Genomic DNA, 72,089 nt, shown 5'->3' on the forward strand with positions numbered 1-72,089 from the left:
CTCAAAGACTTTAGTTGTCAGTTCAGAACAATTTTTTTCTTTTATTTCTTTGCTTATTCTTTCATTTTGCTACTGTGCATTTTATATGTAGATTTTTTTTCTACATTTTCATTTACGTGTGCATTTTTTTTCTAAACTTACATTTAATCTTTACTTTTTTTGTCTCTCAAGAATTCCAATTTTTTAATTCCCTTGGTTCTTGGAGAAATGTTTAGTTTCAAACATCTGAAACAGTTTTCAGAGTATTCAATCAACTTTTCACTGCCTCCTTTTTAGTATTCATTTTTTAAAATTCTTACAACATCTTTCTTGATTTCAGAATATTCATTTTTCACAACTGATGCTCAATATTTATACCTGTGACAACTTACTGAATCATGTCAATAATAGGAATGAGAATACTTCTAACTTTTTTTCTTCCACTCAAGAAAAGATAGCACCACCCTTTTGAATTACAGCATTATTTTTTATGTGTGTGGTCTTATGTCCTTATTTATATGTCCTCATAGCTGAAGTAAGAAAGTCAATCATACCTGACCTCTGCTAGAACAGTAGAAGCCAAAGGAGATAGCACTTCCTCCATATCCCTAAGATAAAAACTTTTGATCTTCTGATTATTTTCCCTTCTTATAACTTCTCACCTAAATTGGCCCTTCCTCTAAATTGAGTCCCATCAGTATGTTCTGCCAAGTTCTCCTTTAATCTCTACCTCTCCAAGGACAGAGTACCTATTCTTCACAGGAAGTGAAATTTTAGGTTATTCTTCTATGCTTTATTTCATCTGTCCTTCTTTGAACTTTAGCTGAAATTTCTTGATGTTTTTAGAAGGTAGATCTCATAATTTCTAGTTTTACCATATTTTTGCATGACCTTAACCTATTGGAATCTGGTGATGGGGAAGTTGTATACCTCTGTGAATGCCATCATCCTTTTAAAACCTTGCTTTCCAATCTTTTATCTCTTCCATAATTTTCCATCAATATCTTCACTATATGTCCTGTGCTTTCTGGGAAATACCCATTTCTCAAGCTGTGCTTTGCTCCAGGAAAATCATTCCTAACATTTCTTCTCAACCTGCCTCTTCCTATGAAAATAACCAAAACACAAGCAATTTTCAACTAGGGCATTAACAAAAGTGTTCATGAATGAGGTAATATAAAACTCTCTCCATGTGTGCTCTCACACTGTTTGTTCATGTACATTAAAATCTACCATGACTGACAGCCATATATGGTTATATTTTATTTCCTCAATTACAAAGTTCAGTCCTTGAGAACAGGAATAATGCTTTGTTCATGTTTATTTCATCTACAAGGCACAAACAGAAACTTTTACATAGCAAGGGCTCCAAAAAGAAGTGTAAGTTTAGGGTAAGTTTGGCTGTCATCTATTATATACTCCATTTCAGTATATATGGTATTTCTAGTCCATTCAAAAAATCTCAGAGTTAAGTATTATTTCTTTTTGTAAAAGTGGTATCTGAGGCACAGACAAGATTAATAACCTTAAAGTCATCCAGTTAGTGACTGAAATGGGACTCACACCCAACTCTGATTCCAAGGTCCATGTGATTTTCTGCCACACCATTCTGATTCAATTAAATGTTAATTAAGTTGGGATGACCTCACCAGGCAGAAAACTTGTAGAAGGAATGTAATTGGGTTAGATATGAAACATTCCTCCCTCACTGAGTCCACTTTATAGGCTCTCTCAATGATTAAAAATGGGGACTAGACCCCAAGATTTCTACTGAATTGCTTGGTATACTACTTCTGACACCCTTCCTAAATATCTCTTTTCTTCTCCTAAATAATTTGACAATTATCTGATTATAAACTATATAAAATAACTTACCCATATTATACCTTGAAAATCTGAAGTCAAATACACTCAAGAATATTGTTTTCTTCATGTCACAACTACAATGTCATCCTAGAACACTACACATTGCACCCAGCTCTATTAGGCTTGATCTATCTTTTATAAAGTCAGAAGAAAACTATTGTACCGCAACTGTTATTCACTGACCAGAAAAGGAGGAATTGAGGATGATAAGGGCATAAAAATTCCTTTAAAGCATAAACTGACAGCCCATGGGCCAAGTCCAACTTGCTGTTATGTTTTGTTTGGAGTGAACAGTATTTTAAAGCTTTTTGACTTTATAGCCAATATTTAAAAGTTTAAAATTCACAGAAAAATCAGTTTTCTGGCTTATTTTTTAAAAAATATGAAGATGTGATCTCACTGAAGTTGCACTCCTGCATGAAAACTATCTACTGGTTATATTTTATTTCCCCAATTTAAGTTGAGTAGCAGAAGGGATGGTTAGTCCCTCCAACTATGGGCCAGTGAGTTTGGAGCAAACAGCATATGTGAAGCAAATAGCAAATATAGAGAATTAAGGGTGGAGGAGATCTTAGCAAAATTAACTCACCCTTTTTATTATAAATAAGGAAATTGGGTCAGAAAGGTGATATGATATAACCCAGGGTCACATAAGGTGGTGAACAGCAGAGCTACAACAAAGAGCTAAACCACTCAGGTCATCATTCTGTTTATCAACAAACTTTTTAAAGAAACAAGGATCTCTCATGAAATTACATTATTTAGTAATTTTAAAATGAAGTGTATGATAAAACATCTGCCTGCTATTCTCATGTTTCTTTGGCCTCTCATATTTCTCTATTTGCGTTAGTGCATTACCTTATTGAACAACAAATAAACCCTTTGCAATAACAATGCCAATTTACTTGTGTGACCATATATCAATAGCATTCTGAAATGATGATGATATATGTACATACACAAGTAAATATATTGTACAAGATATATTGTACAAGATCCGGATTGTATAAACATAAGTGTTGCTCCTTAATATAAGTATACATTAATTGTTCACTTATTCAACAAATACTTACTGAGCACCTATCATGTTCAGGGAACTATACTGGAAACTCACTTAAGATAAAAAGAATGAACAAGACAAATAAGATCTCTGCCTCCATAGTCATAGATTAGCAGCAGCATAGTCACAGAATCACCAACAGTGAGTAAACTAAACATGTGCTTCTCCAGATCTAAAGCAGAATTTCTTTATAGTTCATAGAGGACAGCAAATATAACACACATGATTTTTAAAAAACTCAATATTACCAGTGGCAAATTAGAATCAGAGACTCAAAGTCTGTAAATTAATGAATCCAGTGATAAAACAAATTCTCTGGAACTGAGTTAAAACGCTAACTTTTAATCATCCACATTTCTAGCCAATAATTAGTTTCTCTGTTTAAAGGTTAATTTTAAAGCATACCTCTGATGCAAGAATATTAATATTTGAAAAAAAAATTCTTGGCCACCTATAAATTCTTGGATAAACTGTCTTCTAAATATGCTTGATGAATCAGAATTCACTGCAGTTGGTGGTAGCTGTAGGAAAGATGAAGTATTTTTTGGTTTTGTTTCCCAGGAAACAGTCCTCTCTCCACAAAATTTACTCTAATAAACACGTATTAAGCACTAATTATTAATCAGGCACTGTGTTTATCATTGGAAGAATACAAAGATGACTACAAGATTTTTACTTTCCTATATTAAATGTTCATCAAAGACAGGAATTAAGACAGATAGAAAATAGTTAATGCTTAGCTACGTGTTGTATTTATGTTCTAAAAAGAACAGAAAATAAATGTAATATATACCTTAAAACAGGAGAAAACAGTGGTAAAAGTCAAGGTGGGCTTCAAGGGCTCAATGAGCATTGAGGAACCAGCAGTAACTGCAGAGGAAGGAGTGAACATCTCAGAGCACTGCAAGATTGAAACCTCACCAGACACAGAGAACTAAGATTTTTTAAATTATAGAGATTAAACCCCACTATACCTCCAAAAGGGAAAGAAAGATGGCTAGGATAAAATAACCAATTTGTTCTAAAAATATAAAAAATGAAGTTAACCAAAAGAAACTAAAGAAAAATAAAGAAAAAAAGGGGAATTTAGTGGCTTGGTTAGCTAGACTGTATTCAAGTATGGCCCGATTTAGGTACTGAGATAATGTCATCAGAAAACCCTCTCTCTCAGCTCTCAGCTCTGCTTTTTTGTGTGTTGTCTTTCATTTTATTCCCTAAATTCAGCCAACAATGAAATCTCTCCTTTCTTTTCCTCATCCATACATTTGTTACCTGACTCATATATTTAGGCAATTGATTATATTTAGTGAATACCTACTTAAATATAATAATAGTAATAATAGATAGATTTAGTAGATATCTTTTTTTTATTTTTTGAGATGGAGTCTTGCTCTGTTGCCCAGGCTGGAGTGCAATGGCACTATCTTGGCTCACTGCAACCTCTGCCTCTCAGGTTCAAGCAATTCTCCTGCCTCAGTCTCCCAGGTAGCTGGGGTTATAGGTGCCCACTAGGCACAGGACACCTGCCAGGACAATTTTTGTATTTTTAGCAGAGATGGAGTTTCACTATGTTGGCCATGCTGGTCTCAACTCCTGACCTCAAGTGATCCACCTGCCTCAGCCTCCCAAAGTGCCGAGATTACAGGTGTGAGCCACTGCGTCCAGTAATACCATCTTTTTGTTAGTCCTGTGAAACTAAGAACATTATGGAAAGGACCAAATAGTGTATGTCTTTTGTATAATCTGTAGCAGCTTGCATATTCCCTTTCACAAAGCAGATGATCAATACATACCAGTTGCATTGAAATTATATGGAATTAATCTTAATTGAGATAGTTAGGACCTTGTATTCTGGGTGGGAATTAGAAATGATCATTTATAATATAGGCACTGGGACAAAGAAAAGTCAGTGACAGATTGCACAAAATATATTAAAGTTCAGTAATCATTTATAGTATTTTCAAGGTTTACATTTGAAAAAACTAGGAATAATGTTGACATGTTATAATAACAAAAAAGCAATGTTTGATGGGAGAATCAATTTGTGGAAGAAGATAAATTTTATTTTGGATACCTTGAGAGTTTTAACACCTAATAAAATATTCAAGTTGCTAGGTCATATTTCCAAATGCTTTGGGAAGTAGAAAGCAGATGAGAGTTTAAGTCTGACGGCATAGAGTAGGATTCACTGTCATGAGCATGAAATGATGAAGCTCATCATTAGAATGAATACCATTCTAAATGAATGAAAGCCAGTTTTCGTCAATATGATTGGCTACATATTCAAAAACCTACCATAAACCCTAAGAAATTCTGGATACAATAAAATAAATAGACTTTAAAATGCATTAATGAGCAACAAAGAAAGTGAAAGAAATTCGCATGTTCAAAAAGGCTAAAAAGAGGCTGAAACTTAATGTGAGCAAATGCTAAAGTCACAAACTGACCAAGGGCATCTCCTGAGAGCAGGAATCTAGATGCTTAGGCTTTTTAATGTTTACAACCACGGAAAGTGAGAAAGCCTTCAATCTGGTAAAAGGTAATAAGTCAAATCTGAGACCTCTGTAGAAAGCCGGGTTACTTGAAGCAATATTCCCTCAATAAAAAATGAAAGCCAGAAAAGACATCAACCACTGGGAAAGAGAGCAACAGAGGAATCAATGTGCCTTAGGTCTTGGTAGAAATAAAAATTAGTTTCCCTTAAAAATTCATAATGAGGCCAGGCATGGCGGCACACACCTGTAATCCCAGCTATTCAGGAGGCTGAGGCAGGAAAATAACTTGAATCTGAGAGGCAAAGGTTGCAGTGAGCCAAGATTGTGCCATGGAACTCCAGCATGGGCAAAAAGAGCAAAACTCGATGTCAAAAAAAAAAAAAATTCATAATGATAAAACTGCCTTCACATGGGTTGGAAATTTGAACATTTGTTATCTTTGCATTTTAGTAGACCACAAGCAAAATTAATGTTTAAGGATTTCCAGGCTGTTAGCATGCCAGGACACCTGGAAGAAGGAAACACAGATCCTGTGTAGAGATACATTTTCTTAACCTAGGTGCCTCAGGATCTCCATAAATTAATATCAGCCAAGCATATAATAGAAAATTACCAACATACCATATAATAAGAAGCATATAATAGAAAATTACCAAAAACTCAATTAAATAATATACTAAAAATATGAGTCAGTAGAAAAATAACCTATGGTCTTCAGATATTGAAGAATCAGATACTAATTATTTTAAAGTATGCTTTTAATGTTTTTGGGAAAAAAGATAATTAAAAATAAGAACAAGAGAACAAGGTGCTTTCAAGAATTAACCAGGCACATTTGAAAAAGAAGTCAAAATAACTTGTATAAATTAACAATGTAAATTTACATCTTCAAAATTCAGCAGATTGGTTAAACAATGGATTCAACACAGCTGAAGAGAGAATTGAAGAACTGGTAAGAAAGAGCTGAAGAAGCTACAAAGAATGCAACAGTTTTGAAATTTAAAAAAGCATAAGAGACTCTGAGAACAGAATGATCAGGACACACATACAGCTATTTGGAGTTTACAAAAAAAAAAAAAAAACCACTCAGAGAAATGGAGAAGAGTTGACATTCAAACAAATATTAGCTTTGAAGCTGGGTATGGTGGCTGATGCCTCTAATCCCAGCACTTTGTTAAACTGAGGCATGCAGATCACTTGAGCCCAGGCATTTGAGACTAGTCTAGACAATAAAGTGAGACCCTGTCTGTACAAAAAAGCAAAACAAAAAAATTAGCCAGACACGATAGCACATGCCTGTAGTCCCAGCTACTTGGTAGGCTGAGGCAGGAGGTTACTTGAGCCCAGGAGGAGGAGGTTCCAGTGAGCTGAGATGGCACCCTTGCACTCCAACCTGAGCGAAAGAGTGATGGCCGGGCACGGTGGCTCACGCTTAGGAAGCCGAGGTGGGTGGATCACCTGAAGTCAGGAGTTCAAGACCAGCCTGATCAACATGGTGAAACCCCGTCTCTACTGAAAATACAAAATTACCTGGGCATGGTGGCATATGCCTGTAGTCTCAGCTACCCAGGAGGCTGAGGCAAGAGAATCGCTGGAACCCAGGAGGCAGAGGTTGCAGTGAGCTGAGATAGCATCACTGCACTCACGTGTGGGTGATGGAGAGAGACTCCATCTCAAAAAAGAAAGAAAAGGAAAAGAAAGAGCAACATCCTATCAGAAAGAGAGAGAGAGAGAAAGAAAGAAAAGAAAGAAGAAAAAGAAAGAAAGAATGAAAGAAAAAGAAAGAAAGAAGAAAAGAAGGAAAGAAAGAAAGGCTTTGAATTTTTTGGTCTCCATGACATGTATCTTCAATTCAGAAAGTACAACAAACACCAATAAGAGTAAATAAAAGAAAATCTAACCTTTGTTCATTGTTTTGGATTTTTTAATTTTTTTGAGACAGACTCTTATCCTGTCACCCAGGCTGGAGTACAATGGGGCCATCTCAACTCACTGCAACCTCCGCCTCCCAGGCTTAAGTGATTCTCCTGCCTCAGCCTCCCGAGTAGCTGGGATTTACAGGCATGTGCCACCATACTCAACTAATTTTTGTATTTTTAGTAGAGATGGGGTTTCATCATGTTGACCAGTATGGTCTGGAACTCCTGACCTCAGGTGATCTACCCACTTCAGCCTCCCAAGGACCTCCTTAAAAGACACTTTGTACTTGCACACTTTGCCCTTTTTTTCCTGTTCCTTTGTCTACCCTTATACATAAGATGCAATAAGGCATCATAAGATTAGAGCAGAGAGCTTAAGAAAGCCTAGATCTCCAGGACTGTATGGAGAAGAACTCCTATACCACTCTAGATTGCCTGCTTTGAGACTTTCACATGAGAGAAAAAATAAGCTTTTGTCTTGTTTAAGTCACTATTATTTTAAGTCTCTGTTCCTCACAGTGAAACTGAATGCTAACTAATGCGATCTGCAATGACATTTCTTCTCTTCTTATTTTATTTTCTTTTTTTAAAGCCTGGAGTTCTGATTTCCAATCTCCTTATTTCAAAATAACTGCAAGAGAGAAAAGTAGAATACATAAAAATAATTTTATAGAAGCATTCGCTTTTAATATACTAGATGAGAAGAAAGAACAATAAAAGAGAGAAAATAAGCTGCAAGAGTTAGAAACGCCAAATGCGATTGAAATGGGAAGAGTGAAGACTAAAAAAAATAAATAAATAACTCCTGCATTTGTCTGTATTACAAAGACGTCACTGGTGACTTCAGAGAGCTGTTTCCAAATACTGACCAAAAAGCCAATGAAGCAACACAGCACTCATGGGATTATCGCCATGTACACATTATTTGGAGGCCTTCCAGCTCTACACAAAACCAGGATACAGACACATTTAGTGTTTCTGAGCTACAGGTGTAACTAAGTATACCGGAATCATCAATACGCAGAAATACCCCTTACCCTCGATAAATTTTTGATGTCTTTTTCATAATCATGGCACACACCTAGTAGGAGCATGCCTGGTCTACTCTATCTGGTCATTAGAATGGCAACTGCCAGTTCAATTGGAGTTTCATCTATCTTATCTCTCTCCTTAACTATATGAAGGAATCCTCTTTTTTTCTCTAGGCTTTAGAAGGTAACCATGCAATGATTAAAGTTCGTGGAATGAACTATAAATATAAAGACTATTATTGGCAATATATTTGTGTATGTGTCTGTAAGTGTTTAGATGTAATGGAAAGTGGCAAAACTTCCAAAGGTATAACAAGCATATGAGCCATATATCATTCACTAATTTCTGTACAGAGGCCCTGAGCACCAGAACAAGGGAAACAGAAGTGAATGCAGGCCAGAGAGTGGAACTTTGCAAATTATGAGTAGACATTCTTTGACGTACTCAAGGGAGTTGCTTTTGAAAATGTGTGCATGAACTAAGAACACACATACTAGAAGAAAACTTTCCTTAAGAAGTATTGATAAGAGCCCGCATAGCCAAGTCAATTCTAAGCAAAAAGAACAAAGCGGGAGGCATCACACTACCCGACATCAAACTATACTACAAGGCTACAGTAATCAAAACAGCATGGTACTGGTACCAAAACAGAGATATAGATCAATGGAACAGAACAGAGGCGTCGGAGGTGACACAACATATCTACAACCACCCGATCTTTGACAAAACTGACAAAAACAAGCAATGGGGAAAGGAATCCCTGTTCAATAAGTGGTGTTGGGAAAACTGGCTAGCCATATACAGAAAGCAGAAACTTGACCCCTTCCTGACACCTTACACTAAAATTGACTCCAGATGGATTAAAGACTTAAACATAAGACCTAACACCATAAAAACCCTAGAAGAAAACCTAGGCAAAACCATTCAGGACATAGGCGTAGGCAAGGACTTTATGACCAAAACACCAAAAGCATTGGCAACAAAAGCCAAAATAGACAAATGGGACCTGATCAAACTCCACAGCTTCTGCACGGCTAAAGAAACAGTCAATAGAGTGAATCGGCAACCAACAGAATGGGAAAAAATTTTTGCAGCCTACCCGTCAGACAAAGGGCTGATATCCAGAATTTACAACGAGCTAAAAAAGATTTACAAGAAAAAAACAAACAAGTCCATTCAAAAATGGGCAAAGGATATGAACAGGTACTTTACAAAAGAAGACATACATGAGGCCAACAAACATATGAAAAAATGCTCATCATCACTGGTCATTAGGGAAATGCAAATCAAAACTACGTTGAGATACCATCTCACGCCAGTTAGAATGGCGATCATTAAAAAATCTGGAGACAACAGATGCTGGAGAGGATGTGGAGAAATAGGAACAGTTTTACACTGTTGGTGGGAGTGTAAATTAGTTCAACCATTGTGGAAAACAGTGTGGCGATTCCTCAAGGACCTAGAAATAGAAATTCCATTTGACCCAGCAATCCCATTACTGGGTATATATCCAAAGGATTATAAATCATTCTACTATAAGGACACATGCACACGAATGTTCATTGCAGCACAGTTTACAATAGCAAAGACCTGGAACCAACCCAAATGCCCATCGATGATAGACTGGACAGGAAAAATGTGGCACATATACACCATGGAATATTATGCAGCCATCAAAAACGATGAGTTCGCGTCCTTTGTAGGGACATGGATGAACCTGGAAACCATCATTCTCAGCAAACTGACACAAGAACAGAAAATCAAACACCACATGTTCTCACTCATAGGTGGGTGTTGAACAATGAGAACACATGGACACAGGGAGGGGAGCACTATACACTGGGGTCTGTTGGGGGGGTGAGGGGGGGATAGAGGGGGGGTGGGGAGTTGGGGAGGGATAGCATGGGGAGAAATGCCAGATATAGGTGAAGGGGAGGAAGGCAGCAAATCACACTGCCACATATGTACCTATGCAACAACCTTGCATGTTTTTCACATGTACCCCAAAACCTAAAATGCAATAAAAAAATAAAAAAAATAAAAATAAATAAAAAAAAATTTAAAAAAAAAAAAAAAAAAGAAGTATTGATAAACAATGAATTTAGGGGATTTCAGTCATTGCAACATATAACAGCCTATATTCATATATCCTTAAAGTATAATTAGAAGCATACTTAGATAAAAAGAATAATTAATTAAAAATAAATTTTAAAAAGAAGCAATTCGGGCATGGTGGCTCACACCTGTAATCCCAGCACTTTGGGAGGCCAAGGTAGGAGGATCACAAGGTCAGGAGATCAAGACCATCCTGGTTAACATAGTGAAACCCCGACTCTACTAAAAATACAAAAAGTTAGCCAGGCACGGTGGCACATGCCTTTAGTCCCAGCTACCTGGGAGGCCGAGGCAGGAGAATAGCTTGAACCCGGGAGGCAGAGGTTGCAGTGAGCTGAGATCGCACCACTGTACTCCAGCCTGGGTGACAGAGTGAGACTGTCTAAAAAAATAAAAATTAAAAAAATTAAAAATTTAAAAAGAAGCATACTTAATTTGGTAGATTCAGTAGTAGAGCCGCCCAAAAAAAAAAAAAAAAAAAAATTAGTGTTGGTTTGATGAAGAAGAATGTAGCTATTTCAAAAGCAGGGGAGGTTTGTCTCCATAAGATGATCTTATTGGAAATAGGGGACTAGGTTCCCCTATTGCCATCAGAGGATAGGAATTTCTAAAATTCCCCTTAGAATTTACTTCACTTTACAGGAACTTTACTATGTCAAATGTTTACAATGCATCCCTTCTTCCCTTAGAATTAGTAGAGCACTTAAACCTCAAACAGTGAAGGTAACAAAAATGTGTGCATAAACTAAGAACACATATACTAGAAGAAAGCTTTCCTTAAGAAGTATTGATAAAGAATGAATTTAGGGGATTTCTGTCATTGCAACATATAACAGCCTATATTCATATATCCTTAAAGTATAATTAGAAGCATACTTAGAAAAAAAGAATAATTAAAAATAAATTTTATTTTTAATTAATTATTAAGCTATAAAACAGAAACACAAACACAAAATGCAGTAACACCTGCCTGGTGGCTGAAGCAGAAATGCCTAATGAGTAACTTTCCTGCCATATTAGGTGAGGATGCTGTCTTCTATGGCAGTGGACACCTATGAAGTGGACACCTACGAGGACATGTAGACATAGGGTCTGCACACATGTTAATAAATCCTCTAAATAGTCTCACACATTTCTAAAGTGGATAAATCAAGATTTTTGCCAGATTACATAAATTATGTTGACTATACAGTGCACTCCATGCCATTCCATCATTATGCTCCCTGAAAAAAAAGTCACTTTTTTTGAAGGAACAGGAAAAATATGTAGTGGGGCGAGGGTCAAAGCCAGGAGAGAAAACAGAAGTCAAATATCCTTTTCTGAAGCAGGAATGAAAGGGGATGGGATCATGGTGTCATAGAATTCTCTCAGCCAAATCTCCCTGGTTTGGACCAGTTAATGTAACCCCAATTTATGGTACCTGGAATCTCTGCCACTACTCCAGAAGACCTAGGCAGCTTCACGACCCAGAATTGTTCCCCCTGAATATTTGAACCACAAAATGCAAATATCAGCATGTGCTCCAAGTGGAGCCCTGCAGCAGGGATCTGATTTGTCTCCTACAGGTAGACCCCTTGACCCGATGTCTAGATGTGCAGGCTCACCCAGGACATCTCATTAACCTCACAATGATCACCTGCACTTTCCCAATGGAATGTTTTCAGCTTTTTGGACTAGTCTATGGTGAGGATTTATTCTGTGCCTCTGACTCTAGCTTATTTTCCTTTTGGCTCTTGCACAAATCAAGGCCATTACAGTTGACTAAGAGGATTAAGCCACAGTGAATCCTCACCCATGTGAATCCAGAAAAGAACTGTGAATACCTTTACAGAAAGTCACAATAGAATGCATTACTCTAGGCAATTTTATTATATAACTTCCTGAAGTTTATTAAGGGCTGAATGCTAGCTAGAAGACTCCCTTTTTTTATAAATGCCTTTTTTTCTGTTTCTCCTCCAATTTTTTTCTCAAGGTTCTTGTAGATCGAGTTAAAGAGCAAACCTTCAAGATTTTAAGGCTCAGTACATTTAAAAAAATCAGAAACATTTGATATCTTTATGTTTGGATTTCTTATTTATCAACTATACTGAACTATCAGGAATATTAGATATCTTCATGTTTGGATTTCTTATCAACTACACTAAACTCTTACATTGTGAGAAACCATATTTTATATTATTTGTGTATACACATTATAATTATAGTAGTGCCTTACAATGACTAGTGGCTTATTTGTGAACTAACAGGTACTCAAAATATTCATCATTGGTTTTATTTTAGTTATTAAAACGTTTGTTTACTCAAGAGGGAGAAATACAAAAAAAAAAATTGAAACAGAGCTCATATCCTCAGTTTAACTTTTACTGAATTGAACTGAATTCCCCCTTGTAAGGATGACTGACATAGTTTGATGTCTTTGTATTTTGACTGATTTGTCCTCTTTAGTCACAACAATAGACACTTAGTAAATAATTGACTTTCTAAATGAAAAACTGCCCATTTTCTCTATCTAAAGCTTGCTCATCCTTCTAGGTCAATCCAAGTCACTTTAAACTCCACAAGTCCCTTTAAACACTCACCTTTGAGAGCTCTATCCATAGGGCCCTTCCTTCCTCTGAACATGTCCTTATTTGTATATACTTAATACTAATCAAGGTATTCTTGTATTCTTATTTAACGTTTCTTATTAGGAAAGTTAAAAATAATGGCTACTAAGACTTCTAGATTCCAGTAACTCCTCTTAGGTTAATAAGAAAGGTTAAGACAGGACAAAACACTGTTTTTAAGATTGAAGAGATAGGCAAATACAGGGAGCCAAGCTTACCAGAAAAGAAACTCACAAGTGGAAACCACTGCAGGAACGAACCATTGCCTGAGTCGAAAAATATCCGAACTGTAATTAACAAATTGCTAGAGGCTCTGTGTGAGCAAGTCTGAGAGTTAAACATTCCAGAAGGACCCAGTCGTGGGAGACTCTCGTATTTTTTTGAGTTTTGCCTCCAGGAGCTTGACCAGATTCTTTTCAGGGTAAGTGCTGGAGAAAAATTCCATCCAGCTTCCTGCAGGGAGAGTGGAAAAGAAAACCTTTTGAAATATACTAGAGCACTCTAACCTTTTAACAAGGCCTGTCCTCAGGAGAAACTAGTTAACCAGAAAGTAACCTGCTGGGATATAATCAAAGCCTAAATGACCTGAGAGAAGAGAAATACCCAACTCCAGCCAGCTGTAGCCTTCCACGTGAGAGAAGGGAAATATTCAGCTCTATCCAATTGTAGCCATCCTGTCCTACCTGAGAAAGAAGAAAAATATTGAAAACCACTGTGAAAATCACAATCCAGGAGCCTGGGCTCAGTAAAGACCTAATCTTAAGACTACAGGACACTTTTCCTCCCCCAACACCTTATCATCACATTACTAAAGGTCTAGTTACAACAATTCTATTTATCTAGTACTTTATGTCTAGCTATCAAAAAAAAATTACTAAGCATACTAAAAGGCAAAAAACACAACTTGAAAAGACAGAACAAGCATCAGAAGCAAATATGCCAGGGATCTTGGAATTATCAGGATTTAAAACAAGTATGGTTAATAGTTTAAAGGTCTAAATGGATACAGTAGACAGGATGCAAGGACACATGGACAATGTAACACACAGACAGAAATCCTAAGAGAGAACTAAAAAGAAATTCTAGAGATCAAAAACACTATAACAAAAATAAAGAATGTTCTTAATAGGCTTATTAGTAGACTGAATACAGCTGAGAAAAGAATTGCTGAGCTTGAGGATATACCAACAGAAACCTTCAAAACAGAAAAGCAAAGAAAATAAATACTGAAAAAAAAAAAAACCAAAACCGAATATCCAATGACTGGGACAACTACAAAGAATCTAATGTATGTGTGATAGAGACACCAAAAGGAAAAACAAAAGATAAAGGAAAGAAAAAGCATTTTAGGCTAATAACTGAGAATTTCTCCAAACTAATGTCAGACACCAAACCAAAAATTCAGGAAGCTCAGAGAACACCAAGCAGGATAAATGCCAAAATAAAAAAGGAAAGAAAGAAAAAGAAAAAGAAAGAAACCCAAACAAACAAAAACAACTACACCTAGACATATTATTTTCAAATTATAAAAAATCAAAAATAAAAAGTCCTGAAAGAAATCAGAGGGAGGGAAAAAAAAAAAAAAAAAACCCTTACATACAGAATAACATCCTTCTTTTCAGAAACCTTGAAAGCAAGAAGTAAAGTGAAATACTTAACAGTGTTGAAAGAAAGGAGCCAGTAATCTGAAATCTGTAGCCTGTGAAATTATCCTTCAAAAGTGAAGAAGAAATACTTTGTCAGAAACACAAAATTTGAGGAAATTTGTTGTCAGTAAACCTGCCTTGCAAGAAACGTTAAAAGAAACTAGAAAGAAGAAGGAACATAATATAAGTCAGAAACTGAGATCTGAAAAAAACAAAGAACACTGAAGAAAGAATAAGTGGATGTAAAGTAAAAACTTTCATTTTTCCTATACTTAACTGATCTAACTGAATAATAGCAACAATGTATTTAACTATGTATGCTTATGTATACCTCTTATGTATATAAGGTTTATGTACACGTGTAAGTAAAATGAATGACGGCAACAATAGAAGGGATAGGAGGGAGAAATAAGAATTATTTTGTTATTGTCAGGTACTCACACTACCTATGAAGTAGTATAGTGTTGACAGTAAACGTAGATTCGTTGTGATTATATATTGCAAACTTTACAGCAACCACTGGAAAATCCCAAAATATGTGAAGATTAAACTCACTTCTAAACAACATGAGTCAAATAAAAAAAATCTCAATAGAAATTTTAAAATATTTTGAACTAAATGAAAGTGAAAACACATGAAAATGTGTGGGATGTGAAAGTACTGCTTAGAGAGAGATTTATAGCATTGAACACATATATTAGAAAAGAACAAAGTTTTTTTTGTTATTATACTTTAAGTTCTGAGATACATGTGCAGAATGTGCAGGTTTGTTAAATAGGCATATACCTGCCATGGTGGTTTGCTTAAATCAATAAACTTTTATCTCACAAAACTAGAAAAAGAAGAGTAAATTCAATCCAGAGTAAGCAGAGGAAAAGAAGCAAGAAGAAATCAATAAAATTGAAAACAGGAAATCAAGAGAAAATCAATAAAATGAAAAGCTGGTTTTTTAAAAAACCGATAAGCCTCTAGCCAGGCTAACCAAGAAAAGAAAGATAGAGGACACAAATTACAAATATCAGAAATGAGATAGGGGCATCACTATAGATCCCATGAACATTGACAGGATAATAAAGGAATAGTATAAATAACTGCATGTCCACAAATTTGATAACCTAGGTGTCATGGGCCAATTTCCTGAAAGACACCATCTCCCAAAATTCAAACAAGGAATAAAAGACAGTGTGAATGGTTCTGCATCTATCAAAGAAATTGAATCAACAATTAAATGACCTTCCAAAACAGAGAGGACCAGGTTCAGATGAGTTTGCTGCTGAATTCTACCAAATATTTAGAGAAGAAATCATACCAATTATCTATAATCTCTTGACAAAGATAGAAGTACAGGAAATACTTTGTGACTCATTTTATGAGGCCAACATTACCCTACCAAACTAAAGGAGTTAGAAGAAAAAGACCCATATCTCTCATAAACACAGATGCAAATATCCTCAACAAAATATTAGCAAATTGAATTCAATGTGTATAAGCAGAATTATACACCATTCTGAGTGAAGTTTATCCCATGTATACAATGCTAAAATCTGATCCAAAATTCAAAAATTGATTCATCACATCAACAAACTAAAAAAAAAAAAAACAAACACATGATTAAATCAATAAATACAGAAAAGGCATTTGACAAGATCCAACACCAAGGCATGATAAAAATACTCAGTACACTAGGAATGAAGGTAACTTTGTCAATCATCTGTTAAAGAGCATCTACAAAAATCCTACAGTTAATGTCACGCTTGATGAGAAACTCAAAGGTTTCCTACTATGATCAGAAACATGGCAAAAATGTCCCCTCTCACCACTTCTTTTTAACATTGTACTAGAAGTCCTGGCTAATACAATAAGACAAAAAAAGAAAGAAAGAAAAGGTATACAGACTTAGAAGGAAATAATAAAGCTGTCTTTGGATGCCAATTACATGATTGTGTTTGTAGAAAACACAAAATAATACTGTTTTTGAAAAAAACCTTCTGGGACTAATAAGCAATTATATTAATAGAATGGTTGCATGAAAGAAGGTTAATATACAAAAGTCAACCATTTCCCTATATACTAGAAATAAACAAGAGGAATTAGAAATTGAAAATAAAATGTATCAAATTAGGTCCCCAGAAATGAATACTTACATTTAAATCTAACCATATATATAAGTTATATGTGGAGAAAATGATAAAACTTTGACAAAATATATCAAAGAATAACTAAATAAATTGAGATATTCCATGTTTATGGATAGGAATACTCAATCTTGTCAAGATATCAGTTCTTCCCAATGTGATCTATTGATTCAATGCAATCCAAATCAAAATCCCAGCAAGTTATTTTGTGGATATCAAAAAACTGATTCTAATTATGAGAAGGGAAAAGACACACAACAGCCAACACAATACTGAGGGCAAAGTACAGACTAAGAGAATTGATATTACCTGACCTCAAGACTTATCATTAAGCTACAGTAGTCAAGACAGTGTGAAGGAATGGACAAAAAGATCAATGAAACAGAATAGAGAGCCTAAAAGTAGATCCACAAAAATACAGACTACTAGCCTTGACAATGAAGCAAAGGCAATACAATCTTTTTAATAAATCATTCCGGAATACAGACCTTACAGCCTTTGTAAAAATTAACTCAAAGTAGATCATAGACTTAAATGTAAAATACAAAACCATACAGCTTTTAGAAGATAACGTAAGTGAAAACATAGATGATCTTGGGTATGGTGATAACTTTTTAGATATGTTACCAAAGTTCTCATCCATGAAGGAAATAATGGATGTTAGATTTCATTAAATAAAAAACTACTCTGTGAAAGACAATGTCAAACAAAAGAGACGACAAGCCACAGACTGGGAGAAAATATTTTCAAAAGACACATATAAAAGGGGACTATTATCCAAAATACACAAGAAACTCTTATAACACAACAGAAGATAACAAACAACCAGGTTCAAATATGGATCAAAGACCTTAACATTCACCTCATCAGAGAAAATGTACAAATAGAAAAATAAGCATAATGAAAAGATGTTCCACATCACATATTATCAAGGAAATGAACATTAATTACGATATGGTATCCTGGAGGGGATCCTGGAACAGAAAAGGGACATTAGAACATGGAGTATGGACTTTAGTTAATAATAATATCATATCATTATTGACCCATTAGCTATAACAAGTATACAAATTAGCATAATATGTTAATAGGGGAAAATTGGTATAGGGCTTATAGGAACTCTCTCTACTATTTTCTTAATTTTTGTGTAACTCTAAAATTGTTCTAAAATAAAAATTTTATTTTTTAAAAAAAGTAAAAATCATTTCAGACATGAAGACTAAATCAAACAATATAAGAACAAATACAGACAAGGAATAGGCTGTGAAATAATTGAAACAACAATAAGATACCATCTCATACCTATTGGAGAGTCCAAAATCCAGAACACTGACAACACCAAATGTTAGTGAGGATGTGGAACATCAGGAATTCTGACCCATTGTCAGTGGGAATGCAAAATGGTACAGCCACTTTGGAAGACAGTTTGGCAATGTCTTACAACACTTTAAAATACTCTTACCATGCAATTAAGCAATCATATTCTTAAATATTTACCCAAAGGAGTTAAAAACTTACGTCTATACAGAAACCTGCAGACAGATGTTAATAACAGTTTTATTCATAATGACCAAAACTTGGAAACAACCAAGATGTCCTTCAGTAGGTAAATGGATAAATAAAATCTGGTATATCCAGATAATGGAATATTACTCAGCACTAAAAGGAAATGAACTATCAACCCATGAAAAGGCACGGAGCATCCTTAAATGCATATTACTAAGTGAAAGAAGTCAATCTGAAAGTCTAGGTACTATACAATTCCAAAGTGACATTCTGGAAAGATAAAACTATGGAGACAATAGAAAGATCAGTGGTAGCCGGGGGTTAGGAGTGGCCAAGGATAGACAGGCAGAGCACAGAGGATGTTTAGGGCAATGAAAATAAAAATACCTTGTTTCATTTTATAATATATATAACATATCATTGTACATTTTTTCCCAAAGCCATGGAATGCATAAATCAAAGCATAATGCAAGCTTTGGGTGATAATGATGTGTCAGTGTAGGTTCATCAACTGTAATAAATATACTACTGTGGTGAGAGATGTTGATAATAGAGGAGAGGTATTCCTGTGTGGAGCAGGAGGTATTTGGAAAATCTCCATACCTTCTTCTGAATGTTGCTGGAGACCTAACTGCTCTTAAAAAATAAGAAGTCTCTTTCTCAAAAAAAAAAAAAAAAAGCCACTGAGTTAACATCTTATATGTGTATATTCAGAGCCCTTCTTGCTCTCTTTTTTTTAGTAACAGATCCTATCTCCATTCAACAGCGTGGGCATGTTACACAAATTGGTCCAATCCAAGTTCTTCCCTGGGAATACGGTCAAACCCCATCTGTACCACTTTATAATGAAATTGTAAGTCAGAAGCCTCCGTTAGCCAGATCACCCAACATACAGAGAATCTGGTCCGGGTGAAAAAGCTGACACCCAAAAAAGAACAAAGACAAAAGACCTGGCAAGCACTGAAGGCTTCTATGTTCCTGAATCCAGTTGTTACTAAGGCAAGTTTTATCCCAATCATTTGCAGAGTTTGGTTACTTCAGCCAATAAGTTCCAATTTTTTTTTTAAGATTGACTTGGTCACTTGCATGATCTTAATGAATCCACAACAGACTCCTTAAGGGAGTGTCTTAGTTTATTTTCTGTTGCTATAACAGAATATCACAGACAGGGTAATTTTTAAACAATAGAAATTTGTTTGGCTCACATTTCTGGAAGCTGGGAAGTCTAAGATCTCAGGGCCACATCTGGTGAGAGCCTCTTGCTGTATCATAACGTGGCAGAAGTCATCACATGGTGAAAGGGCAAGCGTGCACAAAACAGAGAAATGGGGGCCGAACCTCATCCTTTGATCAGAAGCCTACTCTTGCATTAACTAACCCACTCCTTCCATAATGGCATTAATCTATTCAAGATGGGACAGCCTTCATGACCTAATCACCTCTTAAAGGCCCCACTTCCTAGTACTGGTGCATCAGCAATTAAATTTCAACATGAGTTTCAGAGGGGACATTCAAACCATGGCGTGAAGTGATGTTTGTATGAGTTTGGCTATGCTGTTTTTATACATTACATTGTACTTAGCACAAAGACCTGCAAAGAATAGAAACTCAACGGATAGTTGCCAAAGTAACGATTTTTTAAAATTTCTATTTGAAATTCTGGAATAGTGTGTAAGATGCTAATATTCATAAAATTATTATGTGTAGGAAATCATGAGTAAGTTCAGAGTCTGAAGAGATACTTTAAGTTGCCTGTTTTCCAAAAAAAATGCACATATTTAACCATGCCGCAAACATATTATTTTTCATTACCGTCCATTTACTCCATATAACATATTCTTTATACCTCCTCATAGTGAAAGTGCTTGATAGAAATGAATTCAAATTTATTAAACATTAATACACTGACAATCATACAACAAATAATATGGATATATGTATAGAGTGTGTGTGTGTGTGTGTATGTGTGATTTTAACCAAGTTTCTGGAAAGTATATTAATTGCACTTAGAAAACCCAAGATGTAAATATAACAAAGTAAAAGTTTGCTCCACAGTCTCTTAAACAGACACCTTTCTATGAATTCTGTGTGCAATTTGTTCATGAATATGGAAAGTATCTGAAGATTTTCTTTTTACTTGTCTTGATTTCCTTGAAGACTCTGGCACACAGCATGAGATTAAAATAATCTGGCACTGCTGGCTACTTTGCCCACAAATACCAAGGAATAAATATTAGAATGATGGATTCTCTTTCCCTTGTCAACCATGAATATGTTCCAGCCTGGGGCAAGGTCTAGGGAGAAATGTTAAAATAAACAAATGGAACCAAAGAGTAGCTTTATTCTTTTATTCAAAGTTTATTAAAATACAAGAACAAATTGTATAAGCACACATACCACTCAGCACCAATATGATAACACCCTTTCTACTGATAATCTCCAAAGCAGTTCTTTTTCTGCAACTGAGAAGCACATATGAGTAGCATACGCACACATGCATTCTCACCACATTTACCCAGTACTCTCAGCATCATGTCCCGAATATCCTCCTTGCCAGGGAGACAAAGATGGGGAGAGGCAAACTAATGTGACTACATCCAACCACTAACTGAGTCGATGACTCTTTCGTCAGTAGTTATCATCCGCACACTGGTCAACTCTGCACATCTCTGTCTCCCTCTTCGGGTACCCGATTACTTGGGCTAGTGAGTCTGGGGATAATGTGATGCAAAACTAAACAAAACTGGCCAACATTCCCTACCCAATATCATTTAATTGCTTTGGTTATAAAGTACTGGATACTTATTTCTTCACATTCCCCAATCCTAACACACGTGAAAACCACACTAACCAGCGACATGGGCCTGGAGAAGTCTTGAGAGAATTAATTTTCTTTATTTCCCATCCCGTTCTGTGGGTTTCTTTCATTTGTGTGTTTACCTGTTTGCTTTTTCAGGGGAGGGGGAGAAATGGAGGGTTTGAGCCAAAATAGTGACTTCATTAAACATCTGCTGGGTCTTCGAAGTCTCAGTAAATATTGAATAAACTCCCTGGAGCTCTGCTGTTGCTGCCTAAGACGGGCAGCCAGCCCTGACTTGCATGAGCAGTCTTGTTTGGATATCTGCACATGTTTGCTTTCTATTGGTTCAGACTCACCTTGGAACAGAGAGGGGTCTGTTAAGTCTGAGACCTTGCTTCTGGTGCTTGTACACATAGGGCATTAGGAAGTGGCCCGATGTTTTGCTCATCCTAAAGTCACTCAATGACTTGCAGAAGCCTTCGGCCTTCCTTCAGTTGTGAGAAGTTTGTTTTCAAATCTTCCTGGATCTGCAGATCAAGCCCTTGGGGCCTCATCCTTCCCAGTTAGCAACTTTCTACCTCTCCCACCCTAGATCCTCTCTTTTCTTAGAGAGCCTCAGAAAATGACCAAGATTGTGCCAATTGCAAAGAGATTGGTAAGTAAGCCTCATTCTGGGAGTATATATGACGAGTGGGTTTGGATTCTAGTTTTGGAGTGAAGAAGGAAGTTAGAATCTAACTATATATATTTTAACTCTGATTTTTGGCAATACCATTTAGAAAAAAAAAAAAGCTCCTAAAATTAAAAGCCTTACTTTCAGTCCCCACTGCGGAGATACATGACATTGGGCATGTTCTGAAAAGCTCTAAATGCTAGTAAAGGTTTTCATTAATCCTTCAGTGGGACAGAAGTCAGGGTCTACATTTTTTCTTTTTCAATGGTCATATGAGTCTAATTAAGCTTACTTTCCAAACCATCGGTCAGAGGTCAGATGGAACAAATGTCCAGATCAATCCATCCTCTAACGATTTACAAATAGGAAGTCCTGTAAATCAGTAAATTCCTCTTGCTTTGCACATAGTCTGTAAGGAACCTGAGGACACCTTGTAATCCACCTGGGAATTTTCCCAAAGGCATACATATTGTCTTTAACCTGCCCTCTAGTAAGGTAGCATCATCATGTGACCTCACCATATGTCATAATTTTTACTTAAGAACCCAAATAGTAAAATACACTCAGGCAAAATGAAAGACAATAGGCTATTCTTCCCACCTTGATGAAAGAATAAGCACTTCCTGGTTAATGGGAGAATAATTTAACTAGATAGACCACTGGGAAGTTGGTATTACCAAAAATCAGGGAGACTTCTATAAATGAGTTGAAGACACAGGACCAGAGACCAAATATGAAAATAGAAAGTCATATAAGTTAAGTGGCTGTCACTTAGCTTTACAAAGCAGGAACAGTTACTAATCTACCTCTAAGGAGGTCAGTGACATTTTAATAACTGTATGAAACACTTCTAAATTACTGAACAGGCATTTCCATTCATGTCCATTCAAGAAAGTCATTGTTGATCCCACTAGTATTTTCACTAAGCAATAAATAAAGTCAGTTTTTAATAGTTCCAAGACATAAGTCATTCAAACAATAAGGGTTTGAATAAAACCAGATGCTATGATAATATTTAAAATTTCTTGGAAACTATTTTAATAATAGACAAGCTAATGCAGCTTAAAAGGCTAAACTGATAGCTCCATGTAAACATAGCCTATGGGAGAAACATGATCAGGGACTAAGAAAGATAACTCAGACTTTTATATATGATATAAATATATCATAGATTTATGCTATGATATATAAATAGATACACTTTTCCCTGTGAGAATAACAATTACAATTCTTCAAAGGAACACATACCTTATAAAACACATGATAGGCACGTGAGTATTGGCAATCTAATAATTTCTCAGCATATCAGCTAAAGCATTGATTTTCCTCTACCTCAAATAATGAGTTCTTGTCAATTTCATAAAAGAATGCATCACAGGAAATCATAAAAATTTATGTTGAGATAAATAGGTTACATAATTATAGGCTTTACCCTGATAACACCAAGACATTCTACATAATGTAGGATTCCTGAGCTTTGTCCATTCATTTTCTCCATTGGCCTTTCCACAGCCTTTCTTCCAGAAATTCTTACATACTCTATTGAGCATCTTCCTCCCTGATAGCCTATGTCTTTCTATGTTTCCTTCCTCTGCTTCATTTCTCCATTGGGCTATCCTCAGGGAGAACGGGTCTGCACACATAAACAACCTCTTTCTTTAAAAATACAGCACAACTGGGCGATTTTTCATCATCCTTTTCCGCAGTCGACTAGCACTGCCTTAGCCAAATCTCATCCCCCCACCGGCTTATCTGACATACTGTTACATTATCGTACAAATAGAATAAAGGGGAAGTTCAAGGACAGCAGTGTGAGTGTGCTACAACCAGGTTTCTTATTTTACTGCTTTAGGGTCCCACGTAAATCTCAACACCATTTCCAAGATAAAAAATCAATGAGGGCAGAGATAAGCCTTGAATGTAGAGGTTAACAACTGAGGAATCTGAAATTATTATTCTCCATATGATTTTCCAGCAATTCATTAGATGATAGCATCACATTTTTTAAAGTTGCTTTGTTTCTTTGTGGGTGGTTTTTATAGAATTTAAAACATTAGAAAACTGATGCTGCCATAAAAAAAAATCTGTCACAATGGAGCTTTAATATTTACACAACATACCAGCTAGTGATATCACTGCTATGTTGCTCCCATTTTAAAATAAGAAAATACTTTTGATTCTTGCACACCTAGCTCCCACTCTTTTCTCATTTCAGACAACTAGTTTAAGAATGTATTTTCAACTTTAGTTTTTTCTATTAATTTATTTTTATTCAGTTATTAATGGAAGGAACAAAAGATCCTTTGATTGTACTTTTGAATAAAATCATATACTGTGATTTTATAATAGTCTCCTATTTATCAAAAAAATTATGATACAAAATTGGTTCATCTATTCTTTTGGGGGCTATGATCTTTAAATATTACTGATGGGTAAAACTATAGTGTCTATTTTAAAAAGAAAAAACTATTTTATATATATTAAAATAGCATTATAATCATATACTATAGGGACTTTAGATTACTAAAACTCAACTAATGGAAAAAAGGAAGATCCCTGTCCAAATTCAAATGTCAATGGAAATTCCACAATACCGGGGGTTGCCTTATAACAAAGCCTCCAAAATTATTGATCGGAATTATCTATAACTTCCTCCTCTTCTATTTTGCAATGGAAGTAAGCTTGTTTGTTTGCACCTATCCTTCATTATAGTTCACCTACTTTGGGAGGAAATCAAGGCTGTGCTGAATGGCCATGGTACCCACCTCCCACAGCAGCTGAGAATATATATACATCTGTATGTATGTATGTACGTATAATTTCTTCAGCACAGCATTCAGAGAAAACACTGCTATAGAGACTGAGATTAGGAATGACTTGGCCACATAATAACTGCAGGAATGGAGAGGAAAAGACCAGCACCAGCAGACCCACTGGTTTTCCTTTAACAGGTATCATGGGGTGTAATTAACCCAATGAAAATATACATACCACATACATGTTTCAAAAGTAATTATTTCCAACAGAAACCCTCACAACTACAAATATTTAAGAATTTCTTTCCTTTCAATCTCCCCTTTCTCCTTCTAGCTAGGAACATATGACAAATATATTGTTTTTATACGTGTATTCTCTATGCCACCTTTAGTGGATCCGCTGCGTCTTTTTCTGGTCTTGAGTGTGTTTCCGTGTTTCTGTGGCTAACAAATGAGTTCTGCTCTCTACAGCTTCAAGGTGAAACTCTGTGAATTTTCCAAATCTTTCTGCCTCCTCTTTCCTAGCTTGTCAATTTGATTTCTTTCCTAGCACTCTCTCCAACTGCCTAGGAAGTAACCCTCACATTTCAGATGATCATTCTAACCTCCTAGATTGAGGGATTATTCTTGGTATCTACAAACATACCTGTAAGTTCTGGGCTATGAAGACTGAGAGTACTACATGACTAAAAGCTGGAACATCAGAAACGACTCTAAGGTCTAACCCTAACACCAATGTCTAACCACATGGCCGGGGTTCAAGGACTTGTTATAATATTTGGGGAATTTCCAATTAGTCTTCATCCATGCCAAATAGAGCCAAGGCAATACCCTTTATCTTAACGTATACAGTAGCTTCCTAATGTAGTAATTTTTCCGGTAAGTCTTTTCTTCTAGTCTCAAAGCATGTATCACCTGTATCAGTTCCTTTCCAATGCAGAAAGAACACATGCTGAATCAGGGTTTCTTCCTCTCCATCTTGGGATCTTTTCACACAAGGCTTTTCACTCAGAAGAGAGGTGACAGGGCTACTACTTAGCCCAACGCCATTTGAGTAGTGAAGAATGTATGGAGCTGTTAGAGATTCATGTTCTTTTGAAAGGCAAACTCCTGTCTTTCGGTAAGGCAATGGGACTCTGTTGAAATACGGATCCAGTTCTTAATGTCCTTGCCTTTATATACTTTTTAAAAACAATAAGCTCTCTTACAATCATACCTTTAACCAGCTAATCTAGTTTTCTTTCATCTCTTGCTGAAATTCTTCTCCAGCCAATGCCGGACTTCTTGAAGGTTGTACGAAAAGGGACCCTTTCCTCCCAGATAAGCAATTTTCTGTCTCTGCACAATGCACACACGTTCAAAGGCTACCCCGTAAGCTACGTTGGCGTTATTGTCCATGCGGTCAGCCACAACTCGGCACTGGGGCGGCAAGGAGAAACGCTCCAGAAGCTTCTGAGCTGCTGCACACCGATCTTCCTGGTTCTGGTGCTTCTTCACCTCGAAAGACCAAGAGGAGTCCCCAGGTATCGCCCAGCCATCTGATGGATGAGCCTCATCAATGTAGACCAGCAGGAAGTCAGCCACTGAGGAGAACTCTTCCACCAGTTTGCAGAAGGCTGGCAGCTGGCTCGTGAAAGGAGGTCAAGTAGCTGAGCCAAAGTTGACCACTAGTGGGCGCTCAGGGCTGGCAAAGTCAAGAAGGTGACATGTGGCTCCCTCAGCTATCTTCTCCTGGGTACCACTGCCATTGTTGTCACCTCCTTCTGCACCGGAGACATGCACCACACTGGAATTGGGGGCATCCTCACCCAATTTCACCTGATGGTAAAAAAAAAAAAAAAAAAAAAGCAGAGAACATCACGTTAAACACATTGCCACTTCAATTCATGTTAAATAGTTATAATTTGGCTCTAATAGAGTGTGGTATTTTCTTCAGAGCATGTGGTAAACATTTATTGATTTCAGTAAAGAGACATCATGGCAGGTAATGTAAAGAATGGCCCAAAAGAAAGTAGAAGTCTTTTTCATTCTGTATAGTCACTGAAGGTAATTATTTTCCTCATTGAAGGCACTGGAGTTAACTCTTTTTATAATTAAGCCGAGGCTGGTATTCTTTCCTACCCTTATTTTGCTGTCAATGCTTAGCATGCATTCTATAACAAATGATTAATTGACTTCATTTTAAAAGGTAGAAGCAAATGGTCTCCTTTAAGACAAATTATCGGGGTCTTGGGACACGGTGCCTCTTTCTGAATTCTGAAACACCAGTCAGGACCAATATTTTCTTGCACAATACTAAGTCATTTAATCTCAACCAATGGCCAATGATACCAATGGGCTCTATTCTTGGCCAGACCTAGAAAACCTGAGGACTACCATTTATAAGAAGGGTTACTTGCACTTAACCTCTTTAGTGATTCAGCTTTTCCATCTGTAAAATGGAGGTAATAATGCCCGTCTTCCACATACGGCAACTGGAGGACAACATGAGGAAAAGAGCTCTTTGTAGACTGTAACTAGGTGGGTGTGTGTTGCCCTTATCAGACGCTCCCCCACCATGTGAAACAGAACAATGTCTTTCTTGGGCAATTCTGTGGTTTAAAAAAATATATATCCTGAGAAAAGCTTTTCACTCTCCTCAATATGGCATACTCCCCGGAGGCTTCTACTGCCACTGCTTACGGGGTGGCTCTTACCACTTCAACCTCACAATTTCCATTAAATTTAAAAAAATACCAAAAAAAAATGGCTACTCCTGAATTCTACTTTAATTTCTCATTTTGCATGTGTGCCTGTTTCCCTCTTTTTATCTAGGAAGTCACATTAAAAAGTGCTTTTCTACCCCACAATTCGTTAACAAGCTCCTCTGAATTATTAAATATTGGGGCAGAAGAGGTAGAGATAAAAATTGTTTCATGTGCTCCCTTTGCACATGGTTTAAATAGTTGAAAACGGAATGAAGGAAGGTTTGCAGGCTTTGAATCTGTAAATTGATCATTAAAAAGCAGGCAATAATAAAAGAGCCAATTACTTCAGTTTGAATTAATACAATTAGATCTTCCTCAGAATGGCTTAATCAAAGCCAATAACATTAGGGATGACTTACAACAGTACATTGGTTTATATACACTATCCTTAATATTACAATATACTTCCAACTGGATCGACTTATTTCCCTTTTATACATATAGCCACACATAAAACTACTGTTAATTGAAGTCACTTAGAAGTGAATTGTTAAAGATGTAACAATCCAAACCAATATAATACACTCAAGGGCTTTTATTCAGAAGCTTCTATCTAATGTTAATGCGTAACTCATTTTAACTGTAGAGAAAGAATTAAAGTTCTTTCTCTCCCTTCTGAAAAATCCCAGCAGGGCAGGTTTGAAATAAGCACTCTTAGTTTTCTAAGAGAAATCTTACAGTAATAATCTTCCTTCTCAGAAAGGAAGCTGTTGGTGTGACTTAAGTAAGTAAATTTGTTTTAAGTTGCCACCATGGAGAAAGTTATTTTACTTACACTAACTTTCTCAGTTAATTTACAAGTGACACTAGATGGAGAAATCAAATAAGCACATTTACCTGGATTCTTTCATATGAACTATGCTAGTCTTTAAGGCATGAAAATATACATCAAAATGAAAGATATACATGTTAAAGGTATTGTAAACCTTTTAATCTGTGGGTTCTTTTTGGACGTCTTATTTTTTATTTTTATTTTTATTTTGTAGATCTAGGTAGTGGGTAGCAGTCTCTTCTCTTTAGATCTTTCTCATTTGAAAGAGTAGTAATGATTCCAGGAGGGCTGTTTTAACAATATCATGTGTGCTGTGTGCCCGAACGTACTGTGATAAGAAGGCCGAAATGCATTCAGATTAGTCTGTTGTCGTGACTTCCTGTTAAGTAAGCAACCCGTACACTTGTAGGTTCTTGGTAGGTAAAAACATTCATCTGCATTTTGGAATCATTTTTGAACCCTATAAACAATCACGTAGCCTTGATAAATGGGCCTCTAACCCCTTGACTCACCCCAGCAGGCCTGTCGATCCTTTCATTATTTCTGATTATTCAACTGAATAATCTAATCTGATGCTTTTGTTACAGGAGAATCTCTTATTACCTGAAGTAAATTTTCCTGGAAGGTTAACACACCTCCTCCTTCTTAGAGACAAGGTATACTTCAGCTGCAGAATTCTTTCCAAAACACAGACTAGTTTGTCTTGGGAAATTTAGAGTAAGTACCACACTGTCACTCTAAAATAAAAAATTAGGAAAGTTACAAAATCCATAATGCTCTTTATGTGGGGGATTCAGCATTTTGTTAGGATTAGGGTTAGACTGGGAAGTATTTGTTTTGCTGAATGAATGCTACATTCTTCCTAGGTCAGTGAAGAATTTTACAGTTAATAATAACCCTGACCTGCAATGAACGTAATCATATTTGGTGATGGATAAGCTCAATGAAGCAGATACATTCAGAAATATGAATCCTGGAGCCCTCTTATAGAATACGACCGTAATCAACGCTCAGTGTTATTGATCTGTCCTTGATTGTTTCATCTGATCAGTGCACAAAACAAATGTGGCCTATCCTTTTCATTTTGTTGAGCCGCCAGGGTCCCTTACTGAATATTATAATGTCACAAATGGATATTCTTATTCATGGAGGTGCCTAGGCAAGAGAAAATGCATAGATAAAATTAATATTATTAATAAAACTAAGAAGGAAAAACACACACCCACCATTCATAAATTCAAATGTGAGTAGACCAGTAGTCTGCTTTTATAAGCTTCATATACTAGTCATAAAATGTGTCCATCATTGCTAAAACTTGATGGAGGACAATTTAGCTAAAATAAAGGAAAAAAAAAAAACAAACCTTTTTTTAGATACAAAACTTTCCTTTAAACTAAAAGAAAATATTCTAAAAGGATATTACTGTTCATTCTCATCTCCCCATTTGGTCACCATAAAATTTAAATTCCTAATAGACCAGAGTTTCAAATGGAGAACTTCTTGGTTTGCTGGGTTATGCACCCTGCTGAGACAGGCTGGGAGAATCACCATTGTCTTCAATGATGGAAGATTCTTTGCTCTCCCCAGGAGCAAAGCATTCCTTGACACAGAGCCAAAATGATGAAGAAAATAAAGTTGGTCCCATAATAACATTTAGGCTGCAGGAAAGAAACGCAACAAAAACAAGTTATCCCTTGGTACTCCCAAACTTTGTTTTAATTTCCCACAGTGGCACAGAAAGTCTCCTGGCCACAAGTTACCTATCATCTTAATTTCTCCTTCTTAGAGGGTTTGTGTTTGGTTTTTGTCCTTAATGAGACATATTTGCCAAAGAGGCATTCAAAAGGCATTTTTTACTCTTGCGGAAGAGTAATTAGGTCGGTACCTCTTTCCCTGCCAGCATTAGCCGCTCTAAAGAGAACCCTGCCCAGTATTTAATGCCCAAACACAAGAAGCATCATTTCCACTAATTGGTCTTGAAGTTCCGATGTTCCCAAAGGGTCCCTTTATTTTGCAAGGATCAGAAAGGACACACGTAAAATGTGATATTGTCATCGCTGACTTTTATCTCTCTCATCTGCACCGTTACAGTGGTTCTTTCTTACGGTTTTTGCAAGCAACATCAACACAACACCAACAAAGGAAGCAGGATTTGCATTTTTACAACAGAAGACAACTCTGGGCCAAGTTCAAATGCCGCAATGGACATCTTTATAAATATGAACATGAGCGTAAATACATAGCATACATAAAAACATGATTTTCTTGTGTTCAGTGCATGGGGGAAAAGGAAATGCTTTAGCGTGTGGACTGTGAAACACAGGGCAAAGGGGAAGAAAGAACCATTCATCAAGCAGAAGCAGAAAATAGAGCATATACTACTAACCTTGTTTTTGCTCTGGGTTTTTTTTTTTCTTTTTCTTTTCTACAGCCCAAGAAAGGTTTGTGGACAATATATCACATAATCTCATAATAGAAAGTAAAGCAAATGATAAAAATGAAGAGGAGGGGGTGGTAGCAGAATTTTCACACATACTTCTTGCTATCCAAAGCCCTGGACATGGCTTTATTAACTATCAGGAAGTTTCAAATTCTTTGACATAATGACCAGGCTAAATCAATGTCCTTAGAAACATGGCCAAACAATCATTAAGCAGAGATTTAACCATTTATATTCAGACGGGCCAAATAAATCAGAGCTGAAGAATAGGCTACCTACTCCTTCCTCTGAGCTCAATTCCCTTTTAGCTATTCTCTTTTTAATTTGTACCTTGAAAATGTAGCTCTAAGCTCTATCATTCCCCAATGTTTTATCCAAATGATGGACAAGCTCTGGCTGTGGCCTGCTTTGTGTTCTTTTGTGACTGTTTCTCTCTTAAAAGGGCCTTTTTCCATTGTGGAAACTAGTGTCAAAGGCTTGAGGTGAATGAAGAGGAGGAGGAGACTGTTAAAGAGACCCTTTCAAAACCAAAATTATATGTTCAAATGAATATGTTTTCTGTACCTCTGCAATCTTAACTGTGCGGAAGCTAAACTGCCTGTCAGCATCTATAGTGTGTTTACTTTTACACTTCATTTAGGTAAGAGCCAGGCTCCCAGACAGAGCAGTTTGCTTATTGGTTGCATGTTTTTAGTCTCTGAGCACCAGCACAAGGATATACTGTTCAGATGCAATGACACTGACTAAAGAAACTTAAATAATGAATATCATTTATTCACCTCAGCGTCTCTCACCAGTATCTATAGACTTTCAATCAAAATTGTACACAGAACCCATCTCTTATCAAACTCACGTTGTCTTTAAATGGTTCTCCATAAAGTTAATTCAAATCCTTTTCAATATTTTAAAAAAGGTTTAAAAAAAGTTTTTTATTTTGTTCTTCATATCTTGTGGGGGCAAAACACAGGGATAATACTTTTGCTGTACTTTCTCTAAGTATCTTTCTAGGCATCTGACACGCAGCACCAAGGAGAATTAACAAGGGCAACTCACATGTCTAGTTGTATCACATGGGTACACGCCCCTGTCATCCTGGAAACCTTCACTGCTGGGGATGGGCAGCTCAAAATAATGCAAGTCAGGATTATGAAATAGTGATGCCATCTCAAACAGAACCTCCTACAATGTCTCTAGAAATGACTACACCCAAAGACAGTGGCACAGATGACAAGAGCATTCAGGGAAGTGATTGAACTTGATGGAGAGGTTCTGAGTGACCCTCAAATGCCACCACAGAAACCACCACCCTTGCTATACTTGAAGGCAGAAAGAGACCATCATTCAGTTCCAGCTGTGTTCATAATGTTTCCATTCATCACACACCCAGACCAGTCTTGTCTCTGGATATATGGTTCCTGGGATTACTTCTGTACATGGTAGCTATTATATAAATCATCAAAAGCAAACATAATAACACCAGTCATGAACTTGGTCATTAATCAAATCAGTAGGCAGGAACAAAGAAATATAGAAGATAAATACACAAACCATATACAAAAAGAAAAAACAAATCACTCATCCTCCCAGTTTCCTGGAATAGGAATAACAAAATATTGGAACACAATGGAACATTATATATTAGTGAAAAAAAAACAATAAACTTTACTAAAGAGGTATTTGCTTGCTTTTCCATTTTATGTTCAATAACCTGTTAATGGGAAAAACAACCTCACTTAATATTTGTGGGTAACATAGCCCCCATTGTGTATATGAGAGATGACTTTTTTCATGTTTTTCTTAATGAAACATGACATTTATAAAAGAAATATATGTATGTAAGTAAAATTCTTCCAATAAGTGGTTTTTTTTTTCTAGGCAAAAGGCAGTTATCTTCCCAACAGTAAGAGTTTAATATACTGAGATCAAACCACTAATTCTTCCATGGTATCTGCTAACGCATATGAAACATGGTGTGGATGATGGAATTTCCTTATTAATCGTATGCCTGACATACTCGTGTACTCCCCCACCTGCCTCCAAATTGCCTTCCCCTAAAACAAAACATAAAAACTTCCCATTCAATGTGCACATTTGTGGAAACGAGATCATCAATTCAATATCTACTCTTCTACATCCCCCATTCTCCCTCACATGCACAATATACATGAGGTTTTACTGTTAGAACTTTGAGCATCAATTCATATTCTCATAAAGGAATTTCCGTCCACTAACAAGAGCTCTTGCAATTCACATTTTTTTAACAACAATAAACACAAACTCTCTTGAGGTTACTATCAATAATGAAGACAGGTGGGGAAACTTCCCTAGTTCACAACAGATATTTTCTTCTTGAACATCTGATTTTCAGAGGAACAATCCTGTCCTGGATTCTTTGTAATTACAAGTTACTTCTTTTCCTGGTGCATGGTTTTATTTTTCTAGTGTTTATTTATGAAGGACGCATTCCCTTCTGCTTCTATTATTTCAAGTTCCCTGTCTCTGGTTCTAAGGGGCTGCCTGCCTGAAGCATATCACTTCACTGAACACCTGGCTTCTATATTCCTCTAAAATACAGATGTACAGTTCCTTTTTCTGACATCTTGGGCAACACTGTTAGAGAAACCAAGATTGTCTGTTTTGATAGCTACTTTTGCCAAAGTGGTTCATTCTTCTCAAGCCTGGGTGGGGAGTCTGGGGGGACCTTTAGGAGTCATATGGGCATAGCAGGTGGGGAGAAACTGTCAGAAGACCAGGGCCAAAATCTTCCTCTGTGCCCCTGCAGATCTCAGTTGAAAATAATCTATCAACATCTCCAACACAGCAAAAAGCCTGGAACACCAGTATTTTTCATTTAGACACTAAGATCATCACCTCTGATTTTGAGAGAGCAGCCCCTGGACACTACCTGTGCAGGTAAGGAAGACCACTGCTCTAATGCTCACAACAGCTCTGAGATTTAATGAACCCCAGACCCATCATCTCTTTCTAGGGCCCCTCAGTTTATTTTTGAGAAACAAAGTAAAAGAGGCTTCCCTTGCAAACGCTGAATTTCTGACAGCCAGTTTTCAGATTTTTCTTTTGCAAGTTGCTATCTAGTAACTCAGGACTCACTGCCTGAAAATTGCTTCCAAAGGGTTCAAATTGGAATCACTGTAGAGGAGGTGGCACACAGTTGCTTGCTTTCATTAACTCTTTTCTCTACCAGAAACCAAGCAGCTACGATGCCAAATCACACTTGCTATGACCATTTTGTTATCTTGTCAACTCTCTGAGAGTTTTGAGTAGCATTTCTCTTTTTTGCTTTTCAGTACCCACCCCTCAAGCATACTTCCTCAGTGCACCTCACACAGCCTCCCACCAAGCAAAAAATCAAAATTCTAGTTTATGGTAAGAGCAGAATCAATGCAGCGGTCTCCCTTCCCCATCATTTTCTCACTTTTCCCAAGTTATTGTACCAGCACTCTACTCCATAGCCACAGCAAGATATTAATAACCCTTGGTAGAAAGACTCCTTATTAGGTCATACAGAATATACGGAATCATTACGGTTTAACAGCTGTCTCCCAATCTAACCTGTGCAACAGGTGTGGAAAGTAAACTCAGAGGCTCAGTGGGCAGCTCCACAAATAGGGCTTCACAGCTTTCACCCTAATGCTCCCGATGGCCTCTGGTCCCCAGCACGTGAGCCCCTGCCCCTGTGGACCTAAGGAGAAGCCATTCTCAGCTCAGCTCACCTGTTTGTAGGCATCGAGGAGGAAGCTCTTCCAGACGCAGCGCAGTCCCTCTGAGGTCAGCATGCGCCGCCACTCTCCGCGAGTGGACTTGGAGCGGCTCAGCAGCAGCACCACGTGCTTGAGCAGAATGACCGAGTCATAGAGCGCCAGGAAGAGGCAGTTGGAGAAAAAAACTGGCAGAATTTGCAGTGTGATCAGCAAGTCTACGCTGAGGATGCCCATCTTCTCTGCCTCCTGAGTCAGTTCCCTTGTGCGCTCTGGTTCCCCTTCACCCTCTTATTTAAAAGGGGGGTGGTGATAAAGGGGGGTGGGGGAGGTAAGGGGGAAGGTTGGGGGTGGGGGGAGAAGGGGGGGGAAAAACTAAATTAAAAGGAAGCCCAAGTTGTCTCCTCTTTCAAAGAAGCAGAAATGGCAAGACTAAGTCCAGTCTCTCCAGCCCAGCAGTTGGAGTGTGCCCATCAATTCATTCAATTCGGAGCTGCTGCTTTTTTTTTTTTTTTTTTTTTTTTTTTTCAGGATTTAAGATGTTTAAAAAAAAAAAAAAAAAAAAAAAAACTGGCGTACCCGTCCCTAATCCAGTTACCCCTGTCAGAGTCCGTTAAAGACAGGCAGTTCTACTTTCATTTCCAAGCACCTATGAGACTGTGGCAGAGATTTTAAACTTTTCTTTAGCCTTTCATTGTTTCTTTAAACGTAGCCTGTTTCTTTCTTGAATTGCCAGAGTTGTTTTTTAAATGTGCTTTAAGGGTAGCTTTTTTTTTCTTGCTTTACTCCGTTTTACACACACTTTCTGTGCTTCTCCTTCTCCCAGTCTCACTCTCTCCTTCCCCAGGACCGACTGACTCCTCTTTTTTCTCACTCTCAGTCTTTCCCCTCCTGCTATCTGTCTGTGGTGCAAAGTGCCTCTCTCTGCAGCCCAGTGAGTCTCCCTGAAGCCTTTTATACATTCCCTGGCTAATTGCTGCAATAGAGAAATGAAAGCCTAATCTTGGTAAAGATCTTGACGTCATTGAGAAAGAGGGCTTTACTTTGGCCAGGACTGCAGTGAATAGAAAAGCAAAACTCGACAACCTTTTTTTTTTTTTAGAAGGGGTGGGGGAGAGACAGTGGAATTTTGCTTTGTGATTTAAAGAGAGAGAGAAAAAACTAATACCCTTGACAGCTTTCAGGAAATGCTTCCAAACTTTGGGAAAAGTAATTTAATATAATGTGTTGATCGACATGGCCAACACTCTCTCTTCTGATTATCATTATCATTAATTTCTGAGGGATTTTGAAAAGAAAGGACCCTGGAAGGCAGGTAGAAAAGTGAAAGAGTTATCACAGGTGGTCTTAGCTCTGTTTCTTAGAACATGTGAACATTTATATACAATCTTTATATCTTTATACCATGACTCCAACTCTTCATATGATCTGTGACCAAGGTCCTTTAAATTTTTTGAGTCATGATCTTATTTAAGAAAATGCAAAGTGAGTTGTAGGTGGAAAACTTTTAAACTATTTTAGTACCATCACAGCATTTCTTTAAAGCTTCTTGCAGAAACTTGAATACAGGTTTCTTTTTAATTTTACCCAAGCTCCTAATGAAAAAAAAAAAAAAAACCAAATTCCTCCAGACAGTGAAGGAGCTAGGTGACATTCATTTAGCTTCATTTTGCAGATAAAATTAAAACTTTCCATTGAATAACATTGAGATGCCATAAGGCTGAGAAATTATTTATATTTCACCTCTTCTGTTAGCATAATCCCTAAGAGACCCGATACTTTAAGAAATCTTCCTTTTTGTCTGAAAAAAAAATTTAATTAAATGTATAGGGGGGTTAAGAGCAGACTGAATTGGTTCAAGGTGCCACATTGACCGTTGTTCAATGACTTGCCTCTCCCATGAGTCTTTAGGACAGGTATTTAGGCAGACAATGCTTTGGCAGAATGCCATGACCCCTGCCTTATTCTACTTTTTCTCCCAGTGTTACCAAACAGATCACCTCTAGGAATTATGTTTTCTTGGAAGGTGTAGCAAGCACAGTCTTTGGGGTGGGGTGCAAAATTGTAACTGAAAATTAATTAGCTGAGTTTTCTATGTAGCCAGAGCTCTCATTAAGCATAAGCTAAGCAGTAGGTGCAAGCTTGTGGTTAGTGTATTGCTGTATTTTTTCCATGTGGCTAAAACCTTCATGATCACAGAAATAATTTAAAAGCCTGGACAGGAGTCATTAATTTGTAGGCCTGTGAGCTGAATTCTGCATATTAATGCATCTTGTTTGGTTGGCAGGTTGCTTTTTGCCTTTAAAAATAATCAAAAGAGAATATCTTTAGGTTCTGTGAGACCAGAGATTCTTATCCACTTTGTTCACTGCTACCTCTCCAGCACCTAAAACCAAGCTTGGCACACAATAAGCTCAATGAGGATGTTCTGAATGAATGAATGAACAGGGCATCTAGTGGGCCTCTGCATCGCTCTACACTAGGGGGCGCCATTCACATACAATATGACGTGAACGAGGGGGTGCCCTGGCATTATAAAACGTGGTGGCCTTGCGCAATGCCCTCTCTTGTGACACAACCCTCAGCATTCCCTACAAATTCTTTCATTTTTATCCCTAGTTTGGCCCCTGATAAATTTTGAATTTGCATCTCATGGATTAAATTGTTGTAGACTTCAAAGCTTAGAAAAATAAACCATATAGAAAAATTATATTTTTCTTATGACTAGCAATAATGTTAGCAAAAGAATATTACTAATATAGACAATGTACATGTACTGCATGTATCTTCTCAAACCTCTCAATGCCCTTATGGGAAAAAAGAAAGAACAAAGGCAGGAAGGTGACTACGCGGTTTTTTTGTTTTTTTTTTTTTTGAGACAGAGTCTTGCTCCGTCGCCAGGCGCCAGACTGGAGTTAAGTGGTGAGATCTCGGCTCACTGCAACCTCCGCCTCCTGGGTTCCAGCCATTCTCCTGCCTCAGCCTCCTGAGTAGCTGGGGCTACAGGCACGCACCACTATGCCCAGCTAATTTTTGTATTTTTAGTAGAGACGGGGTTTCACCATGTTGGCCAGGATGGTCTTGATCTCTTGACCTCATGATCCGCCCGCCTCTGCCTCCCAAAGTGCTGGGATTACAGGCGTGAGCCACCGCGCCCGGCCGACAACGCGGTATTTTTTTTTTTTTTTTTTTTTTTTTTTGAGACGGAGTTTCGCTCGTTACCCAGGCTGGAGTGCAATGGCGCGATCTCGGCTCACAACGCGTTATTTTAACTGGTGGAGGTGTGAAAGCTACATTGCCATAGTTCCCGCCAACAATGGCAGACGGAGGTGTGGACTCAGGAAATGCAGCTTCGGCTCACTGCCCAAGCCTTAAAGTCTCTCCCCTTCTCAAGACCTTCATTCCAAGACCTTCCTTCCACCTTGATTGGATTAAACCAGTGCTCCTCTGCAGTGAAGACTTCAGCCGCTTTAAACCAATTCTCTCTCACTTGCTTTTGCTCTGAAGGAGGAAAGTATGTTTAGAAATGGCGCGCTAAGGAGAGGGATGGACAGAAAATCAGAAAGCTTTCTTTTAAATGTGAAGTTCAAGGCACATCCAGACTTTAAATGTTTAAAAATTAGAATTAGGACTCTATTGGGGGCTTTTGTTTCTTTTTATTTTATTTTTTGAGGTTAGAAGTGTTTGAGAAGAAATTTTTTTAAAAATTGCACAACATCTTATGGGGAAATGCAACATCAAAAAGATACACGGCCAATCCGGTTATGTCATTTATCAGATTTCTTCTATCATTGTTCTAAATGAATGAATAAACAAATCACAAAACTGAGAGCCATTCCTCTAGCAGATAGAAAATCTGTCCATCCAAGAAATTACATTTCTCCAAAGCTATTTCTTTTTTTATGCATGGTCCACAATTGCTTGTTCCAGTTATTAAGAATATTTATCACATTCATTTTCAAGTAATTTTTTACTCATTAAGTAACAATATAATCATAAGGTGATAGAGTATGATTTTTCCCATCATATAGATGAGAGAAAGCAGATTACCAAAGTTAGGAAGCCTGAGTTGGTGTTGGGATATTTTCCCTCACTCCGATATTTTTTTCTTTAATGTCTGTTATGGATCCTGGTCATTACTCTGAGAACCAAAACTCTTATTGAAAGTGGTTTGCTGGTAATTTAATCTTCTAAATGGCAAAGGCTGTCAGGACTTCACATCTGTTTAAGACTGTCCTGAATCAGGTTCCTTATTTAGATTTCATGTGTTCTTTCAAAGGGCTTGGATATCTTCTTGGTCATGTATATGTTCTTAGCAATCAATGAGTTCTTAGCAATGTAATGAGTGAAATGCAAACCAATGAGTGGCATGTTGGTTGCATTTCCCCATAAGATGTTGTGCAAAGGTTTTAAATTCCAAGGAAAAGCAGCCTAGGGCAAAATGCTTTGAGCTTTTTACAAAAAAAGAAAAAAAAAAAACCTTTGTCAAATTGTTTAACTTCTTTTACATTCCCATAATAAAAGAGCATCTTGTCCTACTGTTGCCTCCTTCTGGTTGGAAAATAACAAGTAGATGAGTCACAAGTCTTTCTTTAGTCCTCTTGTTGACTCTAAAATTGAGATTGAGAAAATAAAGTTGGATAATGTGAAAGCAGTCTTGGAAATTTTAAGCATAGCAGTTGCCACTACTATTTCCTTATTCTTATTTGAAAGAGGAGAAGAGCACCCAGACAATTCTGTGACATTTGCAATTGATACCATCGACTTTCAAGCTGTCTCAGTTTCATGGAATTTTATTCTTTCTAATTCAAGTGATCTGTCAAGTGCATATTAAAAAAATGGCATTTCATTTTTACTTCATTAAAAACATGCCAAATAAATATATTATAAATCTAAAAATGTCTGGAAACAGGAGGTATGCTGATTTTGGATTTGAGAATATGGTTGCCATACATAACCCTCAAAACAGTGCTGCTCCTATCAGAGCAGAGAATCACAAACTGTATCACCTTCTGCCTCTAGTGACTCTGTGCCTGACAGGGAGTTATGATGAAGGGCTTACACCACAACTGCTGAATCACTCACAATTCCCTGTGGGCCCATCCATTCCACAAACACAGCCGTGTTCTCTGCCTTGAAAGGAGAAGCTCAATGGATAAAATACACAATCCCAGAGTAAACTCTGACACACCTTGACCAAAGCAACTTGGGGGCGGGAGGGCAGGCTGACACCCTGGGAGGTATGAGCATTCTCTCCCAGCAGCCCTCGCCGTAGGTTCCTCTGCAGCGCTGGCTGACAGCACCCCTCTGAGGTGTTGATGCATTTCCCTCAGGATCTGTTGCTTCTTTTTTTTTTTTTTTTTCTAGGCTACCTACTGGTAAGACAGAGGGAAAAAAATAAAAAGGAAATAAAAAGAACAGGGAAAGCAAAAATGAAGAGAAAAGAGGTGATGAAGATGGTAGGAGAAAGGCGGGGAAAGAAAAGATTCAATGAATTGCCAAATGTGGCAATGCTTTTTGTGAGGTAACAGCTGTCCAGTGTCTGGATGGAAGCCACCACTGCATTTCACAGAGGCCACAGAACAGCTGTTAGGAGACAAGATACCCTTCACTTGCTATTGGCCTGGTCTAGGTCCACATTGACAGCCAGTCCCCTCCCCCACCGCTGCCCAAACCTCTCCAGGTGCCTTGAATGTTATTTGGCTTTGAAAACCATTTATCAGCCTCTAGAGACACCCAGGGTTGGGGATGGTGTGGGAAGAGGGGTGGTAGGGGAATTGAGAAGAAGACTCTGTAAAGTTATACATGGTGAATTCATTCCAGACCAAAAACAGAAAGAAAAAGCTCAAAATGAGGAAATCGAACCCACCCTTTCTTTTCTAAAAATATGACTCAATCTCTTCTTTCTCCCTAAATCCTTGACCCAATGCAGTAGACCAAAAAAAAACAAAGGAAAATGATCAAAAATAGCCATCATCTTTGGAACAACTTTTCCTTTACTTTGTTTCATTCCACAGCTCATAGGAAACCGCCGGATGATATTAAGCTTTAAAATAAAATAGGTCATTCTTTATAAATGGCTTTACAGCAGCTTTTTTAAAAAGTCACTTATCCATCACCTCCCTCATATGCTGAATATGTGAACACAGAGCATGACAAAATATATTAAGAAACATGCTGGCTCATGCCATTTCAGAGGTAATGGTGTAGTTCCTTCCCACTGAGAGCAAAGGATGCCACACCTCCTCTCTCAAGAATCAGTACCTAAGCAAGCCTCAAAGGAAATAAACTAGGTATTCTATTCCAACCTCAGTGGAAATGGGGAAGCTAATAGAATTAACTGTAGCATGAAAAATTCCTGTTTGGTAAGAGGATAAAATACCTGCAATGAGGACGATTGTATAATGAGTGTGTTACCAAGGGGGGTTATTAATACGTTATCAGTGGACTCATTCTCAATGTAGGGAGAAAGGCTAATAAAATTACCTCTCAAAACCTTTTTAATCCTGTGGTACTCTTAAAATAATGGTTCAGAATAATTTACTATATAACATTACATAAACAACACAACTGAACAACATTCAGTTCAACACAACTGAACAGCGGAACACAACAACTCAGAAATTATTGTTTTGTTTCCATTTCAACTTGGAAGACTAATTTTTTTGTCAGATTAAGTGAATCCTTATGCTTTTCTAAGAGGTGGTAGACAGGATAGCATTAGTGTGTTTTCCAAGGACAAAATATAAGGCATGAAATTCAAATCTATTTTTATATCCAGTCTCATTTATGAGATGAACACTGGGAATCTTTTATCAAGATGTGACCACTTTGCTAAGTGATTATTTTCAAAACAGATGGATAAACACATTTCCAACTAGTCATGCTTTACTATGTCAGGGGAATTGTCTGTCATGTTTTAAAGATTCTATATCTGCCTTTACCAAATAATACATTTTATGATTTTTGTATCAATAATGAGCTAAATGATAGACAAATCTAAGACCTGGAACTCCTCAAAGCAAATATCTCTACTGCTTTCTGATAAATGTTAAATAATACCAACTCACTCAGCAATTCGGCATTCACCTTTTATCAAGAGATGTCATGTTCTGGTGGATTTCAATCATAAGTCACAGAATCTATTTCTGGGGCCATACAGGGCCTATGACCAGAAACAAACCTCTGGTTTTATTTTTCTGCCTGCAAAAGGGAGGTTAAAATATTTTCTCACATTTATACCATGTTGATGGGTAGTATATTCATGTTTATAAGAAACTTAGCTTTATTCTAAAAATATTCAATATAAAAAATATTTTAAAAATTGACAAGTTTTTTCAGATCTGCCTAAGTCAATAGATTCCTTCTAATAAAACCTTCTTTGTAAACACACATGCGCGCACGCACACACACACACACACACACAGATCCTGGCAGGCAGGCCACATAAGATTTTTAGTTTGAAATACCAACCTGTTCTACCTAACTTAATGGAAACTTTGGATGTAGTAGAAAATAGAAAAAATTACTTATAACTGGGAACTTCATGGGTGGGTTTTTTGCCTAAAGAATAATAATAATCAACCTGAATCTTTTCTTAAACTCAACCCTAAACTGAACCTGATGGGGAGCCCCTGAGAGGGGATGTTCCTTACCCCTAAATTACTCACCACATGACATTCCCTTTATTTTCCAAGATTCAAGGGAGAGTAGAAAGAAAAGCTAATATTTCTGACCCTGGAAAACAAATGCTCTCTAAGTTTCCTGGACCAGAAAGAAGTAGAAAAACTTTTAAAAACATAGGAGAAAAATCACTGACATTTTAATGGACAATGTGCTTATCAAAGTCAAGTCTCAACAAAATGCAATGTTTGGACGGACACGGTGGTTCATGCCTGTAATACCAGCACTTTGGGAGGCCAAGATGGGTTGATTGCTTGAGGCCAGGAATTTGAGACCAGCCTGGCCAACAGGATGAAATGCCATCTGTACTTAAAATATAAAAATTAGCCTGGTGTGGTGGCATATGCCTGTAATCTCAGCTATTCAGGAGGCTGAGTCATGAGAATCACTTGGATCCAGGAGGTGGAGGTTGCAGTGAGCCCAGGTTGGGCCACTGCTCTCCAGCCTGGGCCACAGAGCAAGACTCTGTCTCAAAAAGAAAAAAAAAATTCAATGTCTTCCAATACTTTGGGTACTACTTTGCATCCTCTTTAAGAGATCATTTAAATCATCCTACACAGGCGTTTCCCTACTATCCTGGGACCTGAAAACTATGGATCTCAAAAGACGGTCTTTTTATACGACAGAGTCACTCTTCTAAAAGGAGTTAGAAGGCACTAGTGGTTAGAAAAGGCAAATGGCAAGGCAGAAAGATGGATGGTAGGGCTGGATTTAGATGAATGGATGTCATAAGGAATTTGAGGGCGTGCAATAATAAATGGCATTTGACTGCCTTGATCGCAATAAATGCTAAATATCAGAAAAGTTGAGAAATGTAAAGAATGTAGAGGTTAGTTCAAGGAAAGGATATGAAATTGAAAGTCAGCAGGCAAAATATTTCCCTTTTCTATCAGTAGCCCCAGTGAAAGGACGTGGGGAATGTGAGAAAAGGAATAGGAAAAAGCCAAGAGACATCTGCTTACATTAGAAAATCTACTCAAAATCACTCAAAGGATTGACAACTATAAGCCATTTTTTTAAATTGAGTTACCCATCCACTTACAACAAACATTTGTTGAAAGCTACAAAGTTAGTCCTTGTGCTGGGCGCTGAAAATGATCCTGGGTCTCAAAAAAATTTAGAGTCCAGTAGGGGGAGACATACAAACTAAAGAAGGCAACACGATATTATACGTGCTATAAGAGAACTGCATCATACAGTAGAGTATAAAAAAAGAATTACTCAGATCTGTGTGAAGTCAGAGTCAAGAAAGGGTTAATGGGGAAAATGCACAGGCACAGGCCCAGCGAAATACAGTATTGCAAAATAAAATTCATTCGTGTGGTATTTGATAATGGAACAAATTTAAAACAATTGTTTCGTATACATCATGTTTGTAACATTTTATTATAAATCACGATTAAAGGAACTTACATGGTATTTTTTGATGTTAGAACATAATTAGGTTTGGATAACCTCTTGATAAGCATAAAGTTGATATAGATCAACAAAATGAAAGAAGTTTGTTAAAATCTATGTTCTTGACAGACCCTATCAGTATCAGCAAGGAACAGGGAGCTGGGTACATCCTTTGTCTCCTTTTCAACTAACTGAAAATTAGTAGATACAAGCTCAATGAGTCTTAGCATCTAGATGTTATAAAACATGGAAACTAGGAAGCAGTTCTTGGTAAAGCTGTTCACTTATAGTTAAAGAATACATTAGTGGTAAAGATAGCAGCAGCCAAGTAAGTTTTGGTTCTCCACAACCACACTTGTATAATTTGGAGCCATTCCTTCCATTCTGGGGTTGGCTAGGTACCTCACTAAGCTTTTTTTTTTTTTTTTTTTTTTTTTTGAGACGGAGTCTCGCTCTGTCACCCAGGCTGGAGTACAGTGTCATGATCTCAGCTCACCGTGACCTCTGCCTCCTGGATTCAAGAGCTTCTCCTGCCTCAGCCTCCTTAGTAGCTGAGATTACAGGCATGCGCCACCACGCCTGGCTAATTTTTGTATTTTTAGTAGATACAGGGTTTCACCATGTTGGTCAGGCTGGTCTTGAAATCCAGATCTCGTGATCCACCCACCTCGGCCTCCCAAAGTGCTGGGATTACAGGCTTGAGCTACCATGCCCGGCCGACATTTTCATAAAATATATTGACATTCCAAATTCATGACTAGATAATATTAGAGCCTTTGGAACTAATCTTAGTATGAATATTAATGCTAATATAATAACTAATATTAATGCTGCTGTGGGGGTAGGGAGAATGTGCTTATAACTAAAAATGACTTTACTTCAAATTTCCATTCTTCCAGTTCTCCTCAGTCTAAACCTCAGGAAATTTCTCTTGCTTCTTTATTTGTGGTGCTTATTACCTCTGTCCTCTCATGTCAAGTTACCTGGACAGTACAGTGAGGCAGGGCTAGAGACTTTGAGGATGTTTACTGATAGTGGAATTGTATAGGCCATCTCGAGAAAGAGGTAGAAATTAAGATTTTACAAAAATAGAAAATATTTATGAAATACAGAACCTGTCATATATGTGCATAATGAATATTCTTATTTCCATATTCAGAGTATAAATACTTGCTGGGAAACAGTTAAATCCTAAGATTTTTTTTTTTTCTTTTTTTTTTTTTGAGACGGAGTCTCGCTCTTGTTACCCAGGCTGGAGTGCAATGGCGCGATCTCGGCTCACCGCAACCTCCGCCTCCTGGGTTCAGGCAATTCTCCTGCCTCAGCCTCCTGAGTAGCTGGGATTACAGGCACGCGCCACCGTGCCCAGCTAATTTTTTTGTATTAGTAGAGACGGGGTTTCACAATGTTGACCAGGATGGTCTCGATCTCTCGACCTCGTGATCCACCCGCCTCGGCCTCCCAAAGTGCTGGGATTATAGGCTTGAGCCACCGCGCCCGGCCAAATCCTAAGATTTTTTAAAAAAACTTTCTATCATGGAAAAATTCAAACATATGCAAAAGTAGAGTGATGTGTATAAGGAATCACTCAGCATAAGCTCCTAACCAATCTTGTGTCCGTCTCTACAACCCCCACTCACTTCTTGTTCCTATGTAACCTGAAGGAAGTTCCAGTGAAGCTTTTGGTTTTCTCATAACATCTACAATGGTATTATTGCATACAGAAAGCATCAAATAAATTAACCGGCTAATTGATTTTTTTTCTCTTATATCTACCTTTTGTTCACTCTTTGACAATCATCTGTCAAGCTACTAAGAAATATATGGGAAACAAATTTTTCTCCATCATTTCTGAGCTAGAAACCAATGTTTTGCCTGAGTACCTTCACACTACAGGGATAGGTATTTAAAAAAAGGCAAGGACAGATAATAAAACCATAACATTTTCATAAATGATTGAACCACAGTCATTTCCTTTTCCCCTCCCATTCATTTTTAATGGTATGCAGTACACACGCTCAGAGTAAGATTGCTTTTTAAATTATGAGGTGGTCTCTGTTTATTCATTTACATCTATCCCGAAATGCAATGTGCTACAAGGTGTGGCAAGAAATTGCCAGCCTGGTCATAAGAATCTGACGACTGTGATAAAACAGAAGTAGACGATAAGAATTGATGGAGGTAATCAATACCTAACTAATGTGTTTCTTAATGAGGAGTTTCTCATAATGAAACTTCATTGCTACAAAAAACAAGCAATTTACCATAAAAACAAATATTGTAGGACTATAAACTTAACTTCTTAGTGCCACTCATAATAGGTCTGTGCACTTTATTCTCTAAAGTCATCCCCCTTCCTCGAGTCACTGACCTCGTCCTACAAGTAATAATCTCTTTCATCAGTGGTCTGTCATCTTCTCAACTACTTACCATTCCAGGACAACCCCAAGCCCAAAAGTGATGAACGGATGCTTTAGAGGTTTTTATGGAAAATGTAATACCTTCCCCATATCACCGATCACTAAAAGAGAGGTGGAAGGTGGGAGAGGAGAAGCGTGTGCAACTATTTGATTCTCTGCATTCTCTCCAACAGAGGTATAAAATTTTACCTGATGCTCTCTACAAGTATAGCACACTTGCATATGCATGTACATTAAATTTTGTAGGTGTGCTTTGCTATATTGAAAAACATATTCAAATAATAAATCTCAATGCATGAAAATGACTTTCTTTTCCTACCATACATAAAAATGCCAGGGCAATCTGCTTTCTATGATCAGACACCAAAGAGCTAAACATTGAGTGATATTCAACTTTATGAGACACATAAAAATGAAATAAAAATGGGTAAGAAAATAAACATTGAAAGAGATAAACACTGTCAAACAGAAATGATTACGACGTTTGTAACAATCTGCATTTTCCATTGTTTTCCATTTACCTAGCCTTCCCCACTATGAATTACTTATGCTTATTTTCCTTCTTTTAATAATGTGTGTTCCCATAATCATTGACATTAAAGGACAGGAAGCAAGACTAGTTTTATATTTATTGGAAGAAATATAAGTAACTGAAAAATGCAAAAATTTCCTATATACTTGAATGTTTTATTTAGCGACTTTCATTTAATAGCTCTGAAAAATTGAATCTCTTTACAGGGATACTGTTTGTTTACCTTGTACCATATGAAACCACCACATTCGAATTTTTCTTAACCTACAAAAACAGAAATTTCATATGGCTTAAGTATGTGCTAATTTTAAATAGAAAAAGGTCTACAGATTGCCATTTTACTTGAGCTATATATGATTATTTATTGGTGAAATGCACAGAGGAAAAATGAAGTATTTCTTTCTTTTTTTTTGAGACAGGGTCTTGCTTCATTGTTCAGGATTCAGTACAGTGCAGTGGCACAATCATAGCTCATTGCAGCCTCAAACTCCTGGACTCAAGCAATCCTCCTGCCTCAGCCTCTTGAGTAGCTGGGATTACTGAGGCACACCACCATGTCTGGCTAATTATTTTATTTTTTATACTGGTGGGGTCTCACTTTGTTGCCCAGGCTGGTCTTGAATTCCTGGGCTCACAAGATCCTCTACCTCTGCTACCCAAACTGCTGAGATTATAGGCATAATCCATCATGCCCAGCCTGAAAATACTGTTTCCATTGGTATGTGCTTGACATTGTTATTTGAAATGTTATTTTTTTAAAAAATTGTATCATACTAATAGTGAAAAACCCATTAATGATATTTTCAGTCTCACCCATCAATGACTGAGTCATTGGCTTAACATATAGCCCCTGGATGAAGTTACATACCTTACCAATTAGTGTGTATGTCAGGCACAATAGTGCCTTCTTCAAAATGACTACACTTACAATATATGTTAGAACATAGCATGTTAAAACGCAGTAGAACTTCGGGCTAGAAAAGATTTTGTAGGCAATATATTGTGTTGTTATTAACAAATGTGAGTGAATTATACTATAATAGTGATGGGAGGAAGGGATAGTTTAAAGTTTTAGAGGTAGAAAGGCAATCTTAAGCAGGGACGGACTCAGCTAAATTTATATTAGGTATGGCGTTCAGGTCAGCAGGAAAGGAATTCTGATACAATCTAAAAGTTTGAGCTTTTATTTATATTTATAAAAAGTTGAAAAGGCGAATTATACATTTTCAGAATAGAGTGTAATTTCTTCTCTGAGGGAACAGCATATCTCTGCTACTCCTAAGGCTACTATTCTTGAGGGAATCTTTTGTAAGACTTGGTTTCTAAGTCACCTTCTCAATTTGGGGGTTGGCTTAGCCTGTCCCTGTTGTAGACAAAGTTAAATAAAATCCACAAAGCGGATTAAACACCTTGTTTAGACGCCAAGTCACTCCTTTAATCACTTTTGTGACCCATCTTGATTAAATGTATCAAAACAAAGTAACAGTAAAGAAATATGAATTATATCACAGGCCACCAAGCAAGTGCCCAATCATCTTCTCACATAATCCTCCTTTTATAATAATGATATCAACACAAACTACACCAACAGGTAATGATTGCTGACTTTCAGAGAGAACTTATTATATACCTGCCACTCGTCTAAATATTTCAGTAGTGTTAAGTCATGTAATCTTCTTAACAATCTTATGGCCTAACTACCATTATTAGGCTCATTTTGTAAATGAGAAAACCAAGACTCAGGAAAGGGTGAAGCAAACTGCCAAAGGTCACAATCTTTGAATCACATAATTCTTATGCTGGAAGTGGCCATGAAGCAATCAATTAGTTTATTTCTCAATTTGTGTGATAGGCTAAAAAAATTCCACCGGCTCCAACCAAAAGATACTAAATCCTAACCTCTGGAACCTACAAATGTTGTCTTATTTGGAAAAAGACTGTTTTGCAGATGTGATTATGTTAAGAATCTTGAAATAGGAAAATTCTCCTAGATTATCTGAAGGTCCTTAAATGCCATCTCATGTGTCTTTATAAAATGGAGGTAGAGAGGTAAGAGACACGTGACACAATGAGAAGATGGAACACAATGAGACTAGAAAAGCACTTTTGGCCCAGTGATACTGATTTCAGACTTCTGGCCTCCAGAACTGTGAATACATTTTCATTGTTTTTTAAGCCAGTCAATTTTTAATAATCTGTTACAGCAGCCACAGGAAACTAATACGGCTGCAATCTGAAGAATATTTAAACTGTTGAAAACAAGCTAAACATTCCTGTTTTGTAAAAACTAAAGAGGAGAGTTTAGATTTTTTTCCTTTGGCAATGTACTATGTATTACACAGGGTTCTATAGAGGGACAGAATAGGATGATATATATATATAAAGGGGAGTTAAGTATTAACTTACGTGATCACAAGGTCCCACAATAAGCTGTCTGCAAGCTGAGGAGCAAAGAGAGCCAGTCTGAGTCTCAAAATAAACTTGGAGTCCAGGCTGGGCTCCGTGGCTCACACCTGTTATCACAGCACTTTGGGAGGCTGAGGTGGGTGGATCATGAGGTCAGGAGTTCAAGACCATCCTGGCTAACACAGTGAAACCCCATCTCTACTAAAAATACAAAAAGATTAGCTGGGAGTGGTAGCATGCACCTGTAGTCCCAGCTACGTGGGAGGCTAAGGCAGGAGAATCACTTGAACTCGGGAGGCAGAGGTTGCAGTGAGCCAAGATCGCGACACTGCACTCCAGCCTGGTGACAGAGGGAGACTGTGTCTCAAAAAAAAAGAAAAGAACTTGCAGTCTGATGTTTGAGGGCAGGAAGCATGCAGCACAGGAGAAACATGTAGGCTGGGAGGCTAGGCCAGTCTCACCTTTTCATGTTTCTCTGCCTGCTTTATACTTACCAGCAGATGATTAGATTGTGTCCACCATATTAAGGGTGGGTCTGCGTTCCCCAGTCTACTAACTCAAATGTTAATCTCTTTTGGCAGCACCCTCACAGACACATCAGGAACAATACTTTGCATCCTTCAATCCAATCAGGTTGACACTCAGTATTAACCATCACAAATCCACCCCTTGCCAACTTGAATCCACACACATCTCCTGAGATTATACATAGCCTTCAAATGAAGACAACAACAGGGTCATAATTACGCCTAACATAATACAACTCTCCTTCATACAACTGGACATGCACCAGTCCCCAAACCAATTACTACTACATGAAGTTAACAATACTTAAATGTTCATATGAAGTCAATAAATCTTATGTCACGTGATAAAAGAAAAGGCAATAAAATGAAGATATTATCGAAGTACAAGTGTATATATGCACAAACATTTTTAACAAAAGAAGGAGGAAATACTCATGACATTTACAGTCCTCGTTTCTGAAGCTGGTCACTTGGCCATAGTAGGTATTGATGACTACCTTTTTCTACTGCCCATTCTATATTCCCTTTGCCTTCAGCAAGCACCACAGCAGGTTGTGGTATTTTTTCCTGGTGGAGTGACTCAAACCTTCATTCCTGAGGGTTCTGGACCACTTGTAGTCCTGTCTGGATTGGGCCATTATAGTTTCCTATTGACCTTAATCACACGGCATGGTAATACTAAGAGACACCTCAATGGAGTACTAGACTGATTTCATCTTGACAGTCCAGGTCAGTCACCTTAGCCAACACTGTAAGTCCCTTCTTAGCCTGTTGACTTAAAGGTAGGAGGAGCCCAAAGTGTCCAGGTAGCAATTTTTTTTTTTTTTTTTTTTTTTTTTGGAGACAGAATCTCACTCTGTTGCCAGGCTGGAGTGCAGTGGTGCAATCTCGGCTCACTGCAACCTCCACTTCTGGGTTCAAGCAATTCTCCTGCCTCAGCCTCCCAAGTAGCTGGGACTATGGCCATGCATAACCATACCCAGGTTTTTTGTTTTTTTGTATTTTTAGTAGAGACGGGGTTTCACCATGTTGGCCAGGATGGTCTCAATCTCTTGACCTCATGATCTGTTCACCTCAGCCTCCCAAAGTGCTGGGATTACAGGCATGAGCCACCACACCCAGCCCCAGGTGGCAATCTTAACTTTCAGTTTAATGGAATCTGTTGTGTCTCCTGTTGGCAGCATTCCTTCCTCTGGAACTAAGACCTCTAAGCCAGCAGAACATAAAGTCATGGGGACAGGAAGAAAATATGTTGCTAGTAGATCACTTGGGGTGATGCTGAGTGGTGCCACTTCTGCTTCCACCCCTTGATTCCTGGACCCATGAATCTTGGCTATGGGAGAAACAGGACTATTATATATTGGATGCTTTTTCAGAGCACACACGGTCTTCTGGAGAACTTTGCCCCAGCTCTGCAAAGTGTGGTCACCTAGTTGGCATTGTAATTGTGACTTCAAAAGGCCATTCCACCATTCTATCCACCCACCTGCTTCAGGATGATGGAGAACCTGTTAAGACCAGTGAATTCCATGAGCATGAGCCTACCACCACACTTCTTTAGCCATAAAGGTAGTGCCTTGGTCAGAGGCAATGCTGTGTGGAATACCATGATGGTGGATAAGGCATTCTGTGAGTTCATGGATGGGTAGTCTTGGCAGAAGCATTGCATGCAGGATAGACAAACCCATCTCTGGAGTAAGTGTCTTTCCAGTGAGGACAAACCTCTCTGCCTTTCCAGGATGGAAGAGGTCCAAGATAATACCTGCCACCAGGTAGCTGGCTGATCACCCCAAGGAATGGTGCCATATCAAGAACTCAGTGTTGGTCCCTGCTGCTGGCAAACTGGGAGCTCAGCAGTGGCTGTAGCCAAGTCAGCCTTGGTGAGTGGAAGTTCATGTTGCTGAGGACATGCATAACCTCCATCCATGCCACCGTGGCCACTTTGTTCATGTGCCCATTGGGCGATGACAGGGGTGACTGAAGAAAGAGGCTGAATGGTGTCCACAGAACCAGTCATCCTATCCACTTGATTATTAAAATCCTCCTCTGCTGAGGTCACCCACTGGTGAGCAATCATATGGAATACTTCAGAGTTTTTGACCACTCAGAGAGTTCCATCCACATACCTCTTCCCCAAGTTTCTTTGTCACCGATTTTCCAATCATGTTTCATCCAAGTCACTGACCGTCCAGCCAAATCATTGTCTATGGCCCATGAATCAGTCTATAATCACACATCTGGCCATTTCTCCTTCCATGCCAAGTGCACAACCAGGTTCACTGCTTGAAGTTATACCCATTGGGAAGATTTTCCTTCACTGCTGTCCTTCAGCAATGTCCTAGAAAGGGGCTGTAGTGCTGCAGCTGTCCACTTTGGGTGGTGCCTGCATATGGTGCAGAACCATCTGTGAACCAGGCCCTAGTCTTCTCTTCTCTGTCAACTGATCATAGGGAGCTCCCCACGAGGCTGTCAGTGCAGGCTCGGGGAGAGAAGGCAGAGTGGCAGGAGTGAAGACCATGGGCATTTGAGCCACTTCCTCATGTAACTTACTTGTGCCTTCAGGACCTGCTCAGCCTGATCACGTATATACCATTTCCATTTGATGATGGAATGCTGCTGTGCACCACCTTTATGGCTAGATGGGTCAGAAAGCACCCAGTGCATGATAGGCAATTCAGGTCGGATGGTGACTTGACCCATAGTCAAATGTTCAATTTCCACCAAAGCTCACTAACAGGCTAAGAGCTGTCTCTCAAAAGGAGAGTAGTTATCTGCAGAAGATGGCAGGGCCATGCTCTAAAATCCTAGAGGCCTCCAAGTGATTCACCTATGGGGGCCTGCCAAAGGCTCCAAACAGCATCCTCATCTGCGACTGACACTTCAAACACCATTAGATCTGCTGGGTCATATGGTCCAAGTGGCAGAGCAGCTTGCACAGCAGTCTGGACCTGTTGCAGAGCCTTCTCCTGTTCTGGACCCCACTCGGCCTTTCGGGTCACTTGATAAATGGGCTGGAGTAACACACCCAAATGAGGAATGTGTTGTCTTCAAAATCCAAATAGGCCCACTAGGCATTGTGCCCCTTTCTTGGTTATAGGTGGGGCCAAATGCAGCAACTTATCCTTTACCTTAGAAGGAATATATCTACAGGCACCACACCAATGGACCCCTAGGAATTTTACTGAAGTAAAAGGTCCCTGAATTTTAGTCCGATTTATTTCCCATCCTCTAACACACAAATGTCTCACCAATAAGTCCAGTAATGGACCAGTGTGATATTTTTCAGAAGCAAAAGGCAATCAAGGTCGCTCTGAATAAGGTTATGACACAAAGCCAGAGAGTTGATATACCCCTGAGGTAGGACAGTACAGGTATATTGCTTGCCTTGCCAGCTGAAAGCAAATTGCTCCTGGTGGGCCTTATGAAACGGAATGGAGAAAAACGTACTTGCCAAGTCAGTGGCTGCATACCAGGTACCAGGAAATGTGTTGATTTGCTCAAGCAATGAAACCATATCTGGTACACCAGCTGCATTTGAGGCCACCACTTGGTTAAGCTTATGATAATCCACTTTCATTCTCCAAATCCATATCTTCTGTGCAGATCAAATGGGAGAGTCGAAAGGGGATGTGGTGGGAATCACCACCTCTGTATCTTTCAAGTCCTTGATGGTGGCACTTATCTCCACAATCTCTCCAGAGATGTAATATTGTTTTTGATTTACTATTTTTCTATGTAGAGGCAGCTCTAATGGCTTCCATTTGGCCTTTCCCATCATAATAGCCCTCACCCTACCAGTCAGGGAGCCAATGTGGGGGTTCCACTGGCTGCTAAGTATGTCTATGCCAATTATGCATTCTGGCACTGGGGAAATGAGCAGAGGATGAGTTAGGGGACCCACTGGGCCCACTGGGCCCACTGAACCCACTGTAAGTTGGACCTGAGATAAAACTCCATTAATTGCCTGATCTCAGTAAACCCCTATTTTAACTGGAGGACCAGAATGACATTTTGGGTTCCCTGGAATCAACATCAGCTCAGAGCCAGTGTCCAGTAGTCCCCAAAATGTCTGACCATTTCCCTTTCCCCAGTGCAGAGTTACCCTGATAAAAGACTGGAGGTTTCCTTGGGGAAGGATGGGAGAAAGATTCACTGCATAAATTGTTGGTAATGTAGTGGGGTCCCCCCTCAAGGGGACCCAGCCTCCCCTTCATTCAGGGGGGTTTTGGCTCAAATCTGGAAATTGATTGAGGGGCCATGATTGTCTGTTTTTATCATTCAAATTAGTCCTTTGTCCACTCGACCTAGAAATTTTCTGCTTGTATAAATTCAATAGGAATGCAGTAGGCTTCCTACCAATTTCACTTCTAGAAATACTGTGATTAATTAGCCAATGCCAGAGCTCTACACAAATCAGACTATTCTGATTGCTGCTTTGTCTCTGCTGCCCATTACAATAGCTATGCCCACCTTGCCTTTGATGGTTGAGTGCTGCCACTTGACCCCTCCCACCTCAGGATCCAATTATTCCCAATGTACTTAAATTTTGTAGCTGAGTGACTATGGTTCCCACTGTTAGACCTGACATACGGAGAAAAGCAATTATAGGGCTCTTCAAAGATGCAGGTGCTGCCCTCACAAATCTGTTTTGCAAGGTATATCTTCTGGACCCTCCCTGCTGGAATGAGTAGGTCTAAAGTGACTAATCCACTCCACCATCCCAATCTCCCTAAGCCTTTGGATCCCTTCCTCTACATTAAACCAAGGAGATCAGGCATTTCCAGCTCACTCACAGTGGGTCTTTTTTTAATCCATATTTCATCTAACCAAGCCAATAAACTAGGAAAACCTTTTTAAACTCCCTGAGCTGCAACATTAAATGCAGAGTCCCTACTTAGCGGACAGATATCAATAAATTCAGCCTGATCCAATTCTTATGTTCCTTCCACCATTATCTCATACCATTAATATCCATTCCCATGCCTGTTCTTCAGATTGATGGCTACATAAATTAGAGAACTCAAACAGTTCTTTTTTAATGTAGTGCACCGCCTCATAGGTCACACTCTCAACCTCACTTCTAGGGGCCCATTGAGTCTAGTCATAGGTCTAGAAGAAAACAGGGATGTCGGGGGTGGCTCCTGAGGAGAATCAGTGTTATTTTGCCTGCCAGCTCTCTCAGAGGAGGCCATCACTGTTGCCTTAGGTAGCACAGAGTTTATCTCTTCAGACAAAGGTGGAAAGGCTAATATCAGCATAGGTCAGGGAGGGGAGGTTGCCACTACTGGGGATGGGGAAGCTGTTCTTTCTGGCAAAAAAGCTTCATCAGAGTTTACAAACTCAGTGCCCCCAGCTTCATCAGGGTCCTCCCACACCTCCCTGTTCCAAGGTGCAGGGTCCCTTTATTTTCCAATCAATGCCCTCACGTTAACAGTAGACATCTGGTGAGGCTGTGCATGAACCTTTCATTGCAGGTCAGCCACTTGTATAATAAGAGCTTGTGTCTGTTTTTCTACAATTTCAGCTCTTTCTCTAGAAGAGATAAAACTCTTACTCAGGGCCATCTTAGCAGATTCGAGGCTCAGTATCTGCTTCTGTTGCCAAGGGTTAGAATCCCTGAGTTCAGCATTTTCTTTCATCACTTTGTCCACTGAACTTAGGAGCAACCAACCAGCTTTATTATGTTCCTTGGTTCTTCACATATGGTCAAAGGTATTATGTATCGAGTCACTAAACTCTTGCCTCTCACAAGCCGTGAATCAGGAGGGTCAAATGCATTTATTTGGCATAACTCTCTAAACAGTTCATGTCAAGGACTATCAATGCTCTTCATACTATTAGAAGTCGAGTACTTAGCATTTTTAGTTATAATCACATTAAGCAGCCAACTCCAGAAATCCCCAAACAAACAAAAGGACTCCATTCTTAATATTCTGTTCCTTTAGAATCACACTAGGTACCAAAATCTATATTAGTCAGGGTTCCATAGAGGGACATAACTAATTGTGTGTGTGCATTTACACACACACATGCACACACACAATTAGTTATGTCCTTCTATGGAACCCAGACTAATATAGATTTTGGTACCTGGTGTGATTCTAAAGGAACAGAATATTAAGAATGGATTTCTTTTGTTGGCATATATATATATATATATATACACACACACACACATATATATGTTAAAGGGAAGTATATTGTATATACTGAGTATATTGAGTATATATATTGAGTATATATATATATAGTGTATGCTGAGTATATTGAGTATATATATACAAGCAATATACTCAGTATACACAATATACTCCCCATACACACACACACACACACACACACACACACACATATATATATATATAAAGGGGAGTATATTAAGTATTAACTTACATGATCACAAGGTCCCACAATAGGCTGTCTGCAAGCTTGAGGAGCAAGAAGAGCCAGTCTGAATGTCAAAACTGAAGAACTCGGAGTCCAGTGTTTGAGGGCAGGAAACATGCAGCACAGGAGAAAGATGTCGTCTGGGAAGCTAGACCAGTTTCACCTTTTCATGTTTTTCTGCCCATTTTATACTTGCTGGCAGCTGATTAGATGATGCACAGCAGAATAAGGGTGAATCTGACTTTCCCAGCCCACTGACTCAAATGTTAATATCCTTTGGTAACACACTCACAGACACACCCAGGAACAACACTTTGCATCCTTCAATCCACTCAGGTTGACACTCAGTATTAACCATCACATACAACAACATTTGACCACCTCACTCTCGAGAAATATTTCTTCTGATTAATAAATTTTCCATTTCCTTTTGCCCTGCCTTCTTCAGAAGTAGGTATTAGTTTGGTTTTGCCCTTTCCAATCCCTGTTACCTTTCACAGGCTGAATAATGCTCCTTCATTTAGTCTCTTTCTTACAAGACCAATTTCTGGCATTACAATCATCTTTCTAGTATTCCTCTGATATTCCACTATAGTTGTGAAACTCAGGAATGGTCCCAAGATTTGAATAAACTGATTTTTTCAAGACATGTATGTAATGGAGAGACTAAGATATATGTTGAATGAGGTGGAAGTGGTTATGTGATTTTCAAGATTAGTATTGAATCTTTAACTTAAAAAAACACTTAAATTAATTTCATCAAAATCTATCATGAGCGGTTATATACTCCCATGAAGTTGCTTTTAGTCATCCAGATTCTCAAGGAATTATTAAATAATCATCTGTGACTTCTATATTTAGAATTTAATCTATAAGGTTGTATAACAAATTGAAATAACAAATGTTTGCTAAGGGAGAGTAAACAAGACTTTTGCATAACAACAAATGCAGAGGACACCATGATTTCTACTCTATTTACAAAAGTTATGAAAATTACAGATACTTTTACATGCTCTAAGCTCTGGCAGATTTTATATTGACTGATTACTAAAACACAACTGTATTACTTCATTCTAGAATAGACAAGAGAGGTGAGGCTGTCCATCCCAACTCATTTCTCTTTCTTAAGTAAAAATAAAAATAGGATTCCACAATCAGAACCTGTTTCACTCAAGTCAGTTGATATATCCATAACTAACAATGACACAAGAGATCTGGGAACCTATAGTAGAAAAGATGCGTTTTCAATTGCCTGTAAAACTTTTTCAACATATTATTATCAAAAATATTTCACTCTTTCTACTTTATGTACACTATTTTTTGGCAGGTTTCTCTAACTAAGCACTATTGACATATTGCGCTGGATAATTTGAGGCTGTCTTGTACATTGTAGAATGTCTAGCAGCATCCCTGGTCTCTCTTCCCTAGATGCCAGTAAGTAGCACCACCCCTCCCTGACCCAGTTACAACAATCACAAATGTCTCCAATATTGTCAGATGTCCCCTGGTGAACAAAATTATCCCCATCATTTGGAATATACATTAATACTAATTAGTACAACAAATTGGCTGAAATGGGATAAATTAAGAAAAAAAAAAGCAGGAGACTAAACTCTCTTTTACATCGGTCTTGCCTTAAAGAAAATAATGAAGTTGTAAGGCAGGTCAACAAGGACCCCTCCTCACATGAAAGACAGGCTTTTTTAAAAAGAATAATGGGAGTTTATTTTCAGTCAGCCAATTTTGTGGCCAAAGGATAGCCTGCTCATGTTTTGTATCTCTTCAACAGTTCTCACTGGTGATGAGAATTTTAAAGCCAATCTGTGATTTACATGGATTACCACAATGCCCAGGGCACGGAGGCTTGCACAGAGTGCTATTCATATATGTATCTAGAGCACACAGAGGCAACGTTTCTGTATTAGACATGAGCAATTTCATTAATTTAAGTGGTCAACAGGTAGAGTTTTAATTCCCTGGGTGATCTAGGAGTGGAGGTAAGAGAAAAGGACTTAGAAAGAGGCCAACTGATTTGCCTTTCCCCTGTTTTCACCCCAAAAGAGAAATCTCTGTTTTTTCTACAGTGATGAAACTCAGTGATATTGGTCATGGGGCTCTCCATTACAATAAGATACCATAACCTTTAAGAGAAATAGAAACTTGGGAAACAGATTTTCAGGCCTTTATTTTCAAAATAAATTTAAAAACTATACAAGCACCCAATTTTTTTAAAAAAATTATCCATCAGTAGCATAAATCTCTGGGAATATTTGTAGAAATGACAACCATCTTAGTGGCTGGGACACTATGAAGTGTCTGCTTGCATTGTGATTTCTCTTCAAATCATGTAAATTCTTGATATTTTTTAATAATACCAGGGGTTACATGATACTCTCTAGATGTATATTCCATTTATTTTAGGGTCAAAAAATTACAACCCTACTTTCAGATCTAAATAATCCTCACAACTCCCAAAGACAGCCAATTACAGTCTTTCCTCCGGGTTACCAAGTGAAGGCAAAGCTTAATGGCTGACTTTCATTTCTGATACACTCAGCCAGCAATTCATTTCTGCCAATCCCACAAGGATAATGCATGCGCATATATATATATATATGGGCATGTGTTCATGATTATTCTTTTTCGTCAGACATCATCATACAGGCAATACTGTAACCTTCCTGTTCCTGGCATCACAACCACTCCCTTCCAAGGCAAAGGATGTGAACCCTGCCTCAACTCCTGTACCAGCAAGTCAAGGGCTTCTACTGAGGATCTTATTCAGAGACATACAAAAATGAGTTCAAGAAGTGTAGACGGAAGTAGACGGGACCAGTTCTTTTTGCCAGAGATAGGCATTCCTGCCCCTCCTTCTGATTAAGGGTTTTGTTCTTTTGATGGAGGGAGTTTCAGTGGATGAGTGAAGCTACCCTTGAATTATCATCTCTTAAGTGGAAGCTGACAGTGCTAATAGTTCAAGCACAGGTTGATTGATGAGACTGTCTCAGCCTTAGAGGCAAGCAATCTTTGTCATTGCAAGGCTCGAGTGAGCAGTTTCACCTGCCACAATGCTAGGACTGCTCCTCCTCTTCCCATCCTGCCCAAAAGTAAGTGAGAAGCACTACTCTTACTGAGTGTAAAAATCTTGGGTGCTCTGAGTTTTGTTCACTTTGCAGATCTGAGGACTTTGGTTTACAAATTGGAGTTCCTCCATCAATGATTCCTAGTGAATAGCATAAAATATGGAAAAACATAGAGGAAAATCCAGGTTTTCTGAGGCCTGGACCTTCTATAATTTGGGGACCTTCTTTAAGGAAAAAAAGTATGATACATTTATAAATACAAAAATTAGGTACAAAGTGTATAGTTACTCAGAATGTGAACAAAATTACAAATTTTAAAATCCTGGGAAGTACCACAAACATCACAAAGCCCAGAAAAAAAAATCACACAATATTTTTAAATTAATTACCTATACATTTCTTAAATTTTTGACTGTATTTTCTTCAATCACCTCTTCATAATACAATAATATTGTCATATCATCTTCTATAGAAAGAACAAAAAGATAATAGTATTTTCTGTAAATCTGCAAATAGGAATAATGTTCTTCTTACTGACTGTTTAGAAGATTTTATTTCAACTCTGCAACCCATTAAAGGCAATGTAAAATTTTATTATGGTTGTTACATTTTCTTTCATATAAGATTTGTAGGGAGAGAGATCCAAGATGGCTGATCACTAGCAGCTCGGGCTCGTAGTTCCCAGTGAAAGTGCAGAGAATGAGAGGGCGCCACACTTTCAGACGAATATTTGTGGCTCACGGACCAGGAGATTCCAAGCAGAGGAGCCCCACGTGTCGCCAGGGTGACTCTTGTGGCCAGCGCGGTGGTTTTGCTGGTGCCTTAGCGCGCCAGTTTTTGGTGCAGAGTCCGGAGATTCCCGGGCAGAAAAGCACCATCAATCTTAACACCGCTATTTTGGCCGGCGCAGTGGATTGCTCAGATTTCGGCACTGGGAATCAACAAGTTGGACGTCTGCTTAGAGACCTAGTTAGAAAGTCGGTAATTACAAAGACAACAGACGGAAAAATATATAATGAAGGGAAGAAATCAGCATAAAAAGGCAGAGAATACTCAAAATCAGAGTGCCTCTCCCTCTACAGGGGATCGCAATTCCTCATCAGTAACGGAACAAGGCTTAATAGATTACGAGTGTGTTCCAATAACAGAAGCAGGTTTCAAAACATGGGTGATAAGAAACTTCTGTGAATTAAAAGAACTTGTTCTAACCCAATGCAAAGAAACTAAGAACCTTGAAAAAAGGTTTGACGAAATGTTAACGAGAATGGACAATTTAGAGAGGAATATAAGTGAATTGATGGAGCTGAAAAACACAACACGAGAACTTCGCGAAGCATGCACAAGTTTAAACAGTCGAATTGATCAAGTAGAAGAAAGGACATCAGAAGTCGAGAACCAGCTCAGTGAAATGAAACGAGAAGACAAGAATGGAGAAAAAAGGATGAAAAGGAATGAGCAAAGTCTCCAGGAAATATGGGACTATGTGAAAAGACCTAATTTACGTTTGATAGGTGTACCTGAATGTGATGAAGAGAATGAATCCAAGTTGGAAAATACTCTTCAGGATATCATTCAGGAAAACTTTCCCAACCTGGCAAGGCAGGGTAACATTCAACTCCAGGTAATACAGAGAACACCACAAAGATATTCTTCAAGAAGACCAACCCCAAGGCACATAATTGCCAGATTTATTAGGGTTGAAATGAAGGAGAAAATACTAAGGGCAGCCAGAGAGAAAGGTCAGGTTACCCATAAAGGGAAACCTATCAGACTTACAGCAGATCTCTCAGCAGAAACCCTACAAGCCAGAAAAGAGTGGGGACCAATATTTAACATCCTTAAAGAAAAGAACTTTCAACCCAGAATTTCCTATCCAGCCAAACTAAGCTTTATAATCGAAGGAAAAATTAAATCCTTTGCGAACAAACAAGTACTTAGAGAGTTCACCACCGCCAGGCCTGCTTTACAAAAGCTTCTGAAAGAAGCACTATACATATAAAGGAACAACCAATATCAGCCTTTCCAAAAATATATCAAAAAGAAAAGAACATTAACACAACGAAAAATTTACACTAACTAATGGGCAAAACAGCCAGCTAGCATCAAATGCCGGTATTAAAGTTATATATATTCTAATCGGATAAAAGGCCAAAACCCATTGGTATGCTGCATCCAGACCCATCTTACATGCAACGATACACAAAGACTCAAAACAAAGAGAAGGAGGAAGATTATCAACCAATCAGAGAGTAAAAATAAACAAATAAGGCCGGGCGCAGTGGCTCAAGCCTGTAATCCCAGCACTTTGGGAGGCCAAGGCGGGTGGATCACGAGGTCAAGAGATCGAGACCATCCTGGTCAACATGGTGAAACCCCGTCTCTACTAATATAAAAAATTAGCTGGGCATGGTGGCGTGTGCCTGTAATCCCAGCTACTCAGGAGGCTGAGGCAGGAGAATTGCCTGAACCCAGGAGGCGGAGGTTGCGGTGAGCCGAGATCGTGCCATTGCACTCCAGCCTGGGTATCAAGAGCGAAACTCCGTCTCAAAAAATAAATAAATAAATAAAATAAAATAAACAAATAAATAAAAAGCAGGAGATGCAATTCTCGCCTCTGATAAAGTAGACTTTAAAACAACAAAGAGCAAAAGAGGCAAAGAAGGACATTACATTATGGCAAAAGGATCAATGTAACAAGAAGAGCTAATGATTTTATAGATCAACGAGACAGAAAATTAACAAGGACATCCAGGACTTGAACTCAGACCCGAAACAAGTAAACTTAATAAACATTTATAGAACTCTCCACTTCAAATACACAAAACATACATTATCACCTCACACCTATTCCATAAGTGACTACATAATTGGAAGTAAATCACTCCTTAGTAATCGCATAGCATTTCATAGGTTTAAATGAAATATTGGTTGGCTGCTCGTTTGTTATTTTCTTCCTTTATTCCTTCCTGTTTACATCAAGTATAATTATTGGTATAAAAGAGGTTTTCAATACCCATTACTAAACTGCATTCTAGCCTGGGCAAGAAAGCAATACTCCCATTCTCTCTCTCTCTTTTTCTCTTCCTTTTTCCTCCTCTTCTTTATTCTTTTTCTTTCTTTCCTTCTTAAAAAAAAAAAAAAAGAATTGTAAGTCTGGATTTTCCAGTAATGAGCTTCTGATTTTACACATTTTTAATCTTATTTTTCCTGTACAACCACATTTCTTAGTCCTCTTGTTCTGTACCTTGCTGTCACAATACCAGGTGATTTGTCACAGAAGATGGTATGCTAGAAGTAGCCCCATGTTCTGACAGATAGCAATATATTAACTATGACTGCAAATCACACACATACCATTAAATCTAAACTAAATGTATTTCTACTAAAATACATTACTGCTCTTCAACTTCACTGAACACAAAAAGTATGAAGGAGCAAAAGTCAGGATGTAAAAAGACAGTTGTTTCACTCAGTTGTGGTTAAAATGCCTCACTTTTCTAAATTTTGCAAAAACATATGACTATGCGAATACATTGAAAGTGAAGGTCTTCAAGATTGGCATCACCAGCATCAGCATAAATCTGCCATGGGGAAAACAGAAAAGGTTGTGCACCCTGTCCAAACACTCTCATCTCTCTCTAATTTTCCTCATTCTTCCCAACTTGTTTTACCACAAAGTGACTGGCAAGAAAGTTAGTTATGTAGACTCCACCAGGAAAACTTTTAACACCAGAATGACTATATTAATTGTCAAAGGAAGACACCGTGAGGATTTAGGCACACACTCAACAAACACACAGGATCTTGGGAAAACCAATGACATAGATACAGGACATTTTGAGAAATAAATACACAAAGACAGCTTAATTCTATACACATTTATGTTAATGCACGTATTATGTATTTGTTGGACCAAGCATTGTGTGTTAGTCCATATGCTGCTGATAAAGACTGGGTAATTTATAAAGAAAAAGAAGTTTAATGAACTCACAGTTCCATATGGCTTAGGAGGTCTCATAATCATGGTGGAAGGCAAACAGCACATCTTACATGGTGGCAGACAAGAGCGAATGGGAGGCAAGTGAAAAGGTAAAACCCATCTGATAGGTTTGGCTGTGTCCCCACCCATATCTCATCTTAAATTCCCATGCATTGTGGGAGGGAACTGGTGGGAGGTAATTGAATCATGAGGGCAAGTCTTTCCCATGCTGTTCTCATGATCATGAATGAGTCTCATGACATCTAATGGTTTTAAAAAGAGGAGTTCCCCTACACAAGTTCCTTTTGCCTACTGCCATCCACGTAAGATGTGTGACTTGATCCTCCTTGACTTTTTCCATGACTGTGAGTCCTCCCCAGCCATGTGAAACTGTAAGTCCAATAAACCTCCTTCTTTTGTAAATTGCCAAGTCTCGAGTATGACTTTATCAGCAGTGTGAGAATAGACTAATACACTTATACAAAACCATCAGATCTCGTAAGACTTATTCGCCACCATGAGAAAAATATGGGGGAAACTGTCCCTATGATTCAATTATCTCCCACCGGGTCCCTCCCATGACACATGAGAATTACGGGAGCTACAATTTAAGATGAGATTTGGGTGAGAACAAAGCCGAACCGTATCATTCCACCTCCGGCCCTCAAAAATTTCATGTCCTCACATTTCAAAACCAATTACGCCTTCCCAAAAGTCACCCAAAATCTTAACTCATTTCAGCATTAAATAAAAAGTCCACATTCCAAAATCTCCTCTGAGACAAGGCAAGTCCCTTCTGCCTATCAGCCTGTAAAATAAAAAACAAGTTAGTTACTTCCTAGATATAATGCAGGTACAGGCATTGGATAAAAACACCCATTCCAAATGAGAGAAATTGGCCAAAATAAGGAGCTGAAGTCCCCATGCAAGTCTGAAATCCAGCAGAGCTGTCAAATATTAAAGCTCCAAAATGTTCTCCTTTGACTCCATGTCTCAGATCCAGGTCACACTGATGCAAGAGGTCAGTTCCCATGCAGCTCTGCCCTGTGACTTTGCTGGGTGGAGCCTTCCTCCTGGCCATTTTCATGAGCTGGCATTGAGTATCTACATCTTTTCCAGGTGCACCGTGTAAGCTGTCAGTGGATCTATCATTCTGGGGTCTGAAGGATGGTGGCCCTCTTCCCACAGCTCCACTAGTCAGTGCCCCAGTGGGGACACTGTGTGGGGGCTTCAACCCAACAGTTCCCCTTCACACTGCCCTGGCAGTTTTCAAGACACAACTTGAAATCCAAGATTCCAATACTTTATATTAGGAACCCAAAAAGCCATACCTTAAGAGCAAGGATAACTCAGTAATATACCAACCCTCAAAAAAAATGAAGAAAGTTCAATAATCTCAAGCCCTGAAATTAGATTAAGGTTATCTCAATTGTTTGTGCTCCTAGCCACTTGCCAGATGCAAATATAAAGCTTTATTGAAGAAAAATAATATTTTCTTAGTTTATTATTCCAGAATTGTTTATATACAATATCTTGTGCTCAACCAAAAACAAGCAGACACAAAACAGAAACAAACAACTGTAACAAGCCAGACAGAAAAGAGAAAGAAAGAGAGAGGGAAAGGGAGAAGAAGAGAAAGAGAAAGAAAGAGAGAAATTAGTTAATAGAAACAAAGGAATCAAATATCAGGATAATAAAGTTATCAAAACTAAATGTTGAACCAGCTAACAAGATAGTGGACTTATTGAAAACTATGCCAAATAAGTAGAAGGAAATTAATCAAAATCAAAAATATTTTCCTAAAAAACTCTCAGAAATCACAAAAGAAGTGAATCAGATCAAAATTCTGAGGAGCAAAAATACAATAATCAAAATTAAGAATCTAACGGATAAATTTAAGGACAAATTTGTATTAATCTAAATATCATATTTAGATTGAGTTACAACTATAAAATAATAACAAATATACATAATGGTCTCTATCTAAAGTCCCTGGCAAATAGTTCTTAAAACTCTTATAATGTCCTGAGCAATAGAGGTGCTAGAATTATTTGTTCTAATGTTTGGTCTCTGTTCTGGTTCCTGAGACATAGCTCCTGATACCTTTGTAGACCAGGGTGCTGGGAGAACCTTCTGTTCTAATATTTGGCCTTTGCCCCCTGGTTCCCGACACAGAGCTCCTTCCAATCCGTTGGAATATCCTGGGTGATAGGAGCATCTTTTCTTCTAATGAAGCAATTCTTGATGGGCTTTTGGATAGCCTTAAGATAGGGGCTTGTTGCCAGAGGCAATTCACCATGTGATTAAAAGATGGAACATTCAGACCCACCTCCTAACCTCTGCAAAGGAAACAGGGGCTAAAGATTGAGTTTATCACTAATGGCCAGTGATGTAATCAATCATCCATATGCAATGAAGCCTCCATCAAAACCTAAAGTTACTTGGTTCAGATGAGCTTTGAAACAGTAGAACACAGGAAAGTTCCTGGAAGATGGGTGAGAGAGTATAGCAACTTCACACCCCTTCTCACATGCCTTGCCCTATGTACTTCCATTTGGCTGTTAATCTTTGAAATATCCTTTATAATAAATTGGTAAATGTAAATAAAGGGTTTCCCAGAGAAGGAGGTCACAGGAACCCCCAATTTATAGCTGGTCATCAGAGGCCCAGGTTACAACCTACTACTTGCAACTAGTACCTGCAGCGGGGGAGGTCTTGTAGGACTAAGTTGTCAACCTATAGGATCTGATGCTATCTACAGGTAGATAGAGTAATAATTGAATTGAATAAGACGATGCCAGCTATTGTTTGCTGAAGAATATATTACAGAATCAATTGGTTGCTGGTAGGGAGAAATCCCCACACATTTGGGTGACCAGAGGCCACAAAAGTATTCTGTGCTAAGTGGTGTGTGAGAAAAAAAAATCCTTTTTTTTTCTTATATCCTAATGCTTTATTTCCCTATATCTCAAAGCAGCTGAAGAGAGAATTAGTGATTTGGAAGACAAGTAGATAGGAAGAGAGTGTTCAGGATAAGCATATATTATTAAAAGCATAAAAAATACAAAAAAGTAAAAGAACAAAATACTTCAAAGACACATTAAGAGGGCCTGACACACCTGGACTCCTAGAATAAGGGGACAAATAATGAGCTAAGAACATTCTAAACCTGATGAAAATGTCATAGCTTATGAGCTCAAGCAGTATATTTGAAGAGGAAACAATAACAACTTTTGTTTCTATCCAAGATACAGAAATAAGAACCAGATTTACCACTGAACCATAAACAAATGGAAAGCAAAAAGTATATATATATAAAAATTGATTTTTGGATGTTGAGGAACAGGCGATGTAGGGCTATCATCCTCAATTAAAGGACAACAAATAAACAAAAAAGGTAAACCTTATGCTTGTACCAGCTTGTGTTTAGAGGCAATTTCAAAGCTGTAATACAGAACGGGGAACCAAAATAGAGCTTAATTGTCTCACTAAGTGAAGGAAACAGAATGTGATTTAAAATTTTTTTTTAAATTTTTTCCCTTATGGTTCATTTAGGATTTTCTCAATGTCTGGTTTTCATTTTTCTTTATACTTATCTTGCCTGGAGTTTGCTGAACCTCTTATATTTCTTGCCCATTATCTCTGCAATTGTTGCTTAAGTCTCATTCTCTTTCTCCTTTCTTTCTGAGACTTCAGTTACATATATTGTCATGCATCACTTAACAAAGGGAAATATGTTTTTAAAATTTCATTATCAGGTAATTTCATCATTGTGTAAACATTATATAGTATATTTGTGCAAACCTAAATGATATAACCTATTGCACACTTAGGTTATATGGTATAGCCTATTGCTCCTAGGCTACAAAGCTGTATAGCATTTTACTGTACTGAGTACTGCAGGTCACTATAACACAATGGTATTTTTGTATCTAAACATAGAAAAGATACAGTTATAGTACTATATTATACTCTTCTCAGACAGCCATCATATATCTAGTTTATTCAATTCTATACTCATTCATGTTGTTCTATGTTTCAGTAATTTAAATTCACTTGTCTTTGACTTCCTCAACATTATTCAGTACATACAATCCAATACTAAACCATTCCAATGAGTTCTTAATTTTAGATATTGCTTTTCTTTTCAGATCCATAATATTCACTTGGAAATATTTTATAGGTTGTATTTATCTGTTGAAATTGCCCTCTTTTTATCAAGATTGACATTTTTTCTGCTTTAACAAATTTTATATTCATTTTATCGTCTTTGCTGCTAATTCCAATATCTGGATTATCTGGGGATTGGGCTATTTATCTTTAATTATGGATCACATTTTTCACCTTCTTCATATGTCTCATTATTGTTTCATTTATTCCAGAAAGAACGACAGGGACTAGAGTAAATGTTATATTCCTTCATTAAAAAGCATCCCTTGTCCTTTATTAAGCATGCAGGGTGGATGGCTGGCTATTTTTTAACTAATTGTTAATTGAGCTGGGTGACAGTTTGGTTGCTACTTTAGTTTGACTCAGTCACAATTTAACAAAATGCATGAGAAATAGCAAGGAAGAAATACAGATTGATAGAATTTGCACATAGAAAATCAAAAAATAACTTACAGATTGGATACAAGGTCAATATGCAAAAATCAGTAGTATTTTTTTACACATTGATAAACAAAAAATGAAATTTTAAATGGTATCATCTACAATAGTACCCAAATATATTACATTTCTAGGAATTAATCTAAGAAAACATGTAAAGCACCTCTATTCAGAACAATATAAAACATTATGGAAAGAAAGAAGCATCCAAATCAGGGTCTAGCCAACTTTTTCTCTAAGGATCAAGTAATAAATATTTTAGCTGCTGGTCTGTATTATAACTGCCCAATTCTGCATTATAATGCAAACACAGAAATAGATAATGTGAAAACCAATAGGTGCGTTCCCATAAAACTTTATTTTCAAAGGCAAAGGACCATATTTAGCCCATAGACTGTAATCCCTGATCTAAATAATCAGAGAAATAAAATATATTAATATGTCATAATTTTGTCAATTTTTAAATATACAATAACAATATCTATTCTCCTCAAATTAATTTTTTAATTCAAATCCTTCATAGTTAAATCTAGAAGATGTTCGTGGGGTTCTTTATTTTTTTTTTATTTGTTTGTATTTTGGTAAACATTGACAAGCTAATTCTGAAATGCAAGAAAAATTAAATGGGCAAAAATTTGCCAAGACAACACTGAAGAAGAACAGAATTAAAAGACTTAACAGATGTCAATAGTTATTTTAAAACTCCAGTAATTAACAGAGCATGGTATTGTCAACAGAATATATGCCTAGACAAATAGAACGTAAGAGGCAATCCAGTAACATCTTTGCATGTACAAACATTTGATTCATGACAAAGGTATCACTGCAAAGCAGTGGAGAAGGGATGGTCATTCCAATAATCAGTCTAGATGGGTCATCTAGATAGGCATATTGTAAAAGAACATATTCCTCATATAATACACAAAATTAATTATGTGTATGTGATAGATCTAAATGTGAAAAATAAAACAATGAGGCTTCCAAAAGAAACTATAGAGGAATATTTTCAGAACTTTGAGGTAGGCAAAAATTTCTTAACCAGTCTATATAAAGGACTAGTGGCAAAAGAGAAGACATTACAAAGAAGCATATCTAATTATCAAAGACACTTTGAGTGAAAAGGGAAGCCACTGGCTGAAAGAAGATGTTTTCAGAGACTTAGATAGATATAACATAAAGAAAGACCTCCAGGTGAAAAGATGCCAGGGATTATGACACATCAGGAAAACATAAGTCAAAAATCACAAAAAGATATCAACAAAAGTTGCAGTGGCTAAAATAACAAGACTGATAATATTAAATGTTGGTGAAAATGTGGAATGCCTGAAATTCTCATACACTGCAGGTAGGCTGTAAATTGGAAGAACTACATTACATGCTAAAGTTGAATATACACATTGGAAGAACTACATGGTATGCTAAAGTTAAATATACACATTTCCTATTAACCAATTCCATGTTTAGGTATATTTCAAAAAGAAATACATGCACATATACACAATAATGTTTACAGCAGCACTATTTATAATAATCCAATAAATGTGTGTTGTTTTCCATAAACCTGGGAAACACAAATTCTGGTCATCAGCAGAATGGATAAATCATGTGTAGAATATTAACTCAATATAATATTATACAATAATGAAAATAAACTACTGTCCCACATATAATATGATTATACCTCAGAAACACAACGCAGAATAAAATAATTTGCCAGATGTGGAAAATACATATATTATTTCATTTAAGTAATTTTTTAAATAAGCAAAACAAAACTATAACATTCTAAGCCATAGTAGCAGTGTTTCAAGAAGTGAGAGAAGAGAGTTATAAAGAGGATATATAGAAAGGTCACCTGGGTGTTTGCAATAATCAATTTCTTGATATGAGTGATGGTTGTATAGATGTCTGGTTTGCGATTACTCTTTTAGTTACACACATTCACGTTAACGATAAAAACTTTTGCTCATTCAGATAAACGGATAGTAATTGGGTTTCTTTCTCTAGTGCACAGAATGGTGACTGAAAGGATAAACAATTTAAAAAATAAAGACTTCTGGATGCTGAGGTTGGGGGTTATTTTAACTTTTATCTTTATACTTTTAATTTTTCTCTTTTAAAAAATCACACTTGTCTGCATTCCTCTATACTAAGAAGCAATATGATTTTTTAAACTAAAGAAGAGCTACTTCAAATTTGTAAGGACTGAAAGTCTGAGAAGATGTTAAAGCCATGAATCAATATGGATAACAATAAAGGGGAAAGGGCACATTTTGGCAAAAATAAAATCCTGCATATAGCTTAGCTTTGTGGAGATCAAGGCAGCAAAATAGAGGAGTCAATCAGAAATGAAAAGTCAGTCAAGGCTGAAAGTACATATTTAGCTACTGCAAACTTGTCAAAGATATAACAGTTTACTCCAAGTGAGGAAAAATTTAAAGGAAAATATTGAGAAAATATGAAATGTAAATATATGTTCCAATTTACATCAAACTTCACATTTCTTTGATAATGAGTGTATTGACTATTTAGAAAGAAAACTTAACTTTTGGATCTCTCCATTTTAATATTTTTACTAATTATTGAGATGAACACACATTACCTAACATATCCCTTTATACATGGTAACTTGGAAATGTTTGTTTAGTCAAATAAATGCAGATTTGCTAGTGATAAAAATCGAGGAAGAAAAGTGAATACATCGAATCCAGACTGAAAATATCTCAACAGGCTAAAACCTTATAACCAAATTCCAAGATGAAACATTAAGAATGTAAGATCCCAAACAGTTTAGAAAAACGAGCCTCACAAGTCTACGATGAGATATACCTCTGTGTGAAAAAGCCTTAAAGGACTGAAATGATGAGGAACCCAATACAAATTAATGTGGTGTACAAGGCTACGAAACCTTAGGTCAGTTTTGGGCTATATCAATAAATGCAATGTTTTGAACAGAAAAGTTAATAGTCCCATCAGACATTTCACTGGCCAGAACAAACTGGAATGTTGAGCTTGGTTCTGTTTGCAGCTCCAGGGGAAGGCTGCCAAGATGGTGAGGTGTCTGGAAACCATGATTTAAGGATGGGGATGGTTGATTCTTGGAAAAGAAGAAACCTAAAGGGAGACAAGACAACTGTCTTTGAGTGCTTAAAAGGCCTTCATGTAAAAGGGATTAGATATTGTATGAAACTTTATAGTCCTAGTAAAGACGTGCTGAATGTTTCACCTTAACATGAAGAAACAGATTATAAGGCAGACACATCCAAGGTTACAATGGGTGATGCATGAGAACTTCCTGTCGCTGAAACTCTTTTATTGTTATGTTGAAATTTAATAAATTGGTAGATTAAATGCAACTCATTATTTTAAACAACACTAATAAAGTCTTATGCACTTAGCACTAAAGTTAAGAAATTAAGGATTAGCAGTATTTCAGAAGTTCCTATGGGATAGAAATATCTTGAATTCATATTAATCATATCTTTGTGTTTCTTATAGTTTTACTGCTTCTGTGGGTTTCCCTAAATAATATATTGTTTAGTATTAAAGTTTATATGAGTTAATCATGTCACACATGTTATTCTGGCTTATGCTTATTTTCTCAATGTGAAGTTTTGTGTTTATCCATGCTGAGGCATGTAGGAATGGGTCTGATATAGTTTGGCTGTGCCCCGACCCAAATCTCATCTTGAACTGTACTTCCCATGATTCCTACATGTTGTGGGTGGGACCTAATTGGAGGTAACTGAATTATGGGGGTAGTTAACCCCCTATGCTGCTTTCCTGATGGTGAATGAGTTCTCTAGTTTTACATTGGCATTTGTCTTTCTTTTTTTTTTGACATTTATGGTATAAGGTATAATATAGGGATTCAATTAATTGTATCATTTTCATATAAAAATTACTGACATAAAGGTTCACCATTGAATGAATTGTTTCTATCCATGCATGAGTTTATGTGGAGACTCTCCTTTCTGTTTGTGAGTAAATCTATCCCTGCAAACAGTTATACCTTGTTTTGTTGTGCTTCATATATTGGGTTCAGAGACACTGGACATTTTACAAATTGAAGATTTGTGGCAATCATGCTTCCAGAAAGTCTATCAGCACCAGTTTTTCAACAACCTATGCTCTCTTAAAGTCTTTGTGTCACATTTTGGCATTTCTCATAATATTTTTAGCTTTTCAGATTATTATTTTTTATGAGAATTTGTGATCAGTGATCTCTGATGTTTCTATTATAATTTTTTGTTTTGTTTTGAGGTGCCATAAACTACACCCACATAGGATGGCAAACTTAATTAATAAATGTTCTGTGTGTTCTGATTGTTCCACACAGCAATGATCTTTCCCACTCCCCTTCTTTCTCCCTCTTCTCTGGCCTCTCTGTTCCCTGAGACACAAGAATATTAAAACTAGGCCAATTAATAACCCTAAAATGGTCTCTAAGTGTTCAGGTGAAAGGAAGAGTCACATATCTCTCCTCTTATATCAAAAGCTGGAAATAATTTAGCTTAGTGAGGAGGGCATATTGAAAGATGAAATAGGCCAAAAGCTAGGCCTCTTGCACCAAATAGCCAGTTGTAAACGCAAAGGAAAACTTCTTAAAGAAAATTACAATTGCTGCCGCAGTGAACACACACATGATAAGAAAGGGAAACAGCTTGATTACTGAAAGTTTTAGGGGTTTGAACTGATGATCAAACCAGTCACAACCTTCCCTTAAGCCAAAGCCTAACCCAGAGCAACGCCATACTCTCTTTAATTCTATGAAGGCTGAGAGAGGTAAGAAAGCTACAG

General features: G+C 37.6%; 1 protein-coding gene across 2 annotated transcripts; it reads right to left on the reverse strand.

Moving 5' to 3' along the window:
- Positions 1–25,594: 25,594 nt before the first annotated feature.
- On the reverse strand, positions 25,595–34,541 carry DIO2 (iodothyronine deiodinase 2). Of its 2 annotated transcripts, none has more exons than XM_012476908.3 (2): positions 34,282–34,541; positions 25,595–26,406 (listed from the first exon to the last, which is right to left on the reverse strand). In XM_012476908.3, the coding sequence occupies exons 1-2, from the start codon at positions 34,501–34,503 to the stop codon at positions 25,807–25,809; spliced, it is 822 nt and encodes a 273-aa protein (XP_012332331.3). In that variant the 5' UTR covers positions 34,504–34,541; the 3' UTR covers positions 25,595–25,806. The 2 variants fall into 2 exon arrangements, with proteins under 2 accessions (XP_012332331.3, XP_064231171.1); XM_064375101.1 differs by having other exon boundaries at positions 25,831–26,406.
- Positions 34,542–72,089: the final 37,548 nt, after the last annotated feature.

Source organism: Aotus nancymaae, unplaced genomic scaffold (assembly GCF_030222135.1).
Source record: "Aotus nancymaae isolate 86718 unplaced genomic scaffold, 86718_ANA_hifiasm-v0.15.2.pri h1tg000011l, whole genome shotgun sequence".
Taxonomy (NCBI): domain Eukaryota; kingdom Metazoa; phylum Chordata; class Mammalia; order Primates; family Aotidae; genus Aotus; species Aotus nancymaae.